The sequence below is a fragment of the Nothobranchius furzeri genome, chromosome 1, assembly GCF_043380555.1.
Source record: "Nothobranchius furzeri strain GRZ-AD chromosome 1, NfurGRZ-RIMD1, whole genome shotgun sequence".
Classification (NCBI taxonomy): domain Eukaryota; kingdom Metazoa; phylum Chordata; class Actinopteri; order Cyprinodontiformes; family Nothobranchiidae; genus Nothobranchius; species Nothobranchius furzeri.
The window spans coordinates 73,841,146-73,913,234 of record NC_091741.1 but is presented as its reverse complement, the minus strand read 5'-3'; the positions used below and the strand labels follow the sequence as shown (position 1 = coordinate 73,913,234).

General features: G+C 40.4%; 2 protein-coding genes across 2 annotated transcripts; both read left to right on the top strand.

Moving 5' to 3' along the window:
* The first annotated feature begins 46,183 nt into the window (after positions 1-46,183).
* On the top strand, positions 46,184-48,648 carry LOC107382187 (cathepsin Z). Its single transcript, XM_015954236.3, has 6 exons — positions 46,184-46,662; positions 47,023-47,186; positions 47,308-47,487; positions 47,550-47,700; positions 47,778-47,940; positions 48,034-48,648. Exons 1-6 carry the CDS (start codon positions 46,541-46,543, stop codon positions 48,154-48,156), a joined length of 903 nt encoding a protein of 300 aa, XP_015809722.1. The 5' UTR covers positions 46,184-46,540; the 3' UTR covers positions 48,157-48,648.
* A 4,256-nt stretch (positions 48,649-52,904) lies between these two features.
* Positions 52,905-55,556, top strand: nanos1 (nanos homolog 1). The gene has a single exon (XM_015951377.3). The coding sequence runs from the start codon at positions 53,324-53,326 to the stop codon at positions 53,990-53,992; it is 669 nt and encodes a 222-aa protein (XP_015806863.1). The 5' UTR covers positions 52,905-53,323; the 3' UTR covers positions 53,993-55,556.
* The last annotated feature ends 16,533 nt before the right edge of the window (positions 55,557-72,089 follow it).

Here is a 72,089-nt window from a genome sequence, read left to right as displayed (position 1 = left end):
ATTATGCCGTGGAACGACTTTACAGCACAAACCCAACCGCAGTATTGATAACTTTGAGGTACTATTGATAATAGTGTACTTAACCATTTTTAATGAATTAGAGTCTTTCAAAACACGACGGCAAGTCTGATCACATAAAAACAAGAGTCACTTTCCGCTTCCTGTTCTCAAGTCTCGCGTGATGATGTGACTATCGCGCAACTTTCCAAGGAGCGCTAAGCGGCGTGGTGCGTCCTGTGCAACCATTTGACTTCCCAAAACCACGGTGTTTCTGCGGCGTGGCACATCTGTCTCCGGTGTGTCTCAGACTTAAAGACTGGATAAATAGTTAATAGGCAATATCACAAAGACAAGCTCTATTTTCATTCATTAATTTTTTCTTTGTTTCATAGATTAAGTTACATTAGTTTTATTAGTCCATTTAAAATATCAAAGAACGTTTTCCCCATGCTTGTTAATATTAACAAGGACAAGCCGCAAATGAATCAGCTAACATACAAATAAAAATGTTGATTTTTATTTAACTTGTATCCATGACTGAAAACTAAAGAACTGCAGAAAATGCATCAAACACAGCAAGCAACTGAAATGTGCTGCTTCATTATTTTTATTTATTTATTTATTTTTTTGGTTTTCAGAATGTGAAAAACTACTTCACAAACAAGAAAGTTACAGCAGTTTCTGGACAATTTTTGCACAGCATGAGACACCCAAAATTATGTAGGGCAATGAATAAATAAAAGGAAAATACAAATACACACACAAATTAGTAATAATAAATCAAGGAGACAATTAAAGTAAATGAAAGTATCACCTTTTTAAAATGTATTTTTCATGACATTAAACGTTTTATTAAACAAAAGGAGTTTTAGAAACCAGTGCAGTAGATAAATGTAGGATAAAATAATTTAATACCTATTAAAATCAAGATTTTTACATATATCATAAACCCAAATCGAAAGGAAGATGCTGTACAGCTTTTTTAAACTTTGACAATCCTGCACAAAAGTTCCGTTACTTTACAGCCGTTTTACCCATTAAAAAAATAATATTAGGTTAATTGGCCTCTCTGAATTGTCCTTAAGTGTGAATGGGTTTGTGCATGGTTGTTTGTCCTGTGTGTCTCTTTGTTGCCCTGCAATGGACCACCAACCTGTCCAGGGCCACCTGTGTACTCCCACGACCCTTTAAGGATAAACGGGTATAAATGATGGATGGACGGATGAATTTTCCCTCAAACTTTCATTATTCATCAACTTTCGTTTATAATTAGACTGTAATTGTGTGGTAGAAGGCTAAGTGTATAATAAAAAGCCTAGAAAATGGAATCATGTGGTACACTGCTGCTGGAGCCAACAGTCAAAAGCAATTGGAATGCAATGAAGGTCGGATTTCATTAGAAAAGTTTTACAGCATAGGGTGGGTGGAGGGCCCAAAGAAGTGCTTTCACTCTCACTCGCCTTTCTGACTTCAGAAAACCCCAAATTCCTCATAGGTATTTATCTGTAGCCAGGTGATTTCCAGGCCTGACAATCTTCAGACTAATGCACGTTGAGCTGAACATGCATTTTCCTGCCCTGAGACGTTTTAATAGGGTAAAACAAAACATGACTGAGTGGTTCTCAGGAAAGACCAGTAATCAACACTTCAATAAAAAGCTAGATTTAAAAAAATATAGTACCTCCATAAGGCATTTAGAGATGTTTAGAATGAAGGTACATTATTTCCTTTAAAAATTATATTTTAATAAAAAGTTATCAAATATTTATTTTGATGGACACAGCAATGGGTTTATGTTTACATCTACCAGTCAATAGAGAGGACCATTGCGGGTTGTGAAATATAGTAAACAGTCCGCTCAGTGATGACTGCAACTGAATTATGTCCAATAAGATGTGATTGTAGCAGAGGCAAATTGATGATTTCATCTGTTATGACCACGAAGATGTAATATTCTATATAAATATAAAATATTAACCTGCGAGGTCTTTATTGTAATTATTCAGAAGATTCTAGGATTTAAATCAGAAGATGTTGGGTAAAAACTGATTTTCACCTTCCCTTGTTAATAATGTTGTTCTTTCAAACAGAGTTAATTAGCCTTATTCACATTTAAGTTGGTGAATACAGTATTAGATGCATGGAAAATGATTTTGTCTGGGTACCATCTGGTGTTTTTAATTCAAACGAAGATTCATCCCTTGTTCATATTTTGTTATTATTCTGCGCCTCCGGCAGGGAAGTTCAACCTTGTACGTCTGCAGTCCTGTTATCACAAAAAGCTCCCTAGTGAAGTCCAGACGGAGCATCTCTCTGTCACACCAAGAACCTGGGACAGTTTGTTTTTTGTGAAGGGGTGGGTGTGTTTATCTTTAATGTGTGTGTGCTATGTTACTTTTGAATAAAGCCTTTTTGCAAGCTTCTGCTCGTCGAGAGACTTAACAGACCTCCCATTGGTGTGTATCTTCATTTCTCTCCGATTTTGCAAAATCTGGTTGTTGATTATTGGTTGTTTATTGATAAATGGTATTGATAACCTAATATCTCTAACCCCCTTGTGTGTGTTGGACTTTCTTTGAGGTACGCCTGGATTGAATAAAATAAAATACCTAACAGAAGATCTAGGTTCTTTGCTTTTTCAGTGATCAACCACACTTCATGTTACTTCAAGAAAGAGTCAAGTTTATACAAGTAAGAATTTATTTTACAAACAACTTAAAACATGACTAAATGATTAACTATTATTTACTGTGATTGGATGGAGCTAAACGTGAGGAAGGAACTTATGTGTGAGTAAGGTCAGTCAGAGCTTCCTTATCAAAATAAGCTGAGTTCTGGTAAAAATTATTTGGTTTGCTCTAAGCTATAGAGTTGTTATCATCAAAAGAACATTAAGACACAATCTGTCATGTCTACTTTACCCATTTCATAGAGACCCTCTTGGTGGATCCGAAAGTCACAGGGGTAGGCTGACCGCTGGCACCGGAGGGCTGTAGAAAACCGAGGTACAGACTCTTCAGTCCAGAGATGTCTCAGGTCACAACAGTCAGGATGGAACAATGCGTCTGGCGGACTCTTAAGGAGTCTAACAGTATCAGCTTTGTTTATGCAGGAACTGTTTGCTCATCAGCTTTGCAGGTGCAAAAAGGTTTTGACGACGTGTCAAAATCTTTGATGGTTAACGAGGTTTTTGCTACAGATGGCCGGTCTGAGCGATTCTCTAGAACTAACGAATCTCTCAGCATGTTTTAATTTTAAAGTTTAGTTGTCATGGTTTGAACAGCCAATCAGAGGCTGACAAGTTTGGAGAAGTTACCAAGGCAACTCAGAAACACGCCTTCTTGATACAGGATGTTCTGACTGGTTAATACTACAGTACATACACTTGTAAAAAAATTTATATAATGGCTCTACTGAGTGTCCCGTTATTTCTAAAACTCTGATTTTTCTCTGATAGAGTGATTGGAACAGATACTTCTTTGTCACAAAAAACATTCATGAAGTTTGGTTCTTTAATGTCTTTATTATGGGTTAACAGAGAAAAGTGATCACATTTGCTGGGTCACAAATATACATACAGCAGTGCTAATATTTGGTTACATGTCCCTTAGCCATTTTCACTTATATTAGGCGCTTTTGGTAGCCATCCACAAGCTTCTGGCAAGCTTCTGGTTGAATCTTTGACCACTCCTCTTGACAGAATTGGTGAAGTTCAGTTAAATTTGATGGCTTTCTGACATGGACTTGTTTCTTCAGCACTGTCCACATGTTTTCAATGAGGTTTAAGTTGGGAAGGCCATTCTAAAACCCTTATTCTAGCCTGATTTAGCTATTCCTTTACCACTCATGATGTGTGTTTGGGGTCATTGTCCTGTTGGAACACCCAACTGTGCCCAAGACCCAGCCTTCGTACTGATGATTTTAGGTTATGTTGAAGAATGTGAAGGTAATCCTCCTTCTTCATTATCCCATTTACTCTCTGTAAAGCACCAGTTCCATTGGCAGCAAAACAGCCCCACAGCATAATATTCCCACCACCATGCTTGACTGTAGGCATGGTGTTCTTGGGGTTAAAGGCCTCACCTTTTCTCCTCCAAACATATTGCTGGGCATTGTGGCCAAAAAGCTCGATTTTTGTTTCGTCTGACCACAGAACTTTCCTCCAGAAGGTCTTATCTTTGTCCATGTGATCAGCAGCAAACTTCAGTCGAGCCTTAAGGTGCCGCTTTTGGAGCAAGGGCTTCCTTCTTGCACGGCAGCCTCTCAGTCCATGGAGATGCAAAACACGTTTGACTGTGGACAATGACACCTGTGTTCCAGCAGCTTCTAATTCTTGGCAGATCTGCTTTTTGGTGATTCTTGGTTCACTCTTTACCCTCTTGACCAATTTTCTCTCAGCAGCAGGTGATAGCTTGCGTTTTCTTCCTGATCTTGGCAGTGATGAAACAGTGCCATGCACCTTATACTTACAAAAAATTGTTTGCACTGTTGCTCTTGGGACTGCAGCTGCTTTGAAATGGCCCCAAGTGACTTTCCTGACTTGTTCAAGTCAATAATTTGCTTTTTCAGATCCATGCTGAGCTCCTTTGACTTTCCCATTGTAGCGTTTGTGGGCGTTTGTATCCGATGAGCCCTATTTACCTGGCCTAAGAGAAGTCACCAGCTGTAGTCACTCATAATCACTCACAAGAAGTTAAGAGGCCATGCTATGAAGCTCAGTTCACTGACACGCTTCTAAGTCACCTAAATTGCTAGATCATGTTGCTGTATGTATATTTGTGACCCAGCAAATGTGATCACTTTTCTCTGTTAACCCATAATAAAGACATTAAAGAACCAAACTTCATGAACGTTTTTTGTGACAAAGAAGTATCTGTTCCAATCACTCTATCAGAGAAAAATCAGAGTTTTAGAAATAACGGGACACTCAGTAGAGCCATTATATTATATTTTTTACAAGTGTATGTAAACTTCTGACCACAACTGTATGTCTCCTTTCTGACCAGATGTTGAATAGATGGTGAAAGGTCAGGCTGTACCTAAACTGACCATTGTTGGATGCTACATGATGATTCCATATAAATAGGAAATTTCAATCTGATTGATCTTTGAATGTTTAATCAGAAGATTGTAGTTACTTTTACTTGTTCAGGGACCATAAACACACTTCTTATTAATTCAGAGAGTCAGGTATATAGTTAAAAGGGAATTTATTTTTTCTAAACTAATGATTTTACATGATAATACATGAATAATGAGATGTGATGGAGTGGATATGCGGTGATGGAATGTGATGTGTAGGTGGTGTGATGTAAGTTAGATGTTTATCAGAATCTTTGTATCTGAGAGAAATTGTGAAATCTGGGTGTAAAAGAATTTGTTGTCTGCTATAAACTAGAGAGTTGATTATTAATAAAACAGCACCACCATTCTGTTGTGTCTACAAACCCTGGCAGAGACCCCCAGCAGATAAGAGCTTTTGCTGAAGACCTTGACAGTTTATTTATGTCTGCGTTGAAGAACAATAAGTGAGCAAAAAGGTTTATCTGTGCGTCTGGATCCACCAGCTGGTGTAACCTTGACTTTGCAGCTCTAGGGTTTATGAAAGGTTACTGTGTCAATTTGATGGTGAAAATTGACCCTTTTTATTTATTACAGTAGGCTTGTTCTTTTCAAGATTTATGATAGAAATTGTCCCAGTGATATTTTTATCCTGTTCTGTGATGTAGGCAATACAATCTCTTTTTTTCGCCTTGCCTACGCTTCGTCTCATAGAGCCTCATGCTTTTTAACTTGACTGTCACTCAGCCTTAGCCAATGGCATTAGACATCTGCTTACATAGATGTCAAGCATTTGTGGTTGTACCTATGGTTGAGCAGCATTTTATGTTTACAAAAAACAGCAAATGGAGTGCTTACAACCACCTTCACAGCCCTGAAAAAATACTGTTTCCATGACAACCTGCTTCTACTCAATGACAGACATGAGCGTTCACGGACTGGAGGCATACAACGGTAACACAGATGCAAGAAGAGGGGCTAAAGGGTGCAATACCTTTTTCTGCCTCTAGGTGGTGCCACCTGAGGAAAATCTCCAGATTTCTGCTTTAAATCTCTTTCTGACAGAGGTGACCCTGTTGTCTGTGATGTCTGATCGACAGCAGGTTGAGGATAATAAAAGCCTCACAACATGAAACTGAGCATGCAGGAGGCTAAGTCCCCTACTTACTCCCTCAGAAATCTAACATGACATGTCTTTGTGTCGATCTGTGTGTGCATCCAAGGAATAACACATAAAATTGTGAGAGGCATCTGTTTGTGCTCTAAACCTTGCAATATCCTGCACCCACCTCCACCTCTGTTATAACAAAGGAGCTTCTCAGACTGTGCCTTCACTCTGATACATGGAGATATTAGCATTTAGATAACCCTCCTGAATATAAGACTCAAGGGAAATGAAAACATTATAGAAAAAAAAACCTGTGAATAATCAGAAGTTACATTTTAAATTAACATTAGTTTGCTTTCAATCCTTTAAGAAAGCTAAGAAAATAGTGTTCTCTGTGTTGCTTTTTGAGACTGGAGATAGAAAACAAATGAAAAAAGCTGAAAATTATTTAATCCTCCCACTGTCCTAATGGGTGTGACCCTGCGAGGAAAGTTGACCATTGAGCAGGGCTGATGGTTTATCCCTTGGGTCCATGTGGCAGGGGTGAGGAGTGAGCACCACCTCACCCCTGCCACATGGACCTCAAGGGATAAACCATCAATCCTGTTCAATGGTCAACTTTTCTCGTGGGGTCACCCATAAAGACAGTGGGAGTATTAAATAAACACCAGTAACCGGTGTGGATGCTACTCTGTAGTTTGGAGCTCAATTTCACTTTAATTACAGCTCAGATGATCTGTCTTTTTTCCTCTGTTATCAGAGGGAATATCAAGTCAAATGAAATTTGTTTCAAACTAAGTCTGGCTCCCTTTTCCTGCTCTTATAAATTTACTTTATTACCAAATAACTTGTAACAACAGTTTTTAGTCTATATATGAATCAAAAATGTATAATTCTCTGAATTGCTGTAGAATTCCAATAAAATATGCAAAATTCAAAGATTCTTTCTATGTGGCCCAGTTTGACTCTGGACTTGTCATGTAAAACTCTTTAACAGATGAACAGCTTTTCATTAACCTCAATGCTACTCAAAGGCTTTGTGCCATGTGTGAAATACCCCGCTGGCACTTTTCTCCCAACCAAACTCATCTTTGTGTTAATACGATGCACATGTTGGTGGTATGAGTGATTTGACAAATCTCATTTATTAAATCCTGTTTTTAATAGTAAGTATCTGCTTCACAGAGCTATTCTGGAGCCACATGAAAGAGAAAGACAATTCAGCTGAAGGTCTGCATTTTATTAAACCATGTGTGCATATTTTTAACTGTTCCTAGAGGATTGTCATGATGTTTATCACCATGCAGCACATGCCTGTTTGTCTTGTGTGATGGTGTGCCGCCAATGTTCCCAGGTGATTTAACTTGCCAGATTTACAGCAAAAATACTGTAAAATCCTCCACAGATCAACACAGCCTGTGAAGAAGGCATACATGTGTAGCAATTAATACATATTAATTAAGACCAATAAGATGTGATATTCCATACAAATATGATATATCAATATGATTGATTTTTGAATGTTTAATCCTTTCAACTTGGCCAGAAGACTGGGGCCGGTAACCAATGTTACTGGCCTTTACCCCCAACATCAGCCAAAGGTGTTCCATCACTTCAGAGGTGGAGTGAGTTCCCCTATCCGAGTTAGCACGTGCGGGGAGACCGAACCGCGAGATGATGTGATTCATCAAATGGACGGCAGTTGTTTGTGCCGTGTCATTAGGTGCTGGTAAACATTCAACCCATTTGTTGAATGCACAGGTCACAGTCAAGAAGTATTTGTTACCTCTGCTGGACTTGGTCAGGGGCCCCACCCAGTCAAATTGCAGGTCTGACCACGGTGTGGACGGCCCCCTGCTCTGAAGAGGAGCTCTGTGGATGGGGTTTGATGGTTGAAATTGACAGCAAACCAAACAGCTCTGGATGTAGTCTGAGATGTCTCAACGCATCCCCGGCCAGTAAGCAACCTGGCTCAGGGCACCGAACATTGCCTTGACACATTTGTGGCCAGCGGAAGGAGAGTCATGAGCTTGCATGATCATACCCCCCACTCTGCATGTCATGTGAAGTCACTAGGGCATCACAAGCCATGAAAAGGTCTTGATGTTTAATGGGCTGCCGGTTAGAGGTTAAGAAACCGTTACTTTTCCAAGAGGGTAAATGACAAGTGAAACTGAGAAGCGCGTAGTCTGAGTCGGTGCAGGTCACCAGCTCGCGGACACCACGGTCAGCAGCAAGTTGTAGCACCATCAAGATCCCCACCACTTCTGCAAACTGTGAGGTCTGAGGACCCAACTGGTAACACCAAGAGTCTTCTTGGTTAGCGTATAACCAAACGACACCCACGCCTGAACTAGGTTCAGCTTCGTGTCGAAAGGAACTGCCATCAACGTACACAGTTGGCAAATCCACACAGAGAACTTGGTCGAAGTAGTGGTGGTTGGGGTTCAGCAGGGTCTGGGGAGGGTTAGCTGGTAGAACTGACGCAGCAGCATCATCCAAGCAATGTTGACATCCAGCCAGACCCAAGCCAAGAGGACTCCGGCGATTTTGAGCATAGCGTACCTCAATGTCGAAGCTCTGAAGAGCAAGCAGCCATGATGCAATGCGTGCATTGGGCACCTCACCATCTCTGATGCATTGATTGTTAAGGAAGGTCACTGGCTGATGTTGAGTTTCATTGATGATTCTCTGTCCACCGATGTAGCTGGAAAAGTGTTTACCCGCCCACATGGTGGAAAGCAAAGCTTTTTCACTGTCAGAGTATTTTAACTCAGGACCAGACAAGAGCTTACTAGCATATGCTACGACCCACCTGTCTGTTACGTCCCTGACAGGAGGAGTTAAAATGTGAAGGAGGGGGTAACATAAGAATTGTGACAGTGGATTTAAAATGGGTTTAATTGTTGTAAAAGGTTCGAAAAACAAGTGCAAACAGATGGCGAGCATTATTATAATAATGCAAAACAAGAATTTCATTATAAGGTTAACAGTTAAAAGACAACTTATCAACTATATAAAACACCTGGTTAAAACTTTGTTAAAAGTTTTACCTAAACTGAAGGTGTTTTAAAAACACGACAAAGTTGATAAAAGTCTAAAAACTAAAGCAGAGTTAACCTTAAAACAGAGTCAACTAAGTTGACATCAACCAAAGATCCCTATGGTTTACTCAGAGTTTTTTCCTTTAAACTCCTCAACTCAGAGTTAAAACTTTAAAAGTTCAAACTCATCACAAACGAAGGGGTTGAAACCAAACTGAGGCCTGGAGGACGGCAGAACCCCTGCACTGCTGCCTCCCAGACTGCTGAAGGCACAGCACTTTTATCCCAGGTGTGGGTCATCAACAGGATTCGGCTCAGCCGTGCTCCTCAGCAGCCTGGAAGAGATGAGGGGGAGGGGCGGTGTCAGGCTTGATCACCAGGGCTGGGTGATCTTGGCTCATGCATCCCCCCGGCCAGACTGGCAGCCGTAACACTGTTGCAGTCATATACCGGATAGAGACCGGCACTCAAGCAGTTGGATGAGAACCCGACCTTAAGGTGGAACTCTTTGTCACAATCAGGAAGTGCCAGGCTGAGCACAACGTTGTTTTCAAGTCATCCATGGCCTGCTGCTGCTGCTCAGTCCACTCAAAAAGCCCATCCTTGTTCAGCAGGGCAGTCAAAGGTCTCACCATCTCAGCGTAGTGTTCTATGGACTGGCGAGAGTAGTTGCACACACCTAGAAAAGTCCGAAGTTCAGAGACATTCATAGGAGGTTTGATGGTGGCAAATCCTTGAATTCTACCATGGTGAGGCTGCACTCTGTGGTCCCACAAGGAGGCCAAAAAATGTAACCTTTCACCTGCACCACTGACCTTTGGCGAGGGAAATCTTTGCACCTGCAGCTGCGAGCTGACCCATGACGTGGTCTAGCTCGGACAGGTGGTCATCCAAAGTAAGTTTACGAATCAGAATGTTGTCGAGCTATGAGTGTAAACAATGATTAACTTGTTAAATCAAACACATAGTGAATTGTGGTATAAATGGATCATTGTAAGAACAATATTCATTTCTAATTCATTGATTTAAGCACAGGTTATTCAAACATTTCATTTAAATATCTTGTTCATTCATCACATATGATTATTTCACTTATAACTATAAAGGCGTTGAGTCTTCACTTATTCAGAGTGAAGAATGTTGATATCTGGCGTTCACACAGTGAGTGCAAGAACCTTGGGTGAGAAGGTTTGTTTGAATGTTTTGTCTTCATGGAACGTCAACACGCACTGAGCAGAACCTTCTGGATTTAGAAGGTCAGCTAGAAAGTGGATTTATTTCTGTAGATGAAAGGTTTTTATGTTGATCAATATAGGAGAAAATTTATCCTTTTGGACATAACACACGTGAAGAAAAATATCCCTTGTTTTTTTAGACAATCACTCACGCTGAGTTTCACATTCATGCTGAATGTGAAAGAAATATTTTTACTTCTACTCATCTGTTTAAAGCTCCTTCTGTTAAAATCTTTTGTGTTTTTTAATATTTTTTCATCAGCACAATGCCTTTTTAAATTATCTTTCTGTTCTATGATATTTTAGTTGTTTGATTTATGATTTAAAAATATAATACTTTTATGACTTAGTATTCCATTTAAAACTTTTAAATCGGTTGTGTTTTATAAATTTTATTCATCTTTCATGTTTATTTTATGAAATGTAGTTGTTTTGTATTCATGATGAGTTACTGACTTAATTATTTTTTTTGTTCTTTGTGAAGCACTTTTGGATTTTTCCTTCTATGATGAATGCTATATATAAAAAAAACTACTTCTATTTTTGGCATTACCCGCCGATAGAAACTAGACGTGGATGTGTGACCTTAGAAGGTTGTTGTTGATTTAGCTGCCAGGAGAGAGCAAAGTGCATCTCGCCTATGCTAACCGTTAGCATTGGCAACTCCACAACATGAGTGAACATGTTCAGGCTTGTGTTATTTGTGAAGATAAAACAGCAACGCTGCATTTTTCACCCAAGCAAGAAGAGGAAATTGAGGCAGTGGAGGATGTTCAATGAGACTGCAAATCCTGCTGTTTTATCCTCCCTGCTTCTCTGGGTCACTTCTACTTCCTGAAACATGAGTGCTAGAGTGTTTCTCCAAAGAAAATGAGTGACAAAGCATTCATTCTTACAAGAGACCACTGTAGATTTATTGAATTGACAAGTGTTTGCCTCCTTTAAAAATGAATGTTTAAAATCACCCAAGACTGCAATTGACTCAGCCACTAAAGCGTATAAATGCAACAATGTGAGCAAATCTGTTGTTTGATAACAGAGAATAATTGAAAACACTATTGTGTCATATGAAACTTGGGTTATTTCTTTTTTAACTATATAACATTTTCAATAATTTGTTAATTAAATATCTGTTTATCTCAAAAAAAGGTTTGGTGATTGGTGCCCTTGCCAAAAAAGCTGTGAAGCAACTGCAACTTATTCAGAATGCTGCTGCTAGAGTCTTAACAAGAACCAAGAAAACCCGAGCACATCACTCCTGTTCCTAAATCTCTAAACTGGTTACTAGTAAACTACAGAATCAATTTCAAAGTACTGCTACTAGTCTAGAAACAGTCTGGTAGAACCCTGGGTCAGAACCCAACAGGGTGAAGCTGCTTTTAGCTACTATGCTGTACACAGCTCCCTTATGAGCTAAAATCTGCCCCAACTCTAGTAACTTTTAAATACAACCTGGAAGCTTTCATGTATTCATCAGCCTTTGAAAGAATGAGTCTTATGGTGCACTTTCTGCACTAACTGCTCACCCTTTAACTTTGCCTTTTCATTTTATTCTTACATCTAAATTTAATTGTGTATTTAAAAATTTATTTTAAAATCGGCTGTTTTATGTTGTCATGTTTATGTTGTTGCTGTTCTTTCTCCTGGAAAGCACATTGATATGATTCTGTGAATGAAATGGGCACTACAATAAAGACTGCCTTACTCTCAAAGCGAATGACTTTGTTATGTTAAAGATTTTAAAATGCATATTTTTAAAACATTCACTTCTGGTGATATTTGCTCAAATAAAGTTTGTTGATTTTTTATTAAATATAGCTTTTATCTGTTTTTTTTAATAAGGTCAAATAGAGCTCCGGGAGTTGACATCACTTCTCCCGGCATGCAACAGTTCAAATCGAAACAGCGCCATCTTGGCAGGTAGAAGCCGGCAGCTGGATTATTTGTTATTGTCAGAAAACTCAATCAAACGGGAAATATGGTAGATTCCTGTTGTGCCCCAGGATGCAGAACAGACACGGACGACATAAGGAATGAGCCATCTACAAGATCCGGAGCGCCGCAAACGTTGGATCATTGTAATAAAACGCGCTAGTGACCGAGCTGAAATGAAACTGTGGGATCCCGAGAGTAAAGGTTTTTGCTTATGCAGCGACCGCTTCATATCAGGTACTTAAACCAACGCTTCCTCAACTGTGTATGGTATTTTTTTTAAATGCTTTTATTATGATTCTTAGTGCTTCCTAAACTTATTTTGGCGTGTCTTTTTCTGTCTTATTACTCATAGCAGCAAGTAAACATCACATAAAACGTTGCCTCGTGATTTCTGCGTGCTGCCGTTTACGTGTTTTATGATCACAGCAATTAACCGGCTAAGCTGTATTTAATTTTTAAGCAATCGGTGATCAATTGTCAGATCACACATAAAAAGCACTTTGGATTGCTATTATCTGTCTCACCGAGACAGCTCTCAGACAGATCCTGAGACGCTCCTGCCTGACATATTTATTTTATTCACGGAAAACAATCAAACTAGTGATTTCTCTTGGCGTTCAGTTTATACATTCAAACAGCACAGCACTCTATTTAAACAACTTACATGTAAATCTGTTATTTGTCCATCCATTTTCACCCACGTATCCGGAGTCGGGTTGTGGGGGCATGTAGCGTCGAGAGGCCCAGACTTCCCTCTCCCAAGCCGCCTGATGAGCCAGCTCCTCCGGGTAAATCCCAAGGGGTTCCCCGGCCAGGTCCAGTAAGAAGTCCGCTCCGACAGCTTCTGGCGTTTTTTAAAAGTATCCCAGGGACACGGTAAGGGTCGGAGATGTTTAGTCTATTTAATTTCTGACTATATAAAACGAATTCTTCGGTTTTAAAGTGTGAAGTAAACTCTGACGAAGTAAAATCCAAGCTGATCCTGTTCACGTTCATGTGTTTGTTTACCTTTTTTACCTGCCAAAATGGCGTCTACTAACTGAGAGTCACGTGGGGTCCGGAGCTCTATACACTCTTCTTATCCATGAAAGCAGAGAATAAATCAAAGTAAGGGCAGGGATCTAAAAAAACAGCTATTCTTGCTCAGCTATTTCCACATCTTGGCCTTTTTTGAGCCACCAATCAAAGAGTGATGATAAGACTAGAAGCAGAGCAATCAAATGACCTTTTTCAAATTCAATTCAATTCAAAAATACTTTATTAATCCCAGAGGGAAATTGATTAACAGAGAAAGTCAACAACAAATACATAAATCTTGAAGTAGCAAAGCACGGATCACAATTAACCTCAAATATTTCTATTTTGAACAAACACACTGTGTAACATCCTAGCATTGAGAAAAAACAAATTGTAAAAAAAATTTGTAGATACATAAATAAATTTTAGTGAAGTTTTACACAAATAACAAAAATTTTCATTTTGCAATTTAGTCTCATAGTTCCTTTCCTATGGCTCAGTTTGCATCTTACCCTGTTTTGCCTGTTTTCGTGCCAAACACTTCCAAACTTGCCTCATGAGTTTGTTGAAGCAAACATTTCTGACTAATGGGAACTTTTGTGAGAAGGGTCCCAGATGTTCATAATTACTCCATGAGTATTATGTGAAAAAAAATTACTGAGCATTTTATTATAGAAAAATGACTACAATGTGAAGGAAAGCTCTTGCAACTATTGTAAATAAATTGAAAATATTTGCAAGCATTTTGAAACAAATTGGAAACACTATTTAAATGTCATTTGCAAACTGAAGACATCTAATACAGTCTACTAACATATGCATTCATACTCAATAAAAACAAATGCCACAGATGTATTTCAGAACGGTCAATAAAATGCCTGGCAACCTCTTCAGTTAGCTGCATCTTCTGCTTTATTTCTTTTCTTTTATTTATTTATTTTTTTGCAGTAGGGAGGGAAGCAGAGAGCCAGTAATGGATGATTAAAGTCTAACAAAAGAATTGGAGATGTGACAACATGGCTGCAAGTCAATCAGCAGGGTGCAATATGAGCACCCTGCCCAGATTCCAGGTAATGTGGAAAGGGGTAAAGAGGAGACAAGGGGAGGAATGAGGGGGAGGACTGGAAGGATAATAGCCTGATGTTCCAAAACACGATCAACTTTCAGGAGCTCTTTGATGCCCAAAGTGAAAATGTTCCTCCTCTGGGAGGGAATACGGGCATTTTGATGGATAATATTAGTTAATAAATGGTATTCGGGTTTTATCCCCTCTTTAAGTGATTAAATAAGAAAAAGCCAAATCTACAATTTAGAATGAACAAACCTGCATGAGTAAAAGATCTGGTAGTTTGGAGAGCCTGTCGTGATGGCAGGTGGTAGTTAACATACCGAAGTATAAAGCTCTTTGAATTCCTATGATGGTACTCTAGGTGACAAGAGAAGAAATAAACACAAAGATTCCAAGGAGACAAAGACTTCACCTGGATGAAAGAAGGAGTTCGTGTTGAAGGAACAAAAGAGCTTAGATTGATTTCTGATCAGTCACAAGACACATTAAAGGGTCACAAACAGCCTCTGTGTTGTCATTTACTCAACCACTATTGTTAGATTTATTGTGGTTCAGAGTAAGCTGCCATTTTCAAATTATAACCTGTGGATTTCTGTGATCCCAAGTATGGATCTGAGTTTCCAAACGTGTGTGCTGCAAACTTTAAAAAAATGTGTGTCAGTGTGGGAGTGTTTTGTCTCTCCTCTTCTCTTTCTCTTACCAACACCCTCACTGTCCTCCCTCGCCTGTCAGTAGTATGGGCTTCTGATTGGGGGCCAAGGGCTCAGTCGCCACGGAAACTGCACCAAAGCAAACAAAGGGATGGACTGGAGCTTAGGGAATACGGGGACACAAAGGGGCAAGTGAGCACAGTGGAAGATTTCAGATGAGACTCAAACAAAGCCAAGCTGCTTCTACAGAGCGACGCCGGAGAAAACGCGGCTTGTTGTGCCTCATTAACAACAAACACTTCCCAGTACCAAAATATGAGGGATTTTGTTGTCCACCACTCTGAATATGTTCAACAAATTTCACTCCACTGTTTTCATTTAATGGTTTTATAATTTGCATTGTTCACAAATAAAAATAATACCTATGGAGATGTTGAACTGAGCATGTTTAATTCTCCATGCAGTACATTAATTAAAGGTGCAATAAGTAAGGCTGTTACAGTAATGCCCAGTTTAATGCCTCAATCATGTTGGAAGGAAGGTTACATTAAAACAGATTTCCTTTTCAGCTCGGTGGGGGTTGCCAGTTTTTCTCCAGGCCGAAGAGGGATGTAGTCTTTGTTTACAATATGTCCCGCCTCCTTACTTCCTGGTTCTAGAGTCAGTCATAGTATAGTGTGTGTGTGTGTGTATGTGTGTGTGTGTGTGTGTGTGTGTGTGTGCGTGTGCGTGTGCGTGTGTGTGTGTGTGTGTGTGAGTGAGAGAGAGAGAGAGAGAGAGAAAGAGAAAGATTCACATAGACAAATAGACTAGTGTTTTATATATGTATAAAACAACATAACCTTAAATCTTTAATAAAAATCATTCATAAAAATTAATGAATATGAAATGTATACATATTTCTATCATCATGAAGATTTTTTAAAAATCTGTAATAAAATGTTTTTTTTTTTTTTTTTTTTTTGTAGGGTGTAGACCTTTTTCAGTAGAATAAATGCACTGGTGGTAAATGGGCACCCGTGGCGGCCAGCTGCTACATATATTATGGGTGTTTCTCAATGTCAAAGTGCCTGGCCTTGCAGGGGGATGTCTTGCAAAGCCACGTGCCTTGCTTTCGAGGACAATGTCCTTCCTTGGTCAAAGAAAACGGTTAAATGGAACAGACTTGCATCACGTGATTGTGGCTTCCACGGCGATCACGTAACATCAGGTGGCACAAAATATAACGTTATATTTTACACGTATAAGTTTCAATATAAATATATAATGAGGCTTTTACTTTTTAAATTGTGCATGTATTTGTTAAATTAAATACATAAGCAAGTTACTACCCACTAGCCACTGAAGCTGCAACTAATAAGGAACTAACCACCCATAGACTTCTTTAGATAAAAAAAAAAAAAAACGTTTTAAATTAGTTGACTTACATTTAAACTTGAAATTTGCCCCCGAAGTAGCTGCCGGCTTTTGATCCGCCACCCTTTTGAAAATACCGCAATGTATTCTGGGTAATTTTTAACCAAGGCTAGGCTACAAGAAACCTCCTGTGTATCCTTGCTCAGCTAGCTAAACGACTAACAAACGGAGAACAGACGCCTCGGTAGAACAAGAACATTGGAACACGTCTGGGCAGCTCCTGATGACGTATCTCCTAGGTAACCGGGGCGAGGCCAAGACATCAAGGCAAGGTTCCTTGGCATTGAGAAACACCCATTGTCTGTATCTGAATCTGTGGGGTTGCCAAGTTTGTTGCTGCACCAGCAATTGTAATTGAACACTGGCCAACAAAGAGCAGCAGCATTGTGGAAGAAATGCTTGCCAGTAAACAGGAGCGACCCAGAAGTTATTTCTTGTAACCCATAAAAAAAACACAACATCCTTTTTGTTTTACTCTTTTATTGGGTAAAGAAGGCAATCTACTTATTAACTTACTGTGTGACTCATCTTTGCTCACTAGAATCTTCTGGCACTGATATATAACTGGCAACAGTTGCCCAGAGTGGACTTGTTTTAGGACTGCGGTACCCACATTTGACCACACAATGTCATTCTTCCTTCATGCATCTTTAAAGAGCAAGTCAACCCCTACCAGAGTCTAACTCCACTCTCACTTCATGTTTGAAAAATGCAACAAATGCTGTTGCCTGGCAGACCGAGAAGGAGGAGCTGCTAACAAATACACACACACACAGCCTCACGACAGCATTGTGACATTATAATGTACCAGTTTACATCATAGCATACTTCTTAGCCAATAGCGGTGGCAGATTTAAATTAAAATACAGTGCAGAGTTTTTACCTGACAACGGCACAACACTGCCAGTTTTAGGCAGAGAATTAACATTTTAACTAAGATGCACTGAAGTGCCAAATTATTGACTACATGTGTCTGCAGCACCATTAGACACTCGTTTATTTAGTTTATCAGCAAAGAAAAAGTTTATTTGGGGGTGACTTGCTCTTTAAGTAAATCCAGACATTTCAGTTCATCCTTTGCTTACGTCTGAACATTAGTGAGACTGCTGTAACTAACTTTCGACCACAGGTGTAAGCATTGCATAACATTCATGAAGCACAGTAAGTAGCTGCCTTTATAGTTGATCGGTGCGTTCCCATCATCTGCAAAGCAGCACATTTTGGATGCATCCCAGAAATGCTAAATGTAAGCTTTGAATGAAATTTAGAAAGTGTCAAGCTCAGCAGTTCCGATTGGGTTGGACAAGAAGTCAAACATGAAAGCAAAGTTAAACATCCACTAGAATCCACATCTTTTATAAAACGAAAGACACATGCAGATTTCCAGTTACTTGAAGGTCAACTTCACTGAAAAAACATAAAAATAAAAGCAGAATAAAATATTTTTTATTGTTAATACTAATTATAATCGGTCACCAGAGCCGGATTAACGCAAAGGCAAAGTAGGCACGTGCCTAGGGCCTGATTGGCTGGATGGGGCCCAGACAGAGGAACAAAATTATAAATAAATAAATTAAAAATTAAATGTACAAATGTCCTATGATAGAATTTGTAGCTAGGACTCCTATCTACAATTTGTTTCAATAATTTATCAATTAACTAAAAATAGTGACAATGTTTATCTTAACCATAGACCGTTTCATTGGCTACGTCACACCTCTGGGGTCCACGGACAAGTATACGCGTCTTTTGAACAGGTCTGATTTGGGACGCTGTAGCAGCAAGACTCCGCCTCCCTGAGTTTCGGTTTCAATTCGGCTTTAAAAAGGAGATTATAAACTACACCCCAGTTTTTAAATTTTGTTAATAGGCAACGTAAAAGCGGAGTTATACTAAACTAAAAAACGACCTATTTTTAGACAATCTGATAACTTGTCAAAACAGCGTTTAGTAATCTGTGAGCGGGAATGTGCTTGTTGTGAACATAAAAAACCCACAAAAACATGAGATCCTTTTGCTGTTGGTGGAAGTCTCACATATTCAGTTGACAAAAAGCATCATTATGTAGCTGAGAGAGAGAAAGGAAGGCTGCATGAGTAAAGAGAGGTGCGCAAAAAGGAGCCGCTTCGCAGGGAAAGTAGTGGCGCGAACGGAGTAACAACAAACAATTAGACAGATATTGACGGTAAACTTTGTATTTTGGAGCGATCCGGACAGATATATTGTCTCTGCAGTTTAGTAGACTTTTATTAGGGTTATTTAAAGGATGATGAGAAGGATAAATGTCCACCAGGCAGTTCAGATAGTGCGGCTGTTTTTTGAACTGGAAGCAGAGGAAGTGGACGGAGACTCCCAGCCGGAGTCTGAGGCAAATAGCGAGGATGTTGATGATGTGGCAGATCCATCCTTCCTCATAGAAGAGTTGGGTCATGATGAGGTAGAGGATGAAGGCAGAGATGCAGCTCCTTGGAGATCCAACAAGAGGAGTGGGCGGCGCCGCGCAGCTGTCAGATCTCGGCGTGAGACGGAGCCACTCTTCTCTCTCCGAAATCCATGTATATTATTGCCAAATTAATAAATAAGTATAAATTCAGATAGTCCAGGTTGTCCTGAAATTAATGATACCCCATAAGGCAATATTTATTGTTTTTATTAGAAAATACAAAAGAAAAACCAAAATGAGTCAAAAACGGTGATTTACACTCTGGATCCCAGAGGGCTAATAATTTTTTTTAATTAGTTATTTGCTATATTTAGTCATATTTTTATAAATGTACAGTCTAGATTACCAGTCTAAATGATAAAAAACATTCGTCATAAATGTTTGTTGGTTTCACAGTAAAATAAACAACTTTTTTCCTATTCAGATTTTATGTTTTTGAGTGATTTAAGGTCTAATATGCAACCCCTTTATGTCCAAATATAAAAAATAGGTATAGATTCATAAAGTCCAGGTTGTGCTGAAAAGATTGATACCACATAAGGCAGTGGTTATGGTTTGTATTTTGGAAATACAAAGGAAAACTCACGGCAAATTACACCCTGGACCCCAGAGGGTTAAGGCGCCACCCAATTAAGGACGTCAGAGAAGCGGTCAGAGTTAGAGCGGGACAAAACAAAGCTAGCAGGTGTTTTTGAGTAGGCTAACTTTCACGATGCTTTCGGGTGTGGCAAAACGTAAAAAAAAAAAATGAAGAGGAACTAAAGAAGAGACAGCGGGGGGCCTTACAGAAGTTTCTGTCGGGCTGCTCGGGCAGCCGTCCGACAGCTGTGAACATGCTCGAGTCAGCAGAGCCAGAGGCCGGGCCCAAGTCAGACCCGGAGGAGACACAACCCGAAGACGCAGTGGAAGATGCGGCGGAAGACGATGTAGCGCCAACGCCGTCAACATCAGCGCCTTCACAGAAGGACAAACTGGAAGAACAGCAGCCAGCCAGAAGTGAGCCCAATATAGTCTTACAGGAGCCTCTAGACCCAGACAGGGTATTAACAACTAGCTACCCATCTGATCCTGCAAAGTGGTACCAAACTGATGAGTACTTTGCACTAAACTATCCCTCTCAAAATATTGGATATTCTTCTGCATCACAGAGGAAATCTGGAGACATAGACTGAAGCTTAACCAAGGAACATTTCTTTAGACGTGTTTCTGCTGTGATTGAGGCATGTGATGCTGGAAGGCTGAAGATTATCCCGGAGTAGATAATGCTAAATGGTTTCCTTGGTAAGTGTTGCTGGTTTTATTAATTATTTGTCAAATAATTTTATTAATGTTCAAATAGCAAAACAATAAGTTCACACTCAGAAAATTGACAGAATTTCTGATTCAGCAGAGGCAACAGCCTACAACACATGACTTATTTTGGCATACAAACAACCAATTTGTAACCAAAAACTAGGCTATGTAAAATGTGAATGAACTTTTATAAGTAAATTTTGTAAGTTTCAGATTTCAATTCATTACATAACATCGATGGAGGGGGGGGGGGGGGGGGGGGGGGGGGGCAAAAAATGCAGCCTGCCTAGTGTAGTCCATTTATTTAATCCGGCTCTGTCGGTCACCCTGAGTTAAACATGCAAGCTGAACATGAAAATAGTCTCCTACACCTATCTCCTGCTTTAGCTTCTAATAGAAAATAGACGGTGAAATTTTAGGTTTTGAAAAGCCTCACAGATATATGTCACACGTGTCACACTGTCACACATCTTGACTCGTGAAGGGGAAGGTTGTTGTTGGTTTAGCATCAAGCAAACAGCAGAGAGCATCTTGGCTAGTAGGCTAATAGTTAGCATTATCAACCCCACCTCACAGCTGAACTCCTAAAGGCTTGTGTTGATTGTAGAGATAAAACATCAACGTTGCAATGCTGATGGCTCACTTTTAGTTCCTGAAACTGGCGTACCAAAGCATTCCTTCCTACTAGAGACCACTGCAAATCTATTAGAAATATGATTAAAGTTAATATTTTACTTAAAAAAACCTCAGACCTTGTTGGAAACATTCTGTGGTCTTTCTCCTTGCATGACATCAATCGAATTGCCGAAATCACGAATGATCTCTCAATTCTCGGGTTAATTTGTAATCTTGCAAGACCATCTTTGTGCAATTTTTTTGCTGCCGATTAGCATATGGAATGCTCCCAATGAGAAATTACCAAAGCTGCTTTAATGTCAGTGATGCTCCACAAACAAAAAAAGGACAGTATGATAAAAAATATACATTTACATTGGCCATGACATCACACACAAAACAACAACAGCATTGTTAAGATTAGGCATTGTTAAAAACTATAAAAAATGCCATTAATGTTTTTTGACACTTATCTTTTCTCAATAAATCCACTGTAATGCAGGCTGATGGGATGCTGACACGGGGATGTAAAGGAAGTCTGTGGGCTAAAAAGGGATTACATTTTCTTAGGGGCCTGTGGTTGGTCCAATCCAAAGAGACTAATTTAGAATAGCTTTAACATTAAGGGCCCTTTCTTTCAACCTTTGAGCAGCCGTGATGCTGACATCAAACGGTCTGCAATAGGTGAGGGCATTCTCAATGGCCTAAAGCTGCTCATTCATCCTTTTAAAAGACAGGAAATCAGGCTAAATAGAGGCCTGGCTCCTCCTCTGTTCTGCTATAGAGGCTTCACTAGTTGTAGAGCTTTTTGCAGTAAAGAATTTTAAGTGGTCATGGGCCTTTGAGGGAGAGTCCAGAGCCAATAAAACTCAGGATTACTTGTGTCAAAGAAACCCACCTGCATTTCATACACTGTCTGCTTCTTTTCCTAATCACCAACTCCAGACCGAGTAATGAAATTCTTCTTTTTCCAAAGAAAACTCAACCCAAAACACTTTACATGTAGAATATTTTCCACATGTTTTTACTTGTCTGATATGCATCTGCCAATGGTTTTGCCTCTGGTGTTCAGATTCCTCAGGGGAAACAAAAGCATTTTGTTTGACTAGGCTGACACTTTTTTTGACTTTTGAGACTCTCAGTGCCTTGTGGATTTTTGAAGAGCCCTCCTCCCGAAAAGACAGTTTTTCCATGTCTTGATCACGTTTCTTTCTCTCTTACATTGCAATTTACATTGGCTGTTTGTACAAAGAATACTTTTGAATGTGGTGAATGGCACAGAGTCAGGATTTTAGAAGTGATGTGCTTGTAATGCACATATTTAGATATGTTCTTCGATCAGACTAGTTGGAAAAACTGTTTTAATAATCAACATTTGAGCAGTTTAATCTTCAAACATTGACTGCAAAAACACTGCTTGTTTAAATAGTGACTCAGCATGAAGCTGTTGTAACCATAATGTGACCATTTATTTTACATCCATCACCACTGGTTTAGTATTAAATCTGTGATGTAAGTCTGCTACGTAAAGCTCTGAGGTAATGCTTTGTGCAGGATGAGTAGTAGTGCTGAACCAAATACTCAAATGAGATGGGGTGCTGCTGCTGCTGCTGTTTGGATCGCTGGCTGTAATGCACATAACACACAAGCTTGCAATATAAAGCAGGACAGCACCTGCCCCCCACCCCCACCCCCCCACCCCCTCCAGCTCGGCTGTGTGACTGCACTAACCTGTCCTGTGGGACCCTCACCATGTAACCCTCATGTCCATGCTGTCTCTGGAGGGGCAGATAGGAAACAAGATCTCCTGTAACTTAAAATGATCCAAAGCTTCCTCCCAGTTTCTCTTTAAGCTGAATTTAACATCAGTTTTTCTTCATGAAACAAAAGAAAAATGTGGAACACTATCTTCTATTTCTCTCTTCTTTTAACTTCTCCATGTCCCTAAATAAAAGAGACAGCTGATCACGCTGCAGCCGCCGTCACTGTCGCTGCTCCCTCCCCAAGACCGGATCTCCCGACATCACAGCACTCGGTCGGACTGAGCGCTTCAAGGAGAAATAATAATGAAATTATGAAAATAATGACGCGTGTTTGGAGGAACATCCTCCGATCCTCTCTCTCTCTCTCTCTCTCTCTCTCTCTCTCTCTCTCTCTCTCTCTCTCTCTATCTATCTATCTCTCTCAGTCGCTGATCGAGCGAGCGGAGCGCATTATGCCCGCATCTCATGCATTGATTATTTTCCTCAGCTCTATCTGTCCTACACCTCCCGGCCGGCCATTGGGGGTGAGGGAGGGGGGTGCGCAGGGTTTTGGGACCACAAAAAGAGGGCTGGCGGGCCGGACGTGGCCCGCAGGCCGTCATTTGCGGACCACTGTGCTAGAACATGTGGACCACTCCTTTTTGGAGTTAGGTTTGGTGTCTAATAAAAAGGAAATGTTAATGGTGGAGCTTTTTTCTCCTTCCTTTGTTGCCTTAGGTATCTGTTGGCTTTTAGTGACATATGCTTTTCAGTGATTATGCTCATGATGTTAGCGTGTCCATCTAGAGCAAGACGCCATGCAGTTTGGTTCACTGAAATCTTGGACTGAACCATACAATGTGCCACCTTTCTTGAGTCTTTACAGTATGACAAGAATCTGTTGTTTGACATCTGAAAACGCACAGTGAGGCAGGGCTTTAAAGGCGCACATCACAAACTGAACACATAGTGAGCAGTGTGGTAATCTAGGTGCCCTCCAACGTGTTGGGTGATTGGCTGGTTCTAACTTTAGCTGTTCTCACATAAGTCTCTTTTAGAAAACAATGCCGCCTATTTGCTGCAACGCCGAGCCGGCATCAGGGAGCATTAGATTAGTTATAAGTGGTCAGACCGTGGCGGTAATGTGGCACATTTGTGTCCATTTAATAAAAGATTACGTGATGATGGAATAATGGGGGCATTGGGGTGGTCTCTGCGCTGCCGCGGACTTCCATTTATCTTGGACATAACTTGCTTTTTATTGTTGTTGTTGTTGTTACCATCACTAGCAGTGTGTGAATGTGAGAGTGTGTGAAAGCGTCTTTGGGGGTCTTGAAAAGCGCTATATAAGTTCAATGCATTATTATTATTATTATTATTATTGTTATATTGTTTTTGAATAGCTGCGCCTAAAGGTGGCTGTTACTCTTTGGTGTTCTGACCTCCACCTTTGACAGAGAGAACCTCCCAGAGCTCTGCAGTTGCTCCAGTTGATCATCTCAGCTATTTTTTTTATAAAAACAAAACTTACTGCCTGTGTTTACTTTCATTTTCAATATATTTGCCGGCCAGAGTTCAGCAGTAACACCCAATGTGATCATGACACCTCCCTCTGTTGCATAATATGCATTCACAAGTCTGGCATTACGGCAATATTACTACCAAGCGTGGCGGCACAAATGCAACAAAATTCACGCAACGCCATTTCGCCATGAGCAGCTCATAGAATGGTGTACAATACACAGCTCCTACTACTTATAATAGTTATAAAACATTAGAACGTACCTGTAAATCAGCAAACCTGTCTTGAAGGTGGACAAAATTCTGAAAGGAGCGTTTTGCCTGATTATGAAATGTCACAGTCTCAATCTCAAATCCAGGAAGAGAAAAAAAGATGACTCATGTCATTAAGGCTGGACATGTTTCTTCACTACACATTAACTGTTTAAATGAACATGTTCCCCGTTTCCTGAAAACATTTGGAAATCACTACACAAACACAAACGTGCTGCCTGGTTTTCACAAGTCATAAATACTTTTTCAAATAGTTCAAAGTAAACATACCAGAGTGTAACTACAAAGTAACACTTTATAATAATGCTTTGTTACTAAAAATGTATAAGTGTTTAGTATATCATTGGTAGGTCGTTATCATTTTCAAGGTATTAGATAATGATGTCCAAATAAGTTCTTAAGCTTATACGAACATTTACAAACACATTTAAAATTGTTTAATAAGTCATTAATCATTGACAAGGTATTATGTAATATATACAATTAATTTTAGAAGCTGTGGTGAAATTTACAATTGCTTAAACAATGATTATTCCAAAACCTGGCAACGGGGAAAAGGTCCAAAGGTTCACAAAAAATCCTAGAAACACTAGAGCACAAAATCCAAGAGTCCAAGAGTCGCAAGAGGGCAGGAAACTACCAAGCTGTAGTAATCATCCGGCGTCGAGGGGTGTTCTCCATCCTCCCTTTGTAGCCAGACCCGCTGATTGCAAATCAGCTGCAGCTGGAGCCTCCCTCTCCTGAAACACACAACTCAAAGATGGAAAAATGAGAGGAGTACTCACCCCGGCACATGACAGTAACCCCCCCCCCCCAACGGATGCCTCCCAGCGTCCTAGCAGACGCGGCCTCATAGTTTCGGATCAGGGACGAATCCTCAATGAAGGAGCGGGGGATCCAGGAACGCTCCTCCAGACCACACCCCTCCCAGTCGACCAGGTACTGGGCACCCCGGCCACGGGGTCGAGAATCCAGAATCCTGCAAACTGTATAAACCAAACTCCCCTTGTAGAACCGGTGGAGGAGCCGGCGTAGGGCAGAGGGGGCTGGAAACCACAGGCTTGACTAAGGACACGTGAAATACAGGGTGAACCTTAAGGAAGCGTGGGAGCTCCAACCGAACCGTGGAGGGAGTAGGGACGTCCAGTATCTTGAACGGACCTATGAACCTGGGAGAAAGTTTACGGGAGGTTGCCTTTAGCGGGATGTCCTTGGATGAGAGCCAGACTTCCTGACTAGGGGCATAATCCGGAGCCAGGCACCGCCGGCGATCCGCCAGCTGTTTGTTCCTATCGGCTGTTCAGTCCAGAGCTGCCCGGGTGGAGTCCCAAGCACGTTTTGCCCCCCAGAGGAACTGCAGAACCGTGGAGGGAGCTGAGGGCTGCTAGGGAAACAGGGATGGTTGATACCCTAAGAAGGCTTCGAAGGGAGACTGGCCTGTTGAAGTTGAGACGTGGCAGTTATGGGCATATTTGACCCAGGCGAGGTGGGAACTCCAGGAGGATGGGTGAGCAGAGCAGATGCAGCGCAGCATCGCCCCGAGCTCCTAGTTTATGTGCTCACATTGTCCATTAGTCTGCGGGTGGTAACCAGACGTGAGGCGACTCTGGCTCCCAGAGCCTCGGCGAACTCCTTCCATACACTAGAGATGAACTGAGGTTCCCGATCGGAGAGAATCTCCTCAAGGATACGGTGCAGCTGGAACACAAGCTTAATGAGCAGTTTTGCTGTAACTGTGGAAGAAGGGAGAGATTTTAACGGTATGAGGTGGCAGGCTTTAGAAAACCGGTCCACAATGGTGAGTATCTTATTGAAATCATGGGAGTCTGGCAACCCGCAGACGAAATCCAAAGTTACGTGAGACCAGGGGCGAGAAGGAGTCGGAAGAGTATTTAATAATCCCGCCGGGGACCGATGGCCCCCGTTTTGCTGGGCACAAATGTAGCATCCTGAGATATAGTCCTTTACATCCTGGTACATTGCCGGCCACCAGAAAGTTTGTCTTATAAGGGTAATTGTGCGTCCCGCTCCTGGCTGTAGAGAAAACCTGCCAGTGTGTGCCCAATGGATGACTTTGCCCCTCATAAACTGTGGTACATAGAGCCGGCCAGGAAGACCCTTACCTGGACCCAGGTCAGTCTTAAATGCCTCCAACACCTGATCCCGGATCTCTCAAGTGACTCCACCCACCACACATGCCGGGGGGAGAATTGTGGAGGGCTCGACCTCCTGATCTGAAGCGTACTGTCTGGAGAGGGCGTCTGGTTTGGTATTCTTAGGACCTGGGCAATAAGAAATCTGGAAATTAAAACGGGAAAAGAAAAGAGACCACCTGTACTGCCGCGGGTTAAGCCTCTTTGCCTCTCTTAAGTAGACCAGGTTTTTGTGATCTGTCCAGATGATGAAAGGTGTTTCAGCTCCCTCTAGCCAGTGTCTCAGCTCCTCTATTGCGAGCTTCACAGCCAGAAGCTCTCTGTCGCCCACGTCGTATCTGCTTTCAGTGGGGGTTAAACGGCGAGAGAAAAAAGCACAAGGGTGAAGTCGATTGTCCGAAGAAGATACCTGAGATAGCACTGCACCTACACCGGTGTCTGAGACGTCCACTTCAAGTGTAAACTGCCGTTGGTCAGGTCAGTGGAGCACAGGGGCGTTTGTAAATCTCCTCTTTAGTGTCTGGAAAGCAGCCTCGGCTTCTGGGGTCCAAAAAAAAGGCCGATTAATAGAGGTCAAGTTTGTCAAAGGGGTGGCTGTCCGACTGCATTTCCTGATAAACCTCCTGTAAAAATTGGTGAATCCCAGGAACCTCTGCAGTTTTTTACGGGACATCGATGTGGGCCATTCAGTGACCATACGGACCTTCTCGGGGTCTGCCCTCAACCTCCTGCTGTCAATGATGAGTGATGAACCCTAGAAATGTTCCCGTAGGGTCATGAAACACACATTTCTCAGCCTTCACATATAGGCGGTTCTCTAGGAGGCCCTGTAACACAGACCTAACATGCTTAATGTGTTATTCCTCAGAACTAGAGAAGATTAAAATATTGTCTAAGTAGACAGTCACAAACTTATTCAAATAGTCTCCCAAAACAGAGTTCACTAGGGACTGAAAAACAGCTGGGGCATTAGTCAAACCAAAAGGCATCACCAGATATTCGAAATGTCCGATGGGTGTCTTAAATTTAGTCTTCCACTCGTCCCCCTGACGAATCCGTACCAAATGGTATGCATTTCTAAGGTCCAAACGACTGAAGATGGTGACATCCTGAATGGGCTCAAAGGTAGAAGTTAACAATGGCAGAGGGTACTTATTCTTAACAGTTATCTGATTGAGACCCCTGTAGTCGATGCAAGGTCTGAGTGTTCCCTCCTTCTTAGGAACAAAGAAATAAACCAGCTCCCAGAGGTGAGGAGGACGGTCTGATGAGTACGGTGGCCAGAGACTCCTGAATGTAGCTCTCAATGCTCTCTCTCTCAGGCTTCGAGAGGTGACAACGGCGGCTGGAGGGAAGAGGAGCTCCAGGCAGCAGATCTATGCTGCAGTCGAGGGGTCTGTGAGGAGGAAGTGAAGAAGCCCGATCCTCACTGAAAACTTGACTGAGGTCATGGTAGACCGGTGGCACTGCAGATAAATCAGTCTTTTCCACCGGAGGGGCAGTGGGACTGCGGAGGATTGGAGAGGCTGAGCGGAGGCAGGTCTGTGAACTGTCGGGGCTCCACTCCTCTTCTTGGTTCGTTTTTCAGTTCACGTGGGGGTTGTGGATAGACAGCCAGGAGTGACCCAGGACCAGCGGAGACTGAGGAGAGGGAAATACATAAAAAGCCAAAGTCTCTGTGTGGTTACCTGACACCCGAAACTGCAGAGGGATGGTCTGGTGAGTGATGGTGGATAGGTTCTGGTCATCCAAAGATTACACAGAGAGAGGAGTAGGCAGCCGAACGGTAGGGATCTCCCATCTCTTCTCCAAGTCAGGGTCTATCAAAGATTGCTCACAGCCAGAGTCAACTAGTGCCTCAAGTGTAAACTGCTCAGAATTAAAAAACACAGATCACTGGAGTATGCAACGGGAGCTCGCAGAGGCTGAGTTACTGCCCACCAGTAGTCCCGCCTTTACCGGTGGGCTATGCCTTTTAACAGTACTGGGCAGGCTCTAGCGAAGTGTCCATACTCCCCACAATATAAACACAGACCTGATCGTACACTATGTTGTCTCTCCTCCTGGGTGGGGCGAGTCCTTCCTATCTGCATGGGGTCATCCGAGGAGGTGGGCTCTGCGGAGGAGCGAGGACCCAAACCATGATTACGGTCAGGAGTGGAGGAGGTTCTGGCACTGGAACTCTGGTGCCGCAGCTCATGATGGCGCTTATCGATGGATATAGCCAGGCGAATGAGTTCCTCCAGCGAATGGGGTTCCGGGCACAATGCCAGCTGGCACAAATTGTGTCGGATGGTTTTATAAACAAACTTTAACTTATAATACTATGCAGCCAAACTGATTTTACCACCCAGACTCCACAATCTCTCTCAGATACTTAAGAAAGGTTTTGCTAAAACATCTAGCTCACATTCCATCTATCCATTCATCATCTGTGATCCATACAACTATCATTCCATTCATATTTTGTTATGTGCAATCGTTTAGTTTAAAAATATATAATTAAAATTATTTTTATAAACTATGTTCTTGACTCTGAATTAATATGAAGTGTGTATGTTCCCTGAATAAATCAAAGAACCTAAAGGAATATTAAATTAAACATTCAAAGACCAATCGGATTGATATTTCAGATTGATGGAACATCACATCTTATTGATCATTTAATACATAAGTAGCCAATCTTTAACGCTACACAGAACACTTAACAATGACGTGACCTATGACAGGTGAGAATCAGAAGGTTTACAGTGAAGGTCTTGTAGATGCTGACCAGTTCGGGTGTTTGATCATCAGATAGAAATCTAACACATGATGCAATAGGCTTGTAGCCTGGCAAGCCAGACTAAATAAATTTATTATTTAGTCTGGCAACGCTCCATTGACGGCTCTCGGTTGTGGGGCGGGTTCTACCGTTGTCTTTCAAATGATCTCTGCATTCCACTGGACAATGAATGTGACATTCTCTTGTTTCACTCTGTTGCATCATCCCACCCACCAGGCATATAGAGTGCTCTGATTGGCCCACAACGCAGATAAAGCTCTGTGATTTGTTCACTAAGCAGATAGAGCACTATGATTGGCCCACCATTACGGACCAATCACAGCTCTCTATGTGTTTGAAATCCCTCTAGAGAGTTGTGATTGGCTAGCCAGAGTCCTGGTAGGAGCTGCTGAGGTTCCAATGGAGCATGCCTAGACCATTCTTTGCAAAGCAAGAATTTGGTCTAGTTCACTAGGCTAATAGGCTTGTTCATCTGTCAGATGTTTCCTGGTAGATCTTCTATGGTTGAAGGGCTCAGATCTGGGATTTCCCACAATGGTTCCAAAGCTTCATACATTCACTTTCTTTGACAAACTGATGGTTTATAAAAGAGTTGTAGACTCCCTCTTTTATTCAAAAGAAAGTAAAAAAATAAATAACCTGAAAAGAGTTTAGAAATGTCTGGATTATTTTTTACATTTCACCAATATTTAAATTACATTTTAAAAACCAAAATGTGCTCATGGTCATTTAAAAATGTTTAGTTAATAATTTATAAACTACTGGTGCATCATAATTTTATATATAACCATTGACAATTGTAGCTTTAGAAAGTTAAATTTGTTCTATAAACATTATCAGCCGTGTTTAAAAGTGTTTGTAAATGTTCAGTTAATCATTATTTAGGCATTTATAAATAAATAAATGATACCTTGTAAATGATCCGTTAATAACTTACTAAACAATTATAAATGCATTTGTAAATGCCATTACAATCCTAAACCAGCACCCTCCCAGCACCTGTCCCCCCACTCTACTGCACACTCCATATTCGCTTCCCTCTATGACTGATTATGCTGCCTCACTGCTACCTAGGATTGACTCATTAGAGGTTGTTGTTAGCCTCAACAGCCACCTGATGGCTTGATTATCACCTGTAAGTCGTTTTGGACAAAAGTGTCTGCTAGATACATAAACATAAACATAGTGCCAACAATGACATTTTACCATATACTGTGGCTACATTTACTCTCAAAGGTTAAACATAGCATGATGTGAAACTTTGAATGTTTTGGGGTAAGAATTTTGGTTTATCCTTCAAACATCACAATAGATGTTTTTTGTTTTTGTCAGGTTCAGAGCAGCAGAAAGAAAATCCTCAAATCATGACGGGAAAAAGGGGGAAGTTGACCCTTTGATTTCTTTCACAACGCAATATCTAAAAATTCAATTGACTTTTTTTTACACACCAGACATTTCTGTTCACATAGCCAGAAGGAAAACTAGGCCATTTTCATCATCTGAGGCTCATAATGTTATCAAGCAAGCAATCTACTCGGTGCATGTAGGTCAGAGTCCATCCCAGCCCCGTGTGGTTTTGGACCACAGGTTTTTTTCCCCTTCTAGTGTCACTCATGATTAATCTGCTAATATCCACATGCAAATCCTCCAAACAGTTCGCCTAAGTGTGACTTTATAGTTAATGGGTGCCAGAGGAGTCTTTCTAGCCATGACATGCATATGGATGGGCTTGTGTATTCCATGAGCCAAGTTCCTTTTGATCACTGAGTGAAGACTGAGTGGGCTGAGATGAATGATGGCTCAAAGCAGGGGTACATTAGCAGCTGACCACCTGCCTTTCATCCAACCAGGAATAACAGATGGGAGAAACGGACATCAAAACCATGATGTAAAGTCAGGAATCTCCTCGGAAATCTTCAGTGTAAATGAAACCACACTTTGTGCCATCCAGTGAAAGGAAATAAATATGTTTTACCTCTAATGAGCAACATTACAAAGCCAGAAGCCACACTAGGGTTGTTTTCATAAACAATTCCCACAATGCAGCCAAGTTCACAAAAAAAAGTTCATTTTCAAATGCAGCTGCTCATTTAGCATGTTTAAATAAATCACTGGTCTGCTTAGATAAGAGCAGTGATTATTAATCATCTGGCTAAAATGCACGTAAACCTTTTTTAAAAGGACTATCTGGACTAAAATCCTTAATCTGAATGTTTTACTTCAACAAATAAAATTGCCACAGTGACAAATTCTCCCCAAAAGCTTTAAATTGCATAAACCTCTTTGCCTGCTTTAGTCACTATTTTTAATTTTGATTTTGATAATATTACAAGCTTAAACATCACATCATGTGAGCGGAAGGCTCGAAGCTTCTGTAGTTGATGGAATTAGCAACAAACAAAGGTTTTTTTTCAGTCCAAAATAAAAAATATCAAACCAATTTATAACTTAGCCATTCTTTCTATGTTGTTTTACATAAAATAACCCCTTTAAAGGGGAACTAGGCAGTTTCGGCTTGTTTTTATCACCACCTGGTGTCTGTTTGAAGAGCCAAAAGCAAAACTTATCTCCTTTTTGTGCGTTGTCTTTTAACACTTAATCTAGCAGCCACAACATTTTCCAGCCTTTCTTTGTGTCTACAGTAATGATTCTTCTCTAAATTGAACAAATCAGCTGTGTTTATGATCTACAACATGCAGGAAACGTGCTGCAACCAGACGGCAGCGACATGTATGTGAGCTCAATAGAGCAGCCCGCCCTTCTGTAGCTGTAGAATAGTCTGGACACAGGGGTCAATAGGGGCTGGGTGGCCTTTCACTAACATTGTAAAGGGCGATTTTATCCCATACTGGTTTAAGGACATTATTTAAAAATATAAAAAAGTTTCAAAGTACCCCTTTAAGACACCAAGAGCATTCCCTACTCATGTAAAAATAATAATTATTAGGTTCAACCACATGTTACTATTTTCCTCCAGCTTGTAATGGTTTTATCCAGATAAATTTCTACTTGTTACCGGTAGCATTCAAGAAAATGCAATTCAGTAAATCCATGAGCAGGTTTTAGTTCACACCTTTGATGCAGCTGTAATCTTCTTCCTAGAAAACCATGTTTCCATGTTCCTGGGGACTCTGGGACACATCTGGTGCTGCCATACGCCTCGCCTGGTATTTAGTAAATCGCAGCAATGAAGAAATCTTTCTATTAGAACTGGGAAATTGCTTCTGTCAAGACTACTCAGCTGAGGGAGATGGCAATTGCTTGAATTGGGTCTCAATTTGAAAAAAGGAGTAATCTAATGTGGCATCTTGATAGCATCTATCACGAAAAAGAAAAAAATCTGTCTTGCTAGTAAAGGGTTTTGTTCTGTTTGTCTTTTCCTTTCAGATTGTAGATGTTCCAGTAATCTGCTTTACTTCCACTGAGTTTGATCACAAATGAAAGATTGCTACAACTATAGCTGATCATTCTCATTCACAGATGTAATCAAACCCGTTCAGCTTTACAGTCTTGGTGAATACGAACTTTGTTATTGCTGTACTGCAGATGTAGCTTACATATGGTCCAATTAGGCTTTCAAAATGTTTAATAAGCACAATCAATGTGCAGAGCAAATTCAAACAGTGCTGAAGGAGTTGTAATTTTCACTGTGGGAGACCGTTCCTATAGGGAACAACCTTTGCGAAGGGCTCAAGAACTCCTTTTGTAGCATTTTAATGGCCGATGCTTACTTGTCAAGAGGCGGTTGCTGAAATGTTTAATTCTACAGGATTAGACCACAGCAGTGGTGATCTGCACAACCTAACGAACACAACCTTATGGCAGTAAAACCTGTTGGTGAACAGACATTGACAACATAAAAGAGAGGAATTTATTCAAGAGATTATTAAGAATCAGCAGTTAGGGGAAATCTGTCGTTTTCAGATTCTTTCTCTTGACTTTGAAGGCTTTGTTTAACAATAATAACATCACAGAAAGAAACTGGTACTAGGCAAACGACAAAAAGGAAACACAGGTTAAGTCTGTATACTGAACAGCTAAGCAAACTCATGAGATCTGCAGTGTGTGCTCCAGGCTTGTGTTTTCAGTCTCTAAGGGCTTAAAGGACAGCACCGAGGATAAAAACACAGAGATGTGGACATGCTAGAGCTAGGATACACAAAACCCAAGCTTCATCTGCTTTTAGATGACCTTCAGGTCCTCACAGGCTCAGTTCTGTTGAATAGCACAGCCAAATGAACACAGTGGATGACCAAATATGTGGGCTTAAGTAACATCTGAGAGATATATCAAGCTAATTTACCCTCGAGGCCAAAAAAAGAAGAAGAAAAGAAATGAGAAAAGATTCCCTCTTCTGTGTCCATTGAGACTGAATGATGCACATCTTTTGTCTTTATTATAAAAGATTGTCTGGCTGGACAAAAGTGACCTGCCAGCAGCAAAGCCTTTTGAGATGCAGTTTAAATTTCACTGAACAACTGCATCATAATGGGAACACTTTTTTTCTGATGCGGTTGCCGGGAGGATGGAGGCAGAAGTGAGTGACTGCAGAGAATGAAACCACATTGATTTTGACATCCCCACCTGGTACCCAAGAACAAATTGTATTTCTTCTCAGCAGGGTTTCAAACAGCTAAACCATTCATACTGTGAGTTCATTGAGCAGCAGGCATGAATAAGGACAGTGTTTAAACATAAACAAACTAATCAAACTATCAATATAGACAGGAAGTGGTGAGGACTGCTTGATGAGTAATAAACAGAATAAAGGGGGATGGTAGAGAGATCTACACTGATAAAAGCTCACAAAAAACCCACAAAGCTACTTTATAGCTTTCCTTTGACTGTTTGATGCCTGCAGCACCCATCAGCAAAATGAAAAGCATATTGAGATGTTGACTTTTTTTTAGAAAAAAATATTTCATGTCATGCACCTCCAACGTGATTTAAAGGGGACATATGCAAAACGTACCTTTTGCATTCTTTGGTTAAAGCAAATGAGTCTCTACTGCCTCTAGAAACAACTAATCCATCCATTTTCCATTTGTGTTTGATATTAGAAATGATACTGTTTCAACAATTCCATTTTTGTGATGTCACAAATTGGGAAATGAGAAAATAACCACCTCTCATGTGTAAGAGGGAGCTGCTTCGGGAGGTGCAGCATCTCTACTCTGCAGGGACGAAATTTTGATTTCAGAAGTGGGGGGGACACAGCAGGCTTGTGCGGATTTGGGGTGGGGGGTGTTATGTAAAGACCCCTTGACACGTCACGTGCCCATCTCAATAATTTTTCCATCCTCTATATATATATATATATATGTATATATATATATATATATATATATATATATATATATATATATATATATATATATATATATATATATATATATATATCAAAGTTAAAAAATGTACAACTCTATTATTATTTTTATTTATTATCATTATTGAAGTGCAGTTTTGGCTGTTGACAATGGATAGGCCATTGTATTTATTGTTTTGGGTCTTTTTTATTGTTTTTGGTGCAACATTTTCTAACAGGGAGTGAGATTCCTTTTTTATTCAATTTTTGTTTGTTATTTTTATTCATTTAGAAGTTCTGGTTCTGGACATTTCAATGTTAAATGAAGGTTTATTTGTTGCATTTTAAAGGGTGTACTTGCATTATTATGATATATTAACATTATATTAGTGGTTATTTTGGTCTAGATAATGTTGACAATATCATTTATCATCAACAATTTGTTGGACAAAATATCGTCCAGCAAAATTTGTTACTTTCCCAGGCCTAGTCAAAAGTATAAAAATTATTTATACAAAAACGGTCCCTCCTGAGATCTGGCCGTTTGTTCATTTGCTGTGTTAGAGGACATGCTGAACTAATGTTTTACACATGATCATCACCCTAACATTTGAGTGTATAAAAACATATTAAATATGTTTTTTCCCTTAAAAGTGTTTAAACAGTTGTTGCATTTCAACACACAAAAAATAAATGGAAAAAATAAGATAAATCTAATGAAAAGTGTACATCTTTGACATTAAGCTTAAAAAAATCTGTTGACGATGATGATACTGTTCATTTTTCAGAGCTTTTTAATGTGAAAATATACATTGCAATAGATAAGTTTACAATAAAGTTAAATGATAAAAGTTTTGAAGTTACACTTCTACTACTACTACTACTAGTAATAATAATTATGATGATAATAGTAATAATAAAAAATAATTATTATAATAATACGAACAAATTGTGTCTGAGGAGTCAGTTATGTGGAGGAGATGAGTTTGTAAAAGTTAGTTTTGAGTATGTTTGTGAAGGAGGAGGTGAGTCTGAGCTTAATGCAGGGGTGTCACATGTCCAACTTACGTTTTGACTTTGAAAGAAGTCTCTTATATCCACTTTTCGTTTTCTTGACATGCTGCCTCCTGGCTGTGCCTAACTACCAAAGACTCACAAATGAACACTTATTCAAATGTTATGTAGCGTCTAGTTGACGATGTGACTCAGTACCGGTGTTCCCTAGCGGCTCCAAACTAGCAAAACAACGTGAGCACGTTCTGACTGTTTACAACTTGAGTGACAGCAGCAACAGCCAATAATACGTTAGCAAGTATCAGCAGAGCCAATAGATTAGCTTTTGGGCGGGTCTAATAGTAAACCGGTTTCCGTTTCGGTCCTAGTGCTCAACCAAATCCATTTAATGGAGCGTAACATTGATTTTGGACGGAAAAAAGTGCAGGGGACCAAAACTGCCTTTTGAAAAAGTGGGGGGGACATGTCCCACCCGTCCCCCCCCCCCCCCAAAATTACGTCCCAGCTACTCTGAGTCCCTCTCAGATTTGAGAGCTTCTCAGCTTATAGCAGCCTGAGCGGGGGATGGGTGGGCGTGCTTATCAACAGCTTATTTTCTTAAAGTTACAGAGCCCTGAAACGACTTATTTCGGAAGGTACTGAAACTGTCAAGAATAAAACTTATGAGATGTCTATTTTTGAGAGGGATTTAGTGCAGCAAATGTCATGTTTGGTCCTGACCATAGAGCTAATTAAGAAAAAAATGTCATAAAATGTCCCCTTTAATAAAGCTTTTAGAAAAAACTCATGATGTAAATGTGTTCTGGTTTTAAAAGAAATTATATTTGTTTTTGTTTATTTATTGTTGCACCCATCCATCCATCCATCCACTGCTTATATAGGCTTGCAGGCTTTGTTTTATGATGCCATCTTTATTTCATAGGCAATATTTTATGTTGTTTTTATGTAATTTCTTGTTGTCGTCGTCTTCCTCCGCTTATCCGGGTCAGGGTCGTGGAAGCAGCATCCCAACTAGGGAGCTCCAGACCGTCCTCTCCTCAGCCACCTCTACCAGTTCCTCCGGCAGGACCCCAAGGCGTTCCCAGACCAGATTGGAGATGTAACCTCTCCAACGTGTCTTGGGTCGACCCGGGGGCCTCCTACCAGCAGGACATGCCCGAAACACCTCCCCAGGGAGGTGTCCATGAGGCATCCTGACCAGATGCCCAAATCACCCCAAACGACTCCTTTCGATCCGGAGGAGCAGCGGTTCTACTACGAGTCCCTCCCGAATGTCCGAGCTCCTCACCCTATCTCTAAGGCTGAGCCAGGCCACCTTACGGAGGAAACTCATTCCGGCAGCTTGTATTCGCGATCTCATTTTTTTGGTCATTACCCAAAGCTCATAGGAGAGGACTGGGATGTAGATCGACCGGTAAATCGAGAGCCTGGCTTTCTGGCTCAGCTCCCTCTTCACCACGACAGATTGGCTCAGCGTCTGCATCACTACAGACGCCGAACCAATCCGCCTGTTCATCTCCCGATCCCCCCTACCCTCACTCGTGAACAAGACCCCGAGATACTTAAACTCCTCCACTTGAGGTAGGACCTCTCTCCCAACCCGGAGTTGGCAAGCCACCCTTTCCCGGTTGAGAACCATGGTCTCAGATTTGGAGGTACTGATCCTCATCCCAGCCACTTCACACTCGGCCGTGAACCTACCCAGCAAGAGCTGAAGGTTAGAGCTGGATGAAGCTAGGAGGACCACATCATCCACAAAAAGCAGAGACGAGATTCTCCTGCCACCAAACTCGACACACTCCACACCACGGCTGTGCCTAGAAATTCTGTCCATAAAGGTTATGAACAGAACCGGTGACAAAGGGCAGCCCTGGCGGTGTCCAACCCTCACCGGGAACAGGTCCGACTTACTACCGGTTATGCGGACCAAACTCACGCTCCTCTGGTAAAGAGACTGAATGGCCCTTAATAAAAGGCCACCCACCCCGTACTCCTGGAGCTTCCTCCACAGGGCACCCCTGGGGACACGGTCATAAGCCTTCTCCAAATCCACAAAACACATGTGGATTGGTTGGGCAAACTCCCATGCCCCCTTCATCACCCTTGCAAGGGTATAGAGCTGGTCCACAGTTCCACGGCCAGGACGAAAACCACATTGCTCCTCCTCAATCTGAGATTCAACTATCGATTGGACCCTCCTCTCCAGTACCATGGAGTAGACCTTTCCAGGGAGGCTGAGGAGTGTGAGTGTTGTAAGTGAGTGTGAGTAGTTGGAACACACCCTCCAGTCACCCTTCTTAAAGATGGGGACCAACACCACGGTCTGCCACTCCACAGGAACTGCCCCCGATGACCACGCAATGTTGCAGAGACGTGTCAACCACAACAGCTTTACAACATCCATAGCTTTGAGATACCCAGGACAAATCTCATCCACCCCTGGGGCTCTGCCGCTGTGTAGTTGTTTGACTACCTCAGCAACTTCTGCCCCCAAGATTGGACAGTCCATCCCCAGGTCTCCCAGCTCTGGCTCCTCCTCGGAATGCGCATAGGTGGGATTGAGGAGCTCCTCAAAGTATTCCTTCCACCGCCTGACTACAGCCCCAGTTGACGTCAGCAGCTCCCCATCCCCACTGTAAACAGTGTGAGCGAGTTGCTGCCTTCCTCTCCTGAGGCGCCGGACAGTTTGCCAGAACCTCTTTGGCGCCGATTGATAGTCTTTCTCTATGGCCTCACCAAACTCCTCCCACGCCCAAGATTTTGCCTCGGCAACTGCCATTGCTGCCCCCCGCTTGGCTATCCGGTACCTGTCTGCTGCCTCCGGAGACCCACAGACCAGCCACGCTCTGTAGGCCTCCTTCTTCAGTCTGACGGCTCCCCAAACCTCTGGTGTTCAGCAGCGGGTATGGGGGTTGCCACCATGACTGGCACCGGCCACCTTGCGACCACAGCTAGCAACAGCCGTCTCAACAATTGCAGAGTGGAACAAGGCCCACTCGGAGTCGATGTGCCACACTGCTCTCGGGACGCGGTCAAAGCTCTGCCGGAGGTGGGAGTTGAAGACCGTCTTGACAGGTTCTTCTGCCAAGCGTTCCCAGCAGACCCTCACTATGCGTTTGGGTCTGCCAGGTCTACGCACCAGGTGGTGACAGATATTTGGCGCATGAGCACAAACAACAGTCAGGACCCGTTCCCCGACATGAAGGCGCAGAGAAGCTACCCTCTCGTCCCCCGGGGTAAACCCCAACACACAGGCAGAGAGTCTTGGGGCTAACAAAAATCCAACCCCAGCCCTCTGCCTCTCACCCGGAGCAACTCCAGCAAAGTAGAGTGTCCAACCCCTCACAAGGACTTGGGTTCCAGAGCCAATGCTATGTGTCGAGGTGAGTCCGACTATATCTAGCCGGTACCGCTCAACCTCTGCAAAAAGCTCCTGCTCCTTCCCCGCCAGCGAGGTGACGTTCCATGTCCCAAAAACCAGTTTCCTTGTCCGGGGATCGGACCGCCAAGGCTCCCGCCTCGGTCTGCCACCCGATCCACACTGCACCGGACCCTTCATGTTCCTCCTGCGGGTGGTGGGTCCACAGTTGGATGAGCCCATGTATCCGGTTCGGGCTGGGCCCAGCCAGGCCCCATGGGCGAAAGCCCGGCCACCAGGCACTCGCACACGGTTCCCAACCCCAGGCCTCGCTCCAGGGTGGGACCCCGGTAACCCTCCGGGCCGGGTACTCCGTAATTTCTCTTGTTTACAATTTATTTGGTGGTGGTTATGGCTCTTTTGTATTTTTGCCCATGTTGTATCTGTTCACTGTCTTGCTCTTATGCAGCACTTTGGTCAGCTTTCATGCTGTTTGTAAACTTGCTCTATAAACATGGTGCTAAAGGTCTAGCTGTCGAGTTAAACAGGTTCAGTAAGGAAACCCTGACATCCCCGCCCTTAGCAACAGTGTCTAGTAAACAGACTTCCTCATTGTGTTCATCCAGTGGGGTGTGCCCAGTAGGAAAGGCAACCAGGAAGCATCCCAGTAAAATGCTAGCCTGATTCTTTTTAGCGGGGAGGAGCATTACTCTGAGCTCCAAGGCTGAGCCCAGCGAGGAACCTCATTGTAGCTACTCCATTATGATCTAAATCACATATGTGATGGGTAGAATAGACAAACTAATAAATAGACCTACACCTTAAAGTTCAGCTCTTCTTTACCAGATCAATGCAAAGTCCTCATTACTGCAGACAAAGTCCCAATCTGTCACAATACATTACTACAATAACTTAGTAAGTCACCAATATTCTTGATTCTTGATGAGGCAAAGACACTCCTCACTCAGAGGGAGATGAGTGCTGACGCTCACTCCATTTACTCTACACTCAGATATGAACCACTTCAGTGTACGCTAAGGTCATGGCAGAAAGATGCCAACAAAATCACATCATCTGCAAAAAGCAGAGATTAACCCAAGATGATACAAACCAGACACTGTGACTACAGGTCATGTTCACCAGGACCACAAACAGGACTGGAGACCAGGCTAACTGACTTGAATTGTGTTTGCTCCATTTAATTAGAGTCAAGTGTAAAACTTTATATAATTAAAGTGTTAATTGTAAACATTTTTTGAATAAAAATGATAGAAATTTTAGAGTTAGAGTCAGAAATGGTACAGCTACTGAAAATGCTTTCAACAGTGAATCTAGTGGATGTTTGTTTACACAATCCCAATTATTTAAAGCAAAACACCCTATGTCAAAAGATCTCAATCATACAGCAGTTTACTGGATTCATTCACAAAAGTTCAGTTAGTCAGTGATTCTCCACAAACACTGAACTCTCGCTCAGGATTTCAGTGTTATTTAAAACACTCATGCTGTGTGTTTGATTATACATGAATAGCACTGGCTTCTATTTCTGCTCATCCTCTAATGAATGCATCAATTCACAAAAAACAACAGGATCTCTAAAATGTTCAGCTTCATGGCAGTAGATCACCTTAAGCCACTGTTCCTGAGGTTCATTTTGTTTCTGACCACCTTCCAATGCAGCATCTATTAAAAGCCATTCATGACAAAAATGTACTTAACAAGTCTGTCATTTCTTTGGATTTGTTAAAATCAGTTGAGCCAATCGAATGTGAAACAGCTCTCTAGATTTATGAAACCCCCTGCAGTGAACTTTGAGGCTGAGGGATTTGGATGTGGCAGACAGGTGTTTCCCTGGAGAGGCAGGGGCTCAGTAAGGAGCCTTTGAAATCCTCTCATGTGGAAAATGTGGCAGCTTTTGAGACGACGAGAGGTCCCCACTAGAAATAATGACCAAGTCGTTCAGTTTCAGGTCTTAAAATCTTACCTTTTGTAGATAAAGTGGTGAAATATTCTGCAAGAGATTTGGGATTAACCAGGTAGTTTAAAATCAATTACCTTTCTTCAAAACAAAGTCTCCTTCAAGTAGAATGTGGCAACTGAATTCATTTTCCTTATTTTTTGTGGGAAACTCAAATGATGAAATCACTTGTAAAGTAGGATTTATTCTTCAATGGGCTCCTCACATTTGTGTTTCTGTTACAGTTCAGAAATGACTGATTAAATGAGACAATTATGTGTTGTTTTGTGACAGTTCAGCTCATAAATTGTTTCACAGATTATATTCATGCTACATTTGTTAAAATACTTCTAATTTGAGGCTTGCAACAAAGACACATGCATCTAAAAACTGATTATGTAAAATTCAGTTTTCACTGATGCCTGGTTTCACAGTCTTGTTCTAGGAAGGGTAGAACCTCATGGTGTGGTTTGACTGTTTTAAAGTGGTCCTAGAATTTAAAACCACATTTACTGTGTTGTTGAATTAAAGCAGCTTGGGGTATTGTCTATATATGTTTATTTTTATGTTTATTTATTTGGCAGACACTTTTATCCAAAGCGATGTACACTTGTTAACCTATAGGGCATGTTGTGATACGTGGGGTAAACCGGAGTACCCAGAGGCAACCCACACATGCATGGGGAGAACACGCAACTCCACGCAGAAAGGCCGCAGCCGAGTTTTGAGCTTACAACCTTCTTGCTGCGAGGCAACAGTGCTAACAACTGCCCCACGCATGCAGCCCAGGTCTGTATAGGTCTGTACCATTTGTGATCAGTTTTCTTGTGTGAATCAGTAACATTGTAATGGCCCTTAATAAATAGTTTGTTCTGAGAAAAGTTGGGTCAATGTGTGACATGGTTAGACACACCACCTTAAAACCTGCTTGTCCCAACTCACTACAACAATGGCATTGGTCATGGTACCCTGCTGATAAAAAACATCATAGACCAGCATAGTTTACCAGCATATGTTGTGTTTTGGTGCTGGTATGCTGGTCCAGGTGTGGTATGTGGGTGATCAAATCAAATCAAATCAACTTTATTTATATAGCACTTTTCATACAAAAAAATGCAACTCAAAGTGCTTCACAGATTAAAATGGCCCCATAGATCCCATATTCCCATCCCAGCCCCCCTCCCCAAGTATAAAACAATTGACAATTACGGTTCCCCTCCCGCAACCAGTTTCCAAGGTGAACATACAATCACCCAGACACTCACACACTCGCACACGCACACGTGAACAACAGAGTAAATGGACCAGCCTACTAGACTAGCATCCCATCCTGGACCAGCATAATTGACCACCATTGAATGCTGGTCTGCCAGCTAAACCAGCATCAAATCACAACATATGCTGGTAACACATATTTTATCAGCAGGGTATGCTAATCGAAGAACAACTTCAGCTTGATCTGTTGCTAACACTAGCCAAAACTATCACTTATGCTAGCCCAAACTACTGCAATGCTAGCCTGAGTTACTACTAATGCTAGCCTGAGCTACTTCTAACGTCCTTATTGGACGAGAGCAAAACAACAAAGATGAACTCCAGGATGAACTTGGAGTATCCAGACTTGGAAAGAATGCCAGATACCTTAGATCTGATAGATCCACAGCTTGTGTTCCTTGTCCATTTTCTCATTTGTCCAAACTGAAACGTAACCATCCCATCTGAGACACAGAATTGTGAGCATTTTTTATTTATTTTTATTTTTGGTTTTGAAGAGGTCTTTCACTGAGAAACAAAGTTTACTTATGCACCAATTTGCTGCATTCGCTAAAATAGACGGTGAAACTCTAGCATATGAAAAGCTTGACAGCTCTACACTGTCATCTAACATTCATGGACTTTGTCACCTAACATTCATGGACTCACCCATTTTGTTGCGTTATGGAGAAGGCAGATGTTGGCTTACCATCCAGGAAACAGCAGAAGCTAACCGTTAGTATTAGCAACTCCACCACACAGCAGAACTCCTCCAGGCATGTGTTATTTGTGGAGACAAAACCAACGTTGCAAAGCAAACAGTCAGTGGCAGGGTTGCATTACTGTTAGCTAATCAGAGGTGATATGCTCAAATATCAGAAAATAAGAGTCCAAATTCTGCCGTCTGAAGCAAATTTTTCCTCCATCTAAATGTTCTTTGCTGAAACAGGCTGAAAACTGCCTAAATCTAATTTTTTTTCCCATTTTTCACTAATTTCTCACTCATTTTTAACAGCATAAATCTGATTATTGGTCAAGGCCACGTTCATGCTTGTGGTCCTAGTTCGTATACATGTGTGGAGTTTATCAGAGTGACCACTTTATTTCACATTTCATCTCTTTTTTGCCATTGGATTGTGGGAGGAGGATCAATTCTGCACCAGATGAAGCAGGAAGACCATGTTTTCAAATGCAAACAATGACTCAGACAAGTTCTCTAATCAGACAACATCATTTATTTGCCTGGAACTGTACAAATATTATAAAATTGATGTGCACATTCTAAAATGTGTGGCATCTATATTCCTTTACAGATCTCTACAAAGAAACTTGAAAGGTAGACCTAGTTTCAACAGTCACCAACCCCTCCCAAAGTTGTCTCACATTTCTTGTATTTTTTGACTCCCTGTATAGTTGAACACAGTTCCAGACATTTGCAATGACTTTCAAAAATATAGTTTAAAACGGTGTGTTATTAGCATGTTCAAATCTCAAGTGACGCACAAGAGAGCAAGGCTGTGCAATCCACTCAAAGATTTCTGGGAAATGCTAATATTTCAAGGCATTTTGAAAAGCTGTTCATGATTTGTCTCTAACAATTACAGCCCAGTGAAAAAAGCCAGATGTGTATAAACTTTAGCAGATTTGAAAAAATAAATAAATAAAATGACGATAAAACACAGTAAATTACCTCTATTTAGATTTTTTCTTCTTTTACTTTTTTGGCATGCTTTAGACAATTCAAGCTGAAATTAGATGGGTTTAAACCAAAACGTACTATAAAATACATACCAAATTTATTGTATCTATATGTATTCCTTAAATTTGAAGCACCGATCTTAGTAAGTTGTCCTGATTATGTAAAAGAAGAAGAAGCTGCCTGTGAGTGATGTTTTAAGTGAACTGTTGAGTGATCTGACATTCAGTCCTTCGAAACAGTTGACAGGTGAGTGGAGAACATGTGGGGTGGAATGTCATCCTGAGGAAATGCCAGCAAAAGCTAACTGACCTCAAAGTTCCACACACATCAGCAAACAAACATGTTGTGTACTTCTCACAGACACACAAACACACACACAACAGTTCAAGCAGAAGCTCACAGAAATTCATTACCTGGCTTGCAAGCTCCATGATAGTGCTGACATTAATGAGAAATGGGACACGCTCACAGGGACAGCTAATGATGCTAATCACAGAGGTGTCTCACATCATGTCAGTGAACGAGCCATCGATTACCTTAGATCTGATGTGGTGTTTAGGAACTTGGAGCTCTTTGTGATTCAAGCTCATAAAAATGGGGGCTTGTTAACCCAAAGTAAAAAAAACAAGAAAATCTAGGAACAGCTATGTGTCATTTGTGATTCTTAATTTGTGTGATTCTCAAATGTTTTTGTGTTTCGCAATGTGTTGTTCAGTTTTGTGATTTGTTGGTATAGTTTCTACTTGATTCTGATATTTTCATTGAATAGTGTCAAAATATGTCATAAAACTGAATTTCTGATATTCACTTTTTTAAATGTTCCTCCAAATCTTTCTGACAGATAGATGGATGAAAATGTAGGAACCTATCAGATTTGACACATTATTTTGGTTTAATACATCAGCTAAATCAAGAATGAGAAAATTAACCCATCTAACATGGTTGATTTGGGACTGCTGGTTTCTACAACTATTGAACCTTTTGTTATATTTCAAAGTTCCCACAAATTCAAATGCAGAAATGATTTGTTCCCTTCGGCTGTCAGACCAACAGCATTATTGAAATCATGTTATCATTAAATGACTACAGTAGATGCACATAAAACACAACAAAAGTGACATTTTGGCACACTTTATACAGCATAAAATCATTTGAATACAAAAATATGTAGAATTTTGTCCAAAAGAATATTTCCAAAACATATATGTAAAAGTTGAATGGAACGTGAAAAGAAAACTATGCTAATTTGCATTGCATATTTTATTTTCTAGCCCACTGACAGCTTAAAAAAACTGTTATCATCCTCCAGTTGATAGGAAATCTGAGATCTGGTTTCCTTTTTAAATCTAAATATTAATAGTCTCCATTACATGAAAATGACTTTCATCTCCGACTCACATGGAGGGATTAGATTTTAATCAACGCATTAAATATGACTTTCTATTCCTGCAGACGGGAGAAGATGGCAGGCAGTCAATTAGTATAATGCTCTGTTTGCAGCCTCACAGAGAAGCCTGATAAAGTCTTTGTTGTCACAGGGAGGCAGTTAGAGCATAAGCAGAAAGACAAAATGACGTGCAGAAAAAGGCAACATAATGATGAGTTTCTGTCAACAATCAGTTCACTGAAATGAATTAGAATTAGTCTTTTTTTAACATTTGGAGCAGTATGCTAAATTATAGTAAACTCACACTGCTAATGATCGTGACTGCATACATCATCAGCTCCAGTCTCAATCAGAGCTGATTTCATGGATCAATATCCTCTAATTTAGGCTAAGCTGAAGTCATTTTGTCCCACATTAGGTCAGAATTATCTCACCCATAGCAAAATGAGACTCAGAAATATTTAGACTGACAGAAATGTGCAGTTTCTGTGGCATACATCACATCTGTCCTGTTCATCTTTTTATCCCTCCAGTTCTGGTTTGGATCCAAACTTGTCAATGTTTCACTTGTGTTATTTTCTGGCTGTATTACACTTTGTTTACTTCAAGTGAAGAATGCCTGCCATTTACACCAACTGCAGATCATGTGCAAAACATCCCAAAGAAGTTGCTAATGAGTCCAGGCAAGTTAACATGATAGCAACCACAAGAGGAGCTGGTACAGCAAAGCCACATTCATCTTCTCGTCTTATCTTACTGTCTTTAATAATACAAGAAGCCGACAAAATGATGCAACACTGGTTTTATTTTGAAATGATCAGGATGCACCTCACTGGCACATGTCTCACTTCCTGTCTGGCTCAGGTGATTTCTCCAACTTCATGATGATGTGCATGCACCATCTGGAAAAATTAGAAGCCACGCAGAAAGTCTGCAGCTGCAGCCGGTGTAACAGCTCTGATTGGGTTCAATTCACAGGGACTCTGATCTGCATCAGCACTCTGTGTAAATGAGGCTTCAGAAAGGCAGCCTTCAAACATTATGAGACGACTACCTGGCATGTGCTGTGCGCCTACCACTACCTGAACATCCTCAGAGCTACTCCCAGGTGTGCTAAGTTGAGCCTGATTAGCCCACAAACATAACAGCTCTGTCTGACAGCATTGGATCTCCACCATTGCGTGTTATTGTGTTCGCTGGGTCAGCATGGCCCAGCTAGTCCTGTTAACAGCTTTGCTAATTGCCCATTTTGCTGCAGCAAAATGGTATTTTAGCGGTGAGCCTGGATGTTATCAGCCTGTGCCAAGAAAACCTAATTTTGGAGTCAAGTAAGTTTTTATAACGATTTGGTAACTTTTTTGTTTGCTCTACAGTCAATTTCCACACTTCAAATCTAGTTATTTTAAAAGTTGAAGTAAAATATAAGTTTTCTTCCAGTAAAAGTCACTTTATAAAACACAAAAAGCCTTGAGGGGCACATTCTATGTCCTCCTTGCTGGAAGTCATTTCTGTTAAATGATCAAGTGAAACTAAACGTTAAAGGCCTTGTTTAAAAGTCTGAACTCAGATTTATGATCATAAAACATTTTCCCCCTGCCTTGATGCAGTGACCTTCGTGGATTATATAATGTGAGGTTGCATAGCAGCAGTGTCTCCGTTAACCAATTTTCCGTAAAACATGTCTTCAGAACAGCGCCTCGTCCTCATGACTTCTTGAATCTTGCTCAGTTGCCAAAGTCCTGGGACTGGAGGGATGTAAACGGCATCAACTATGCGAGTACGACTCGGAACCAACACATCCCTCAGTTCTGTGGCTCCTGCTGGGCATTTGGTAGCACCAGTGCGATGGCTGGTGAGATGTTTTTTTCAAGAGTAATGAAGTGTTTGCTTGACCTATTTTGCTCATTTTTATTTTAAGAGGAAAAAATGAAAGTCTACGTGACGTTTGCTGAAATAGTTCATGCCATTGTTAGATCGCATCAACGTCAAGCGAAGAGGAAAGTGGCCATCTGCTTATTTGTCGGTCCAACATGTGATCGACTGCTCGAAGTCTGGCACCTGTCATGGAGGAGACCATGCAGGGGTGTGGGAGTATGCCCACAATTATGGGATTCCCGATGAGACTTGTAACAACTACCAGGCAGTTGACCAAGGTAAAATCTGAATCATCAGCACATTCATCGTGTTGACTAATATCGTTGACTTTCTATTCTAGAATGCTACCCTTTCAATAAGTGTGGCACTTGCACTATTTCTGGGGGGTGCCACGCTGTGCAGAACTACACATTATGGAAGGTGGGTGACTTTGGAGCCATTAGTGGGAGGATTAACATGATGGCAGAGATCTATGCAGGAGGACCAATCAGGTATTTAAGTGGAGTGGGGAGAAACATGTCTCTGCAGGAATGTAAATGTGAGTTAAATTGCATCAACTGTCCTTCAGCTGTGGAATCATGTCCACTGAGAAACTGGCTGAGTACACCGGAGGTTTGTTCTCGGAGTATGTCGAGATTCCCTCCATTAACCACATCGTGTCAGTGGCAGGCTGGGGAGTTGAAAATGGCACAGAATATTGGATTGTGCGTAATTCCTGGGGTGAGCCATGGGTGAGTCCTTTGATTTGGCTTAAAGTGTGTGTGTGTGTGTGTGTTTATAACTTTATTTTTTATAAGTGCTTTTATTTATTTATTTTTTTCCAGGGTGAGAAGGGTTGGGCCAGAATTGTCACCAGTGCTTTTAAAGGTGGAAGTGGATATTTGTACAATCTTGGCTTGGAGGAGGACTGTGTTTTTGGAGATATGATAATTCCATCAAACCACTAATGGACTGTTGGGATGTTTAGGTCATCACCTGTAACTGTCTGACGTTGGTGTAGGAAAATAAATATTTTAACTGACTCGTACACTAAAACTGTTGCAGCTGCATTTATGTTTTAGGGAAAGTCTGTACATTCCTCTGTTGGAAGAAATGGTTTTATACAACAAGCCTAGGGGCATCTATGTAGTGAATGGGTAAAAGTGGTTTTAAAGCTGACAAATCAAGTTTCACAAATTAAACCAAATGTTTAAATCTGAACTCTTATCCAATAGCCTGACATAACAAATCTCATTAGAAAAGGTTTTTGGTAGTGAAAGTGGAGGGATGTAAAAGAACCTTATTGACTCAGCAGATGCAAAGATGGCTTGGTATGAGAATATCACTTTACTGAGTGGTTTATTTGATGCGATTATAAAATATGAAGCACAAGTTTGGAATATGAATCAAATTCACTGAAATGTCAATGCAGAAATAAACTAGGCAGTTCTGATTTTGAATATTGGAGATTCTTTGAGGTGAAGTTGGCAGCATACCATACTTGCCTCTAAACTTTTTCCTGCAGTAACTTTGAAACAGATTCTAGACCACTGAATGTTTTTGGCCCTGCAAAATGGGATAACACAATATTTACTGGGTGCAGCTAAGATGAATCAGAAAGTCTGCCTGTGCCTTGAACAAACTGAAGGACACAAGTTTGAGCTAAAGTTGTGAAAGGGACTTCAGATCACTGGAGAGCCTTGTATACACTCTGGTTCAAGCATGACCACCACATTCAGACACTTATGTGAAGGACATTTCCTCTAACCTACATCAGTCTTTGGTGCAAGGTCAGGTTCCAGTGAAAGTACATCAGAACTGCTTCTTCTTAAACTATTCAGCAGTGGAAGAGCCTGAACTTCATTTTTATAAAGGGGGCAGAAACATTCTAGCAGAATAAAGGAATGAGGGCTCATAATATTGTTTGGCTCCTGGGCTTTAAAAAAATGAAACTGGTTGTTGTGTGGCAACACCACCATCTCCGTAATTATGCTGGGCCACAAGATGAATAAATGAATTCAGTTTTTTAAGAACGGACGTTACTTTCTTTTAATCCAAGGACTTGAGTTAGGGTTAAACCAAGTACTGAATGCTCAACTTAATCACCAGTTATCTGCAATGGCGCACATAACACAATGACATCATTTGACTTTATGTGCAATTATACAAGAACCCATTTTCTTGCGGTTCAGCTGTGGAACAAAAGAAAAGTGAGCACTAAGATACTTGGTTCAGGGGGTTGGACCAACAATAAAATGCAAAACACAAGCTGCTGTGCTTTGCTGCTGATATGGAAATGCTTCCCATTAACTACAGTTTCCATTCAGCCTCTCTGGGGAGAACAAAGGGTAATCAAACCGTACGCAGCGCTGTTGACTTCAAGCTTTTAAACCATGGAAAACCTAAAACCTACAAAGCTGTGTTGTGTCCAAGTTGAAAGAAGACAAATCAAAACCTATTCTGCTGCCCAATATTATGTGATCGAGCCCCCGCCCTCCAGCAGTCTTTCATATAAAATCAAATTTGCGGTTTGATTAAATTTCCTGCTTGCTCTCATTTGCATAATCACAAGCAGAGCTCTAATGGCTGTGAATGAAAACACATGGTAATCTGTTCCTAGAGCTTTTATTTCCCCCACTATGACAACGTATAGGGAATGCAGGTTGCAAACGAATGAGCTGTTTTCAAAGTGAAAGAATCAGCATTCATCTTCATTACAGCAATCAATATGGCAAAAAAGACTTTTTAGCAATTCTTGCAAAGCTGTTGTATATTGTTTCAGTGATCAATTTGCTGTGTAAACATGAGCGTTGGGGTTACTGAGCCTATTTGGTTGTGCATAAGCCTGGACTATTAAAGTAGGAGGGTACGTCCACCACTAAAGTATCCTTTAGCAAGACATTGTAATTTCTTCACATGATCCATTTTCAAGGCCACTATTTCTTTTATTAAGCCAGCAAATTAAGTACATTTCACACAAATATCATACTCTATGGGCATTTTTATTAAAACATGCCTAAGCTAGAAATTGTCTTGTCTTGTTTTAATGCATTTTGTATTCAAATGATCACATTAAATAAGAATAATTAGTTTTTTTCCCTAAAGATGACTAATCTGCCCACGCTGCTAAAAAGAAAAATGCTTGTTTTGTTTCTTACTGGATCTTTGTGATAATTATAATACTAGAAACATTAGTGAAAGATTAGCTCATGCAAAAACTGCATAAACCAGACATTAACATTTTGCAGAATGATTATTTGAGTTCATTTGCATTGCAGAGATATTTTTTGTCTCTTTATTAATGAACCCCTGCAGAAAATATGACCTGATTACTAAAATATTAGTTTTCTTCCTCAGAGCCTATGCTTTTGTTAATGTATCTTCAAGCAAAGTCTTTTTGCACGACATCACCGCCAGTCCCAAATCAATTTATATCCATACAGCTGAAGTTATGCATCATTCCACTGCTAATTTAACTTCCTTGTCAAATATAGTCATGCGACCTCGAGGCAGCAACAGAATTAGCTTTAGTTAATGGCACAGTATTAATTCCTCTTAGTCACAACAAAGTAAAGGGATAATGTGGCCATAAATATTTTAGATTCACTGCAGCAACACAGAAAGCTGCTCTCTCACTGGTTCCAGGCTTGCAGAAAAAAGAATTGGTGATTAAATGCATTATTAATGCTTTATAATAAAATTCATATTTTCCAGTAGTGTGATGGAGTGAGAAGTCAATATCATTTCAGTTGAAGTTGCTGAACAAACTGAATAGTAAGAAATAGTCTCTAAAACATTGCAGCTCAGTAGAGCGTGCTCTGTTTTTATCACTCTTTGCTGAAAGGTGGTGCATTCTTATCATCTCCAGTAGAAAAAGATGCGATCCTTCCGAGTCAGTGAATTCCTCCAGCCTCCCCCCTTCAAGTTTTAATTAGAACACCAGTCATTCGTGCTATCGTTGTTTCAAGAGAGCCGCATCCACATTCCTCAGATGCCCACTTCATCACAGTATCAGATGCCCACAGCAAGAGGTCTGTTCAGGACGGCTGCCTTGTGTCTGCTCTGGGTGCTACCTCAGCTTTCAAAAACCCGTAAACTAAATGTTCTTGAGCTTGCTTGGCTGACACACACACACACACACACACACACACGGACTCAAAAACATCAAAAGCCAGTAAAATTGGTTTGTGCCTGTTGGTAGCTGATGTTACATCGACAGCAGGAGGAAGATTCCAGAAGGACTCAAATTGTTCACAAATGGTTTTCAGTATTTTTGCATAGATTACATGACCTCAGTTTTGCATGAATTCTTAAACATCTCTAAAGATTTTCTCTTGGGCCTGTTTTGCTGTACTTTCCATGAGTCAGTGAGAGAAGGAAACGTGAAACGCTTTTTGCGGGGTGGAAATCTAAATAAGAATACACTTAAACTGAAAACATTTTGATGTTACAAGGACATCTGCACACAATTCAGATCACTGTTAACATGTCTTAGCATTTTGATCATACTGCACATGATCCGGCCAGCAAAAGTTGCTAGTGCTATATGAGGCAGTTTGTGTTATTTATATATGATTTTCATACTTTAATGTCATTTATTGTCACTAATGGGTTGCCAACAGTCAGTGAGACACTAATCAGAGATGTATTTTCAGGTTGTAGTAAGCTACAGGTTATAAGCCAGTCATAATGTTTAATGCCTGTTAACAATAGTCTTATTATTTTTAGTAAACCAAGTGTTGTGGTTTTTAGAGATGTTGTCCCACATGCTGACATCTGAATACTTCAGTCTTCCTTGGAGTATCATGCGACTTTCTGCTGTTGTGCCATTTATCAAGTAAAGTAGTTTATCACACAGACCAAATGAAACTATTTAATATAATAGTCAATATGTGCATTAATTTGAGTTTGGAATCCAGTGGAGGCAAAAGTTCATTAGTTTGTTTAATGCGACCCCATTCACTCTCTTTAAAGTGTTTTGCTGACTTCTAGTGGGACATAATGGTGGCTTTAGCTTCTTCTCAACCTCTTCCTTACCTTTATGTGGTGAAACACATTCAGGAGTGCTCTAAGAACAGCAGAGCGAAGGGTTATTTAGTTCTAATGGTCTGACCTGAAACTGCATGATGCTGCCCCCTGTTGAAGACGGATCTGTTGGTTGCAGCCCTTGTGTACTGTTGTGTTTTGCGAATTTTAAGTTGTGTGTGTGTGTGTGTGTGTGTGTGTGTGTGTGTGTGTGTGTGTGTGTGTGTGTGTGTGTGTGTGTGTGTGTTCTTTTTTGTAAGTGAGAATTCCTTTAAACTTGGGAAACACCCACTCATAATTTCTAATGATCTTTTCTGTTCAAAACCTAATAATTATAATTAGGTACATTTCAGTCATTTACTTGAAAGTAATTCAGTTCATATGTGAAAGTATAGTTTATGGTTCTGAAAACTTGGTGACTGTAATGTCTTCAACATAAAAAAATGAAGATTGTGTGGTTATTACCAGGACGTAGCTCTTGTTTTTAATTTAAGTTATACACATGTTTGGATTACTTTTTTGCATACTGGATGTGGCTCCTGTTGGAACAAAGTGGTTTGTGCCTGTTGGCACAGCAGGAGTTAATATAGAAGCGGCTCCAGAGTTGGCCTTGGTGGTATTTACGCACAATGATCAGCTGTATTGATTCGTTTCAAGGCGCAGAACCTCGACGTTTGTCCAGAAGTAAAAGATTCATGCTCGTTATGATTAACACCATGATTAACTACAGCAGCCTTCGTCAGCGAAATATTTTCTCTGTTCATTTGGGGAAACCATTAACTATTAAAAACCTTTCCATGTGAGACTGCGGGAATCAGTAAACGCCAGAAGCGTGATGGATGTGGCCACAGCGCCAGCCCGCAGGAAAACAAGCCCGTCTGAATGTGGCTTTGAAGAAAAGGAGCTGTCCTGATCAGAAATTTGGGTTTGGAGGCAGCGCGCCCCGCCCTCTGGCCCTTTATAAGAGCCTGTTGGCAGGAAGGTCAAACAAAAACAGGAACACTGGAGATCGCGTCGCTGTTCATGACGCACTCGTGGATGTGAACTCTGGCTGAGACCTAACGGATTACGCCGGCTGTTTTTGACGACAAGCAAAGCCCACGAGTGGCCATGGATCTTCTCAATCACAACTACTTGAATGCGCGCAACCCGTATGACTACACTTTCAATTTCTGGAACGACTATCTCGGGCTGACGACTTTGGTTACTAAGAATAATCAACTCAGCATGCCCCAGAACCCCAACTCCATCACCGAGTCCCTCAAAGCGACTCTGGGTTTGGACGACTCCCCGGAGTGTCCATGCGTAATCGCGGGCGGCGTTGGAGAGAGCGGACAGCTGGACTGCTGCTGCCCGTCCGGGAGCCCCCCGCCGCCCTCCATCCTGGACCTGAAGGAGCGTTTCTCGATCCTTAGCCCCTTCCAGAGTCAACTGCCTGAGCGGGAGGTGGGCTTTGGAGGGAGCTTCGCTGGGTTCGATCTGTTTGGTATGGAGAGGAAGATGCGCAAACCCGCTTCCAGGAGCAAACAGGAGCCGAAAATCTGCGTCTTCTGCCGAAATAACGGAGCGCCGGAGGAGGTGTTCGGATCTCACGTCCTGAAAACTCCGGACGGCAGGGTCGTATGTCCAATTCTGAGGGCTTATACCTGCCCTCTCTGCAGTGCCAACGGGGACAATGCCCACACAATAAAATACTGTCCACTGTCAAAAGACCAGCCATCCCAGCGACCATTAAAGGGGGGCAGGGCTGTGGGCGGTAAGAGGATGAAAATCTTCTAAAACAGGAGACTGTAAGGAAAACTGAATTGCACTGAACTATTTTAAGAGGACTGTTTTGATTTGGGCTCTAGCCTTTATTCTTGTTTCATAAACATACTGATTTTGTCTGTTTTCTCCTATAAGATTTCTTATATTTTTATAGTTCTTTTATCCACATAGAATAAGTTAATGCTTTATACGTTTGTTTTTTTCTCCCTTCTAGTTGGTAGTCATTTGAGAGTGTGCATATAAACACACACATGTATCAATAATCATAAAGTGTGAATACGTTTTAAAAAAGATATTTTGGTCTTCTAGGGAAACACACTGACATCAGAAGGGGTGAATGTCTCAGCCTATCTCTGCCAAGTATTTTTGTACAGCGAGTGAAGCTTGCTGCGATTTCCTTTCATGTCTTAGTAAACCAAAGTTATGTTTGCCATTAAAGAATGAGAATGTGTCATTAAGAGTACTGGTATGGGTCTGACTGGAGGAAGGAACTGTTTGATCCTTTCTGCCTGCCTGAAAACACCACCACCTATTTTACACCTTGCTCATGACATAGGCATGAGAGGAAAGGTCTTTGAAATAAGAAAAAAAAAAACAATGTGGCCTCTGTTGGTTTATTTTTTTTTATCTATTTTGCCAAACCTTTGTTCCAATTCCTTTTGATGAGAAAATCATCCAAACTAAGAAATGAGAATAAACACATATCTTATGTTTACATTCCCAAAATAAGGGTGACACTGGATTTATTTTTTGTCAGGTTGTTTGGTTTCGGTCTGCCCTGACGATTTGTTCACCAGAGAGTCTACAGAGGCAGATCTGCTCTGCAGTACGAAGTGGAGTGAGTCCTACCCACCTTTCCCTCTTTGTGAGGGTGAAAAATAGCAAAATGAATGTTAGTCAACAACAATTCTGTTACTTAATACCTGGAGAATCCCAAAAATAGATGCAAACATGTTGTGAATGTATGGTTGAAAGTGTCACTTGCAGGACTGCATGTGTCTGAAAGTTTTGTTTACCAAAGGAATACAACTGTGTTGAAGAAAAATGGAAGATTTGCTGTTGTAAAAGAATTTTTTTCTGTATTTTAACATTACAAGTGACTTCAGAGGGTACTACCTCAATGGGATTTTGTACTTATATGTAAAAATGTTAACTACAGTTAATTGATGTAGTGCTGCCATTTATAATAAGGATTTTGATAGTATTTTTGATCTTTGTATAACATAATCTTATTTTCATTCTGTTGCATTTAACATGATGGAAGTGAATTTCCAGAAGCTACAAGCGTTGCTCACCAAAAGGTGATTATCTGTAAATAGTGATTATGCCCTCGCTTTTTAAAGATTAGATGTCAAATATTGGATTGAGAGTGTGCAAGAGTGGGTACTGAAAAAAAACCAATGCTGACAACAGGCACCACTTTTAACAGAGGTTTTGATGAAATGATTACGAGAAAAAGAGAAAAACACTGTTGAACTTTGTTATTTATATTTTACAAGACTTTACTGTATGCTGCTGTGCAGAATAACATGAATTCACTAGAGAAATAAAATGTATCAAATATTCAGAGCTATAACTTTGTGTTTTTGTGGCTTGTGTTCGACAGAGATTTTATTAAACACATACTGTACGTTGTGCGAAAGTCTCAGGTTACTCTTTTACTAACTGATTTTGCGGTATGCAAGCTAATTAAATCAAGCGAGAGAGATTAGAAACATAGAAACAAAGACGTGGCTTTGTGAGCCATATTTGGTGTTCCTGACAAATCTGTGTGCCATGTTCAACAGAGAAGAAACTTCACTTTATCTTTCTGGTCAAGCTCTGGCCGATCTGCTGCCCTCGCGTTTAGAAGACTCCTCTCAAGAAGACAAACACAGAGCTGCAGTTGTTCGTTGTTGTTTAGGGAGGTCTGCCCACACAGGAATGTCTTGGCTTATGCCTCTGTTCGGTCGGATCATGTTTTCACTGAAGTGGATTGAAAAGCTGGCCCTCCTGGCTTTCTCCGCCTGCCATCTGTGGAATGGCTGCAGCAGAATTATTATGGGGCTCAAAGGCAGACAGGAAACGTTGCTGCTGTTTTCTATGAACAAGTCAGATTTGTGCAGCTGTGAGAGCTCATGATTCAACAGCAACTTGCTACAAATATCCCACAAAGTAGAAGAATAATGAATGGAGAAATGCTGTCATTAGTTTATGAATAGCCTTGCTGTCTGCTCTCTCTCTCTGCACCAGCAAAACAACCCCTGTAATTGCTTCAGATTCTACTTTGCATATATTATGACACCACCGCATCGCCCTTACTTCTGTCTTCATGTGTTTCTCCAGCTGAGGCTGTGGCATTAAAAATGGATGACTAGTAAGTGCAACAGGGATTTATCTCTGTGAGAACATTGGTGAAAAAGCCTGGCAGGCTTACATTTCAGACAAACACAGTCATCTAACAGGTCGTATTCCCACCACGCCTTATCTTCCATTAGCCCTTCTGCAGACTGGGTCCGTATAATCAAGTTAAATGCACCATTTATGAGAAATGTATCTTTCATGATCCTGAGATCATGTCTTAGCTTTTCATGCAACGCATAATTTGTGTGCACAACAAATGCAATGGGTAGAGCAAAGCAGCTGAATATCTGCTTCTGACCATTAAACTATGGTTCTGAACTGGACTGGTGCTGGGACTCATCGTACCGCCGCCTTGGTGACAACCTGTTACTCCAATTGAGGACATTTTTCAGGGATAGAGTATCACAGCATGCCTACAACAACAGAAACAATGTTGAAAAAAAGAAAAAGGTAGCTGATGAAAATAATTATTTGTGATGCGTGAAAAGATTTACCTTTTTAATCCATTATAAGTATTCTAATGGAAAGTTGGAAAATGACTACAATTCCAAATCAACCATTTCCTTTCTCCAGATAAGCAGTTTCACAAAGTCAGTCATCAAATGTACAGATACATTAGACTATATACTCCAATAAATACACAAGCCTACCGTGCGTGCCTTTCTGCCAAACATGATCACAATCAGAAGGGTCTTATTGCCATATGTGCGAATCACAACTTTAGGAAATTGCTGCGGTACTATTGGTGCAAGAAAAAATAAGTGATGAGCAAAATCAGAATCAAGAAATAAGCACAATGAAATGATAATAATAAAGGGAATCAATAATTAGAGCAGCAACTAGCAGCAACTGCAGTCAGTAATGTTTATTTATTCACATTTTATTTTGACATTAGTTTGTTTTTCAGCTCGAGTTTTCAGTGTTTGTATCTCAATCAATCATCTGCTCAAAGCATGCACACCTCAAAGTGCAATACTCAGCTACACCAGTTGGTGACCTTAATGCGGCATCGGAATTTAAACAGATATCCGGTTTTTAACATAATCATAACAAATGAGAAAAAATAAACACACTTTACTGCAGCGGCTGCAGACAGGATTCTAGCTCTATTTATAAAAAATGAACAGTGAGGGAGTGGGTGAGAGAAGGAAAAGGAAATGGAGATCCAGCACCTTTTAGCCAATAGGGAAGTGAATCCCACACCACTGAGGGGATTGGATTTGCATCTTGATACCAGCAATACGATACCTTAACGATGTTGTCAAATCCTCCGCCGACACGATTCCATGTGATGATGATTTTCTTGATGATTTGACAATGATTTTGATTCGATACAATTCATGATGCGATTTGAAATGATTCAGCTCATTACAAAATAATTTACTAGCCCACATCTGGTTTCTAAACATCATCACAATTATTTTCCCCTCTCTCTTTATTCGAACAGGGGTGGTATGTTTTTGGTTAATCAATAAGTTCAACATTAAAAAAATGCCCTTCAGCAGTGATGTTTACATATGATGCATATCTTTATTACTACAACACTAATTTCTGTAAATAAAAGTGTTTTCAACCATGAGGTTGACTGTTAATCGTTACAATTACAAGGAATTGTTTTTAAATACCTCGCTTAAAGCTTCCGGTGCACAGATCAAATAAAACACTCAGAAGAATACCTGAGACTAAGAGTCTCAGTAAGAGTCTCACACTCGTGGAGTGTGTGGAGTCACACACTCCACGTGTGTGCAAATTGTCAACAGTTTGGGTTTTTTAGGAAAGTCAGGAAGCTCGTCTGTCAATATGGTCCGACAATGGTTGGTTAGGGTTAGGGATGCGATGTAGCCATCAGCTGTATCCGATGCACACTGAAGCTACTGGTAGAGTTGCACCGCTAACATCATGAACGAACCACAGGTTCAGATTGGTGAATTTCAGCACCAGCAAAGCCTCCGTCGTTCTTCTGTCTCTGAGATGCTAAATGATCCAACCATTTCAAAGGTCAAATCGTTTTTCAGGACATCAAATTGGTTCTCTTTCTTGACGTTCGTTTACAGAATGTGGAGGGACGTATCCCATGAGGCATCTCATTGATGCTCTTCAGAGAACTGAGGTTACGACTATAACCTAGTTTTCTGTCTCAAAGTCACTCAACAGATCCGAAAATGACAGATTTTGTAGTATTCCCCAGTCGGAGAGAGTCTGAGGTCTGAAAACATTATTCTTTCTGTCCCATTTTTTTCCCTTGAGACTTTTTAGAAGGAACTTTTGTTTGCACAGGTTCCAAAAGTTCACTTTTTTCAATGTTTTCTGAAGACTCCCCTGTTGAGGTAGAAATTCAATCTACAGCAGACACATTTTGAACAGCATGTTCATGTTGTAAAATCGGGTTAATCTTAATTTCAGAACCAGGTGAAGTTTCCAGTTCTGAGGGAGTTAAAACTTCAGAAATTATTTCATCAACAGTTGATTTCTGTCTCATGTTTTATGGTTTGTGCAAAGTTTCTTTAGGACCTATGGTTTCCATCTAAATTATAAATCCACAATTTCTATGTTTTCAGGTTCTGATGGTAAACCAGAAATGAGAATGGACTCAGAGGTGATGTTTTCTAAGAAACAGCACTCAGTTTGAGTGGAAATTTCTTGATGTTGTTTTGGATGAAAGCTATTTCGAATGATAAAGTAGAATTATTGAATAAAAACATACAAACCATACAAAGAGAAGATTATTTATTGGACAGGTCACCAGTTAATCACAGGCTGATGAAGTAGACACACACAAACTTATATAGAGCTGAGACAACTAACCCCTAATCGATCATCAGGACAAAGTAACAATAACACGACTGAGGGAAAAAGTCTATTTTAATAATATTCTTCTATTTCACTGACCCACAGTAAAACAGGTTGAAAAGCAAAAAAGTTACAAAGCAGCAGAATTTATTCATGGGTATCATCATTTCACAAACTGGACGTGCTGTAAAGATCCTCCTGTCGCCTAGCAACTCCTGGGATAAAATTGAACAGAAGCCGAGAGTAGAACCCATCCCACTGAGAGCGGTAAAGAGGGAACCGCCTCCACTCTTCATATTAGACGCCTCATTGGTTATTCGAATCAGGTTTTATTTTAAATTGGTAGAGAAAAATATGTATAAGATAAGTTTGCAGCACAGTGCCCCTAGTGGTGATAAAATCCATTACAATAACATACCTGTGGTGTGGCACCTTTTATCCACAGTTGCTAGCATGGAAAGATTCATTATGACAGCTCTGGTGTTAATGAACTCTCCTTCAAAATTGCTGCTCTGACCATCCGTTGGACTTTGCAATAATAACTCTGTCCCTCGGAGGGCAGATTACAGCTTTGATGCTGTAATTAAAATTTCACAAAGGATTTATATGAAATCCAAACCTGCAGCTATTTGAGTGAGGTGGACAGGTTATTAAGTTCCCTGCACAGCATGATCAGCTTTTTTCTTGGTGGCTGTTTCACTGGTGCATATGTACTGTCAGCTGAAATAATCATCAGCAAGGAGTACGATATGTACAGCAAACTACCATATTATCACTTGGCCAATGAACATTACAGGTGCTTTTGCTGCTTGCTTTAGCAACAACAAATCCATAGTCTGGCTTTATAACGGCCTTATGTTGGCGTTGACTAAAACAAGAAATAAAACATAACAGCAGACTTGTTTTATGTTTATATCTGAGTAATTCGCAAAAAACTAAGAATGAAAGTTCCACCAGTTGTGGTAAGAATGTTTTCATGCAGGTAGCAGTCCTGGCCGTTTGTGAAAGGGCATCCCAGGAAACAATAAATTGTTTATAAAATTTCCTATTAGCATTCTTTATTTTTAAGACTCTGCCTCATTCCATCATTGTCCTTGTCTTATTAATATGCTATGAGGCTCTATGCAGAGCGCATAACAAAATATTGAAGTTAAAATTTAAAAAAGAAAAACGTTTTATGTTTATCTGCAGGTGCTTCATCAGGATTCTGTTGACACTGCACCTGAAATAAGTTAAAACTTTTTTTTTCCATTTGAGGCGTAATGTGTTTTATTGTTGGACCACGTCTGGGTCAAGGGCTATTTTTACACCATCAACTGCATTTTGGTGCAGCTGGTTCTGTTGTCACACAGGAAGAAGCTTGCAAACTCTGCTGCAGCCTTCATGTGTGGAGTTTGCATGTTCTCTACTTGTGCTTTCTCCCTGGTACTCTGGTTTGGTCTGGTTTACTTTGGCACACTCCCAGTGGTCTACTGGTATGAGTGTCCATACTGGGAGATTTGGTTTCAAATCCTAGTTGGGTCATACCAAATACTATGAAAATGGGACCCAATGCCTCCCTGCTTGACACTCAGCTTTAAGGGGTTGGATTGGGGGTTAAACCACTAAAAGGTTCCTGCGTGCAGCCACTGATGCAGCACACTGATAGCTGAAAGTCCTCTAAGTGTCCTTGTGCAGACATTTTCATATTTGTTGCTTGTTTGAGTTTTGCTAGTCTGTTGATTCTTTAGTTGTCGACATGAACTCCTCATTTTTGTCTTGTCATGATTAATTAGGCATATTCATGTCCTATAAACGTAATGAACAAATCAATCAGCCCACTCTGACATGCATTAATAAGTGCATCACTCCTCTTTAAAACACTGATTAAAACAGAAATGTGTAATGATGACACATAATGTCGTTTAGCACACCTCTATGTCTTTTTTATTGAGACGAGTAAGGAATAATTATAGCAAGAATTTTAATTAAACTGTACCATCAAGTGACTTGGAGTGCTTCACCCAGATAAAAAAATAAATGAAAAACAGGTGATCATAAAAACGAATCTAAAACTCTGCATCATTCCAGTCATTCAACCTATTTCAATAATGTGAATCTGATGTTTAGAAATAAATTCAGACCACGTCATTGCTGTTAAGTATTTACTGATTAAGAAGTTTTACTGCTACACAGCTTCAGTCATTCATCTATATTCTATCCTTCCATTTTATTATAACATATTTTCAGTGTTAAAGGCTGCAAATAACTTACAGAGAATTCATTTGATGGCCAAAGCATTTCCCAGAATACACTTGCAATAAGGATGTTCCTGTCGCCTAGCAACACCTGGAGATAAAATTGGACAGCAGCCAAGCATGAAAGTCATTCCACTGAGCAAGGTATAAAGGATACCATCTTTAGCCTTTTCATTATGGCCCAGGGACAATTTGGTGCCACATATCCATCCCAAATTTGAAAAAGAATTGATGCGCCCATGTAATTTAGAAAGGGGTGGAAAAAGTGGAAGAGATGGATTCTGTGTGCTGTACAGTCTGACCTGTGTAAAAGGTGTGAGTTCAGCTTCAGTTCAGTGGTTTATCTTTATCGTTTATGTCACACTGAGCAGTAATCATGTTACAGCAGGCTGGAAAGGAAAACTGGATTAGCTCAGAATTTACCTCAAGAAAAACATTTCTCTAAAAAAACACAACAATATTGTTATATTATGCAGCATTAGTTTATTTTGTTTATTTTTGCTCAAAAAGACATAATGGAACTTCAGTATTTAAAAATTAATGAAAAAAATCTGCAAATCAATAACAATGGATTCAATAAAAAGTTTTCACTGTGAAATCCAAACCTTATTTATCAGTATTCACATCGGATTTTTCCAGCTAGTTTATAAAACTAATGTGAAGTAAGACTAATTTTACATATTACAATAAAAGTGGTAAAACTACAGTTTAGATTACTCAATATAGGAACAGACTTGTCCTTATGTCCTCATAGGTGATCTTTAGAGGGCAAACGTCACTATTTCAGCAAATCTTCTGACGCCTCTAGCAGGAATGAATGCCCTGTAAGTCGTTTTCTGTGAACTAAAAAGTCTGGTGCTCCTGTTTTGGGTAGTAGAAGTTAGTTGGATTATTGAGAGGCAGGAAATGGCTGGATTATGAGTCTTATGCTACCAATCATGATACACAATCATCTCACCTCTAATTGGCATAATTCCCACTGCCTCTGTTTGCCCTTCTTTCTTGGGTAATAAAATGCAACATTAAAGGTTTAACTCCACAATAAACACAAGCCTGAACATGGTCTGTCATGCTGTGGAGTTGCTAATGCTGATAGTTAGATTCTACTGGCCAAGATGTGGTCCACTCTCTCCTGGATGCTAGTTCAACAACAGCCTTTCCCGTTGTAAGCAAAGACGGGTGAGTCCATGAATGCTAATTCACATAGACCTGTGTGTTTTTTTTTTCTGATCTGAGGGTTTTACCGTTGATCTTCTTTCGGTGGCTAATGCAGGAGATAGGGGTAGAAGGCTATTTAGAGTTCAACACACATATGAAAGTTAGCGTGATGTATTTGTAAAAGAACAAGTTTTATACATTCCTCAGTGAACCACCGCTTCAAGTTCTAATCACATTTCTACTTTAAAAATTTTCAGCCTTATTAGATTGCAGAACCAGCATGTGAACATCTGTCCAGTGGTCATGTGCAGTTAGCTAGATTAAAGCCCGGAATGTGAAACCCAGAGGGATCTTCCTTCATCGATATCACCTTCTGCACATTTAAGACTTGTGGGTTTTCAGCCATTGCAGCCAGACTTGTAAAATGTGAACACAGAACCTCTGCAGATGGTTTCATACATCACTCAAATGATTGATGGAAAACATGCAGAAAAGGAGCAAATACAAACAACAACAAGAGCACCAGACATCTAGTCCTGTTTAATGCTCTGATCCCAGTGGACACCTACATGTTGCAGTATTGTAAATGTGTGTTGTTAATTTCTTAGGGTGTGAACAGCAAAAGCTGTAAACAGATATGTGAAGCAGTCTTTGTTTTCACATAATCAAACAGAGAATGAAAGCATTCCTAAATCTCTGAATTCTGTTGGACCAGAACACAAATCACGTAGAATATGTAGAAAAAGTGTTTTCAGTGTTTTACAAATTCAAAAAAGAAACCGCTTTACCTCTTTTTACTCTGACAGGAATTCAGATGAAAACCTCAGCTCAAACTCAAACAGCAACTATAAAATAATGCTCTTGTGAGTAGTTGCTGCTGTGTTACTTGGAGTGAAGATAAAGAAACAGCGCTGGTTCTTTCATGCACCTCAATTTGTCTTCATTCCCATCTACTTAACTCATGCAGACACAATGTTCGCTAAGGACGGCCAAAGGCTGTTTTGTGCGTGTCGCCGTTTTTCCACATTGATCATTGTTCAAGTGGTAAATTGATGTGTTTCTTCATCTTCTCTTATTTAATAATGCACTGACTTAAATCTGCCACAGGGTGAAGAGACATTGGTCCTCTCCTGCAAAAAACAACTGTAGGCTTCAGAGAAAATTGCAAAACAAACTTCTCTTTATGTAGAAATAAATAATAAATGACGTATATTTGATTAAAGTGTAAAGTGAACTGTTTTGCAGTAACAGCTGCTGCATTTCCCCACAATTATCTTTTATCCAGTGACAGGAAATCGAGCAGATAGATACAGTAATCTGGCTCTGTGGAACAATAATGACACCTGATACCAAGGTAGTGACACTGCTTTGAAGCATTGGATAAGTTTCAGCAAACCAAGTAAAAATAACAACGACAACAAAATGTTTTATTTGGGAAAATTTTCCAGTGGGCAGAATCACAAACATGCCATTCAACAGGCAGAAACCAAAAGTAGATCTAAAAGTTTATTCAGATAAAAAATGGAAGAAAAAAAAAGAACGAAGAAGATGCTGGCAAGAACTGAAACCGACTTCACTCATTTCAAACACGTGACAGGTGCTGCTAAGAAGTGGTTCATTCATGGCTGGGATCACAGCAACAGATCGGCCCAACCTTCCAGTCAACCCATAGCTTCTGCACACTTAATGTGTTTTTGTCAGTGGGAAAATTCCAGCGCTGCACTGGGTCCCATGTGGTTGTGGTTTGGGTAAGAGGCACAGTAATGTGTTTGTGACGCAAGAGGGAGGAAATTGCAGAAACTTCCTGCACAACTGTGTTTTTGTACCACTTCCAGGTGGACAAGTCTTCCAGTCTACAAGGAAAACAAGACCTCTACCAGTCACCCAGAGAGCAGGAGGAGGATGAAGCAACAGCGCTACCTTATGGCTGAAATTCTTGCTGCATCCTCAGTTCACTAGAAATAGGTGACTGGAGGAGAATACTAGCCTAGTAAACTAGACCAAATTCTTGCTTTGCAAAGTTTGTAATAATACATTTATTTAGTCTGGCTTGCCAGGCTAGGAGAATACTGCTCCGATCAGTGGTTGGCAGAGAAACAGAATCACAGTGTTCTGGACGTTGCCAATGGGAGATGTAAAAAGAAAGAAAGAAAACAATCTTTTATATAGCACCTCTCAAGATAAAAATCACAAGGCGCTTCAGAAAAACAAACAAAAATAAATATATATATATATATATATATATATATATATATATATATATATATATATATATATATATATATATATATATATATATATAATTAAGTATAAAAAGATTTAAAAAAAGAACTGGCATGAGAATCCATTGTGAGAGCTGTGTCAAAGGTCACACCAAGATTCCTGACAGAAGGTTTGGTGTGGGAAGCAAGCTGACCAAGAGAGTCTCTGACTTTGGGAACCAGCTTGTCTGGGGCACAGATGAGGATCTCAGTCTTATCTTCATTCAGCTGTAGAAAGCTCCCAGCCATCCAGGTTTTAATAGAGTCTAAGCAGGAGTGTAACAGCTGCAGCTTAGACATCTCATGGGGCTTAAAGGAGATGTACAGTTGGATGTCATCTGCATAAAGATGGTAGGAGATTCCTTTGAAGGAGCTCAGGATGTGCTGAAGAGAAAGCAGATAGAGGAGGAAGAGTAGAGGCCCCAGCACAGAACCTTGTGGGACACCATGAGTGAGGGATGTGGTGGAGGACCTAAACTTGGAGACGGCCACAGAGAAGGAGCTCTCAGACAGATAAGAGGAGAACCACTCCAGAGCAGATCCTGATAGAACTACCCAGTCTCTCAGCCTCTCCAGTAGCAGGTGATGGTCAACAGTGTCAAAGGCTGCAGTCAGGTCCAGTAGAGCTAAAACAGAACAGTCCCCTGCATCACTGTGAGTCAGAAGGTCATTAGAGACCCTAAGAAGAGCTGTTTCAGTAGAATGAGCTCTACGAAAACCTGACTGGAAGCTATCATAGATGTTATGTTCATCAAGAGCAGCTGTGAGTTGTTTAGCCACAACCTTTTCCAAGATCTTGGAGATGAACGGAAGTTTAGAGATGGGTCTGAAGCTGCTATGGAGAGAGGGGTCAAGACTCGGTTTTTTAAGAAGCGGGTGGATTACATCGTTCTTAAAGTAAGCAGGGACCTGACCAGAGACCAGAGAAGCATTAATTATAGAGAGCACGCTGGGACCGATGGACTGAAAAGCACTTTTAAACAAAGATGAGGGTAAGATGTCGAGGGGGCTTGCAGAGGTCTTCATAGTTAACTAGTTTGGTTAACTCAGGCAAAGAAACAGGAGCAAAGCTATCTAGGATGATGGGCCTGGTTGGAGTCGGGAGAGGCGGCGATAAGACTGAAGGAGAGATGCTAGATCTAACCTTATTGACTTTGTCCACAAAGAAAGACAGAAAGTTCTCTCAGTCTGTAACAGAGTGGATGGAGGCTGTAGGAGAGGCAGGAGAGACAATATGTGTGGGGGATTTAAATCTAGGAATTCTGCTTCTTTGAATTCTGCTGAAACTGCCCAATTGTTACAGTGTTGGTGTGAAAAAGTTATGAAATGGTGCGATTGCTAATGTAATAAACATGATGCAATAAAAATGATGAGAAAAATACTTTCAGGTGGACTTCAGCTCAAAATTTGCCACTCTGGCGCCATCTAGTGTTAAAGTACTTACAATGAAAGTGAACATCAGTTAATGCCATTAAAATATGCCAGTTACTCCATAAAAAAAACAGACACAACTGTTTGACATTACTGCAGTTTAATTTTGTGTACCCTGTTACTGTAACGCATTTCTTTTCCTCCTGCTTTTTGTTTACTTGTTGACGTTGCCTCTGATGTTATAATCCAAACAATGGATGAGGATGAATCCTTCATCATTGCTCTTTTTGAATGATGTTTCCAGAAAATAAACATAAATATAACGTTGGACAAACAAACAATAAAAAAAACAATATATTTTCTAAGGTTTGCTGATTCTGTTGATGAGATGTGTCTGGGTGGTATGTTTAGAACCAAAACATGAGTGTCCTCCTATGAGAATGGCTCAGTACAATATTTAATTAAACCAGGTGCCATATTGATTCTGTGAACCTGTACTGGAAAACTAAATATGCTGAATAAACACAATATGTTTGGTAATATAAAGTTTTACTGCATTTTACTGCATTGCAAGTTTCTTCTTTAATTCAAACCAAACATAATCACAGCAGCAGATAATATCTGTTATGTGGAGAACAAAATCTATTGCTGTGAAACTGATGTAGTACAATACATCAAATTATTGCACATACAGCAATTTACAGAATTACAGCTTACCATTGGCCATGCATTTCCTGAAAAAAGATTTTTTTTTTATTGTGGCTTTTGGATTGCATGACACACACAAATAAATGAGTTACAAATATTAATCAAACAGTTTTTAAAATCCCAAATCTCCACCAACGCTGAAGTCAACATTACAAAAACTCACCCAAGAGTTTACTGAAATTATCGTCTGCTTTGATACGATTATGCTGCTCGGTTTAAATTTTAAACTCAAACTGTAATTCAGATTTATGCCACAGGGTGGCAGACCAATCTTTCATTAAGGATTTTCAAGAAGAAAAAAAATGAACACACACACACACACACACACACACACACACACACACACACACACACACACACACACACACACACACACACACACACACACACACACACACACAATGAATCAACAACAGTAAGTTAAATAGTAGAGAAAATAAAACATGTTTTAATTGAAATAAATAAGGAAATATATAGACTGAGAAAATGAATGTAAACAAATGTATTAAAACAAACACTGTAAATCATAAATAAGAAAAAATAAAATCCACCATTTCTTTTTCCACAAAACCTTTACAATGTATAGAATGGTGAAAACTATTAGCAGACGTAGAAAGAAAGAAAAATAAACAACTACATTTATTTTCTTGCAATCAATCATGATCAGTTTATAATTTAAGTTTACTTGGATGATGATGTGCCACATTCTTGCTAATGAAACTGCCTGATAGCATGTAGCATGAATGCTGGCTACGCAACAGTATTAAGTAAATGTTTTACTGTCGAAATCTTTTGAAATTATTAGCTTGTTGGTTTTGGTGTAAAACGTAACAAATCAGGAACCAAATGAACTGTTTTTCAATCTTTGAGTCTGTTTATTAAGGCAACTTAGGGCTGCTAAACATGCTAAATAAAATGAGCAATATCACGTTAAAATGATCTAATTTTGACTTTTGAAAAATATACAATGTTCTAACAATATACATGCATATGTTTGTACAATATTGTACAAATCTCTTTTATAACAACTGACAAGCTGTATTTGTGCTTTTCATCAGGTGTAAGCCAAAATCATTACAATTATAATAAATAAAAGGCTTAAAGTATCTGGTTTTGCATATAATGAGACTATCTCATGCATTAGTTTCACCTTTTAGGTTCAATTACTGACATAAATGAACTTTCACACCATATTCCAGTTTTTCAAGTTTTATCTGAATCTGCATGTTACTTTCACAACATGGGAAAATCACTCCTGATTTCTTATAGTTGTAGATGTGCTAGTGCATAGTAAATAAGAGTTGTAACATAATGGATCGTATCTCTGAAAAAAAAAAAAAATCCGAAAGTGTCTTTGTAAAAAACACACATTTTCTAATGCCTTTAAAAAAATCTGTTCTTCTCATTTTAACTTCTCAAACTTAACTCAACTCGACCTGCAGGATCCAAATCATTTCTAAAGGAATTCAGCCATTCACAGAATAATGTCCGCCTACTTTAAAATAAAAGTGCTTCATTATAGCACCTCTCCAACATACACACACAAACACCCATCACTGAATGTCAATGCAATATGGTCACAGCCTGGCCAGGGGTGGAGACTGACTTGTTTCCAAACACCTAATTCAATTTGTCATCACCATTCATGGAGGCTCAAGTGGTCTAATTTGTGTTAATGAGGGGTAATAAAGTCATAGCCCCCTGTATTACTGCCAGGGGGGTGTAAGTGGGTGTGTGTTAAAGGAAAGTGTGTGTATAAGGATGGAGGTTGGAAGTATGGGATTGGTTTCCAGCGGACTGCATGGCGTGCCGTCCATCAGGACACTGTCACCCCCATCCATTCTCTCTATTGTACCCCTAATTAGATTGCCTTTGTTGGGTTAATGCTGCTGCCATCTGGTCGGCTGTCCAAGGGTGTCAATTGCTAGGTTGAGGTGTGTGGGGCTCAGGGGACACCCAAAAGCAAGGGTTTGGATAGTGGGAAGATTCTCCTCCTCTCCTCATTCAAAACCTCTGGATGAAGCGTTTTCCCCCCATTTGGCCAACACCACAAGGACTCTTTCACACATGAAGGAATTAGTGAAAGATTGATGTCTTCTTTCTTCTATCAGTCTGATGGGGCGTAGCGGCTCAGCCATCATATTGTGTACCTCACACAGACTGCACGGGTGGAGGCTTCAGCGGGCAAACCCAATATCAGTCTGAGAGGCTACGAGCTGGTGGTCCGTAGGTTAGAGCTGGTTAAAACGCTGCTCACAGCAGACGTCTGTCCGCACAAACGAGCAGGTTGGAAGTAAAATACTGATGAGGACATGTTAACTGATTAAGTCTTACAGATGCTCATTATTAACAAAATAAAATGTTGAATACTTATTTTTTATTTTCTTACTTTTTTTTTTTTTTGCTTGTTATGTTTTTATAAGCAAGCATTAGAACTTATTTCTGTTTGTGGCTATTGTACACTGTACAACTACAAAAATGTTATTTTTCTTAATAATTTGCTCATTATTATTATTACTATTACTATTATTATTATTATTATTATTATTATTATTATTATTATTTGTAGTAATACAATTATCATTATAATTTAGAGCAAAATCATCAGTTCATTTTGCTTCAGTTCAAAAACAGTCCTTCCCAAATGGAAATTTGCATGTATTAGCATCTTAGTGTAATCATAACTTTTATTTCAAAAATGTTTTTAAAAGATGACAGACATTCTAGATTGAAAGGCAAAAATAGGTTTAGAGGTTTTATTCATCCCTCTATCCTGACCCAAATGTTCGTGATGTATATTGTTTGGTGAGTTTAGGAAGAAATAGTAAAGTAACTAACAGTAAATATGTTTATTTCCTAGAACTTTATAGCTTGTGTTGATACTCATGAAGTTAATCTTAATTTTTCCCAAATTGTAGTTTACATTAGTGGCCCCATATCATGATACAACCACCACCTATCTGGCTTAACAACAGGTGCAGTGGTTTAAATACCTCGCATGTGTTGCTCAAGATGGTCATTTACTGTACTTGCCAAATCATACAAGAAATGTCCTTTCAGAGTATTAGATGTTTTTCATGTTTTCACTTGACACTGAACTTTGGCCTAAATGTGTCGATTTTGTATTTATTTTGTACTGATGCCTCTCAGTCAAGATGCTGTAAAGGCTGTGTCCATATTCAGAGGCAGCATCATTGCAAGGCCCTACCCAGCTAGGCTAGGTCCTATGTCGAACACAAAGTCCAGAAGTGAGTGGCTGTAAATTTGAACAGTCTAGCCATCGAATGTATTTTTGGATACGCTGACAGAAGTGAGGCTGCTGCACAATTGGCACCACTGGTCCCTCTGACCACTATGAGCAGGCAAGGAGGGTGAAGTGTCTTGTCCAAGAACAGAACGACTGACGTGGATGGATCCTGCGTTTGAACACACAACTCAACAGTTACAGGACAAACTCCTAACCCCTGATCCACCATCACCTTAACTCCTAATGTATCTACTCAACCGTGCTTCCAGCTGTCATCAAATAAGAAATATGGCTTACCTGAAGAAGGAATTTAAGCTAAAGACATCCTGGAATAACAACAACAACAACAACAACAACAACAATAATAATAATAATAATAATAATAATCTCATGAAAATAATGCCTGAAAATACTAAGATCACAGGAAAAAACATTTTAAATTTCTTTTATTATGGCACAAAATAAAGGGTTGCAAAATATATAAAAGCACTTACAGTAAACATGAGGTAAGAAACACAGAGGCTGGACAAGTTAAATGCATTTTGATTAAAGGGAAAGCATTATTTTAAAACTTTCCAGGAGCAAAAAAAAAAAAAAAGAACTCTAAAGTACGATTTAGGCAGTGATAAAGATACAGACTAGCTTCCCTGAGGTTATTTGTGTTCGGCTAAACAGAGAAGTAACAAAAAACAACAAAAACAACAACAGATAGATGATAAGACTCGCAACCCTATTCCCATCTTGAAGAAAGAGTGTTTGTTTTGTTAATAGTGTTTGTTAGGGATCATCCTGGTGAAAAAATGTGTGTGTGTGTGTGTGTGTGTGTGTGTGTGTGTGTGTGTGTGTGTGTGTGTGTGTGTGTGTGTGTTTGTGTGTGTGTGTGAGAGAGAGGGTGGGGGTGTTGTTGTTGAGATCCTGTTGTCCCAAGTCGTTGTGTCTCATTCTCTCAAGCGGAGAGCACAACCCTTACATGACCCTGAGCAGTTGGCTGACTGTGCCTCCTTCACGCCTCTTTCATCCCAACCAGAAAAGCATCGTCCATCTGCCCTCCGACAGGCCGGGAAGCACGCTGCTGTGTGTTTGCAGAGACAAAGTGATGTTAACATGCAGACAAGGATCCTGGTGAGAAAGCAGAGAGACTTAAGTGCTGTTACGTTTGTCTTAAGTACTAAAACCAACATGTTTAACAGTGATCAAATCCACAGAAATTTGAATTTTCAATTGACAGGCCAGTTAGTGATGTTGGTAAATCAGAAAGAGGAAACTGATAATCTAAACAAAAAGGGATTAATCTTCTTTGAAGAAGAGTCTAACTTAGTATGGCTCATGCTAGAGAAAACCTACCACACATGCCCACAGAAAGCATCTATGCGTATCCAACATACATCATTTCACTTTACACTACAAGAAAGACATATTGAAACATCTTTCTAACTCACCCAGGAGACGGGAAACCACCCAAAAGTTCCCGAGCGCAGCCACTGCTGCAGCTCGCCGCTCCCCACAGGCATGGGTCAAATGCGGAGATGTGTGATGATGACATATGGGACTTTAACTTTCAAACCTGCTTCACAAACTCCGAGTTCAATTCCTGCCCTTTTCACACCAAAACAGAGTTCTTTAGTAAGTAAAAAATATATAAAATAAAAATGAAGAATAGGCTAAAGCTCCAAAGAGCAATCAGCTTTGAAATGTATTATTTTAGCTGTGAAAGTTTTTCTTGGAATAATCAACTATGCATAACTTCAGAGCAGTTTGGGCCGAGGACTGCTAATCCTGAAAGTCAAACTTCATTAGAGCTTATGATTTATCTCCCGGCATCCAGTCAAGTTTCTTTTTTCTTCTCTTGTTTTTCTCTTCCAGCCACATGTTGAGTACACCCTTCGTGTAATGGACTTATTAAAAGCTAGGTTTCCAAGTGTGCCGGCTCGTGTCTCTAACAGCAAAATTAGGTCTGAATGAAATCAGAGACGATTAAGGAACTCATTAGTCCT

Excerpts from the sequence above, each read along its gene's own strand:
- LOC107382187 (XM_015954236.3), top strand. The coding sequence starts at position 46,541 with ATGGCCCAGCTAGTCCTGTTAACAGCTTTGCTAATTGCCCATTTTGCT. Across the intron at positions 46,663-47,022 it reads AAACCTAATTTTGGAGTCAA|AACAGCGCCTCGTCCTCATG; the intron begins GTAAGTTTTTAT and ends ACATGTCTTCAG. Across the intron at positions 47,488-47,549 it reads CTACCAGGCAGTTGACCAAG|AATGCTACCCTTTCAATAAG; the intron begins GTAAAATCTGAA and ends TTTCTATTCTAG.
- nanos1 (XM_015951377.3), top strand. The coding sequence starts at position 53,324 with ATGGATCTTCTCAATCACAACTACTTGAATGCGCGCAACCCGTATGAC.